This window comes from Dasypus novemcinctus, chromosome 22 (assembly GCF_030445035.2).
Source record: "Dasypus novemcinctus isolate mDasNov1 chromosome 22, mDasNov1.1.hap2, whole genome shotgun sequence".
NCBI lineage: Eukaryota > Metazoa > Chordata > Mammalia > Cingulata > Dasypodidae > Dasypus > Dasypus novemcinctus.
This window is the reverse complement of record NC_080694.1, coordinates 64,158,798-64,229,776: the sequence shown is the minus strand read 5'-3', so window position 1 is coordinate 64,229,776 and position 70,979 is coordinate 64,158,798. Positions and strand designations below refer to the sequence as shown.

General features: G+C 45.7%; 1 protein-coding gene, 3 long non-coding RNA genes and 1 pseudogene across 13 annotated transcripts; 1 reads left to right on the top strand and 4 right to left on the bottom strand.

Annotated features, from left to right (window-relative positions):
* Positions 1 to 9,597: 9,597 nt before the first annotated feature.
* LOC131275360 (uncharacterized) lies at positions 9,598 to 11,642 on the bottom strand. The gene is made up of 2 exons (XR_009182803.2): positions 11,184 to 11,642; positions 9,598 to 10,021 (listed from the first exon to the last, which is right to left on the bottom strand). It is a non-coding gene; the product is annotated as an uncharacterized lncRNA (long non-coding RNA).
* Positions 11,643 to 31,692: 20,050 nt separating this feature from the next.
* LOC101437850 (patr class I histocompatibility antigen, A-126 alpha chain-like) lies at positions 31,693 to 44,856 on the bottom strand. 10 transcript variants are annotated; one of them, XM_058285398.2, is made up of 11 exons: positions 44,684 to 44,856; positions 38,655 to 38,804; positions 35,331 to 35,425; positions 34,992 to 35,166; positions 34,561 to 34,830; positions 34,011 to 34,286; positions 33,173 to 33,448; positions 32,951 to 33,044; positions 32,529 to 32,561; positions 32,326 to 32,396; positions 31,693 to 32,160 (listed from the first exon to the last, which is right to left on the bottom strand). In XM_058285398.2, the coding sequence occupies exons 4-11, from the start codon at positions 35,053 to 35,055 to the stop codon at positions 32,123 to 32,125; spliced, it is 1,122 nt and encodes a 373-aa protein (XP_058141381.1). In that variant the 5' UTR covers positions 35,056 to 35,166; positions 35,331 to 35,425; positions 38,655 to 38,804; positions 44,684 to 44,856; the 3' UTR covers positions 31,693 to 32,122. The 10 variants fall into 10 exon arrangements, 9 of the variants coding, with proteins under 9 accessions (XP_058141381.1, XP_058141383.1, XP_058141384.1 ...); XM_058285400.2 differs by having other exon boundaries at positions 32,940 to 33,058; positions 44,684 to 44,855; XM_058285401.2 differs by having other exon boundaries at positions 32,326 to 32,373; positions 44,684 to 44,854.
* A 918-nt stretch (positions 44,857 to 45,774) lies between these two features.
* LOC131275359 (uncharacterized) lies at positions 45,775 to 50,119 on the top strand. Its single transcript, XR_009182802.1, has 2 exons — positions 45,775 to 45,827; positions 46,536 to 50,119. It is a non-coding gene; the product is annotated as an uncharacterized lncRNA (long non-coding RNA).
* A 5,520-nt stretch (positions 50,120 to 55,639) lies between these two features.
* LOC139437387 (uncharacterized) lies at positions 55,640 to 57,617 on the bottom strand. The gene is made up of 2 exons (XR_011647140.1): positions 57,199 to 57,617; positions 55,640 to 56,062 (listed from the first exon to the last, which is right to left on the bottom strand). It is a non-coding gene; the product is annotated as an uncharacterized lncRNA (long non-coding RNA).
* A 10,524-nt stretch (positions 57,618 to 68,141) lies between these two features.
* On the bottom strand, positions 68,142 to 70,818 carry LOC111759337 (ribosomal protein S6 kinase delta-1-like; annotated as a pseudogene).
* Between the last annotated feature and the right edge of the window lie 161 nt (positions 70,819 to 70,979).

Genomic DNA, 70,979 nt, shown 5'->3' with positions numbered 1-70,979 from the left:
CTTCAGATAAATTTGATAATGGCTTTTCAAATTCTACCAAGAAGGGTTTTGGAATTTTTATCAGGAGTGTATTAAACATGCAACTCAGTTTGGGTAGAAGTGACATCTTAATATTTAGTCTTCCAACCTATGAACATGGAAATATTCTTCCATTTATTTATTACCATTGGTTTGTTTTAGCATTGTTTTATGGGTTTCTGAATACAGGTCCTTTCTATCCTCAACTAAATTTATTTCTATTTCACCAGGCAGAGTCCCCATACACTACCCCACCCCTCATGCATCTTTCCATATTAATGTTATGAATAGTGTGGTAGTTTGGTGTCACTAATGAACCAGTATCTCTATAATTATATCACTAACTATATTCCATAGTGTACATCAGAGTTTAGGGTTTGTACTGTACAGTTTTGCTTTTTATGTTTTTATTCTGGCAATATATATACAGCACAAAATTTTCTATTTTAACCACTTTCAAATCATGAAATTCATTATACCATCAGGTTGTGCTGCCATTACTTCCACCTCTTACTAAAACTCTTCCATCATGCATCACGTTAATTGGTAGTAAATACATTGTGATCCTCTTGGATCCCAGCTCTGTGAGCCCCTCTAACCATGCCTGTCCTTCTACCCCTCACAGGATCAGATGGAAACCAAAAAACAACAGGTAGAAACAGCTGTGGAGAGGCTGCAGCTGGAGGTGGGGAGACAACGCCTCCTGCCAGCCAGGTTGAGGGAGCTGGAGCAGGTCCTGCAAGAGCACGAGGACTAAGTCTGGAAGTCCCTGAGGAAGTGATTGGCTTGGCGCCCACCTCAAGGAGCTGGAGAGGTGTTGGCTGCCAGCAGGCGAGCTCCTAAAAGTGAGCGACTCCCAGTCACATGGGATAGAAGAGGGAGGCAGAACGCCCATTGGGGGGTGCTGCCAAGAGTGAGGAAGGGCTGGGGATTGTTTCATATGGGGGCCTGAGGGGTACCTGATGTCTTCAGCCCAGAGAGGAGACGAGGATGGCGATGCAGTGACCGCCCTGGTCACTGTGTCTAGTTAGGACGCTGGTCTGAGTCTTGGGCCTGGGATGGCCCTTTTGTGTGTGGTCCTGGGAAGTTTCTTAGTCTCTGTAGACAACGGAGTAATAATAACACTCCTCACAGGGCTGTTGCTAAGATTATGAGAACTAACCCAGGTAAATGCTCAGTGTGTTGCTAATTATAAGAACTAATCCAGGTAAACGCTCAGTGTGTTGCAGAGATTATGAGAGCTAATCCAGGAAAATGCTGAGCATGTTTCCAAGTTTATAAGAACTAATGCAGGAAAGCAGATGTGGTTCAAGTAATTGGGCTTCTGTCTACCATATTGGATGTCCAGGGTTCAATACCCAGGGCCTCCTGGCCTGTGCGGCAAGCTGGCCCATGCAGAGTGCTGTCCCATGCAAGGAGTGCTGCCCCGCAGAGGAGCACCCCCTGCATAGCAGTGCAGCCCTCCCAGGAGTGCTGGCCACATGCAGAGCTGATGCAGCAAGATGATGCAACAATGAGAGGCACAGAGAAGAGATGATAAGAGACAAAGAAAACTATGGAGCTGAGGTGGTGCAAGCGAATGGTCGCCTCTCTCCCACTCTGGAAAGTCCCAGGATCGGTTCCTGGAGCTGCCTAATGAGAAGACAAGCAGACACAGAAGAACACACCATGAATGGACGCAGAGAGCAGACAACATGAGGATGAGGGGGAGAAATAAAGAAATATTTAAATAAAAGAAAAAGAAAAACTAATCCAGGTAAATGCTCAGCCTGTTGTAGAGATGATAAGAACTAATCCAGGTAAATGCTCAGCACGGTCCTGGCAACCAGGAAGACTGCAGGAAGTGGTGGCTGCTGTGGTATCACCACAGTCATCCTACCCAGTTAGTGGAGCTAGTCCTGAGGCCCGATTGATAACTCAAGGTTCAGTCCCTGATCTCCACACACTCACCTGCTGGAGGCAGATCACTTCCCAGGATGAGGTGGAGACAGGAACCAGCACAGGGGAACAGGCAGCTCCATTAGTGAGGAAAGTCAAGGTGAAGGAGCTCCAGGAGCAGGTCCTCCAGCAGGGGGCGCTCTCTCAGGAGGAGCCTTTGAGCTGGTACTTCAAGGAGGAAAGATGTGCAAGACCAGGGAAGGGCATGTGGAGCCAAGTTCTGCTCTTTGTGCTTTTGAAGGACGTCAGAGTCACCCAGAACAGGGAGGCCCGTTCCCCAGTCTGGCCTCCAGGGAAGGGGGCATTTCCAGAGAAGGGGCTTTTCACCACCCCCCATGAGGACGACTCCACAGAAAAGCACGGGTCCTCTGATATACACACCATCTCAATCACTCACACAAACACCCAAGCCACTAAAGGGCTGTGTTCAAGGTTCACATCATTAAAAATTGATTATTTGGTATTGGTGGACCCTTCCCCAGCAGAAATACTTACAAATAATAATCATGTTTTTAGGCTGGACCTGGAACACTATTTAATCTATGAAATTTTTAGTACTCAAGCCAGTGTCTAGCACCATTTAAAATGTAAAATTCTAAGGGGAACTGTCTTCCATGGAAAACAATAAATCTGGAACCCAAGAGGACCAGAGATGCCTTCCACTCATCTTTCCCTCCCAACTCCCCCTTTTTCGCCAGAACTCTCAAATGCTGTGTGGAAGGGCATCTCCAGGGTCTGGCAGGCTCTGAAATAGAGGCATTTTTCTTCCTCAGTGCTCAAGCATTAGCCCTCTGCCCTGGGAGGGGAAGAGAACACTTGCCGTGCGCTGTGTGCCCTCCATGAGCGGAGGGGCTGAACCAGGTACCACTGAGTCAGGAGGTGCCTCTCACCTGCTTGTCCGGGAGTCTGGAAGGGCCTGGGGACAGCCCTAGAGGATGAAGTGCTTGCTCAAGGTCACCAGCCAGTGGCTAGCAGGGGCCCAACCAGGGGCTTTTTCACTGTAACGTGTATTTCCTTTCCTCTCCACTTTCGTCTCCACTTATCCCCTCCCCCTTGGAAAACACAGCACACAAGTTAGAAAGTTGGTTGAAGGCTGCTTTCCGCCCTGTGCCATACCGCCCTCTGGAGGCGAGCAGAGGTGATGCCCGCGTTCCCCCCATCCCCAAGGGCTCCAATGCCCCTTCCTCTTAGGTCTAACTGAAAGCCTCCTGCCCTGGCAGCTGGGGAGAGAGGTGACACCATCTAATTCTCACCACAGACCCAAGAGCTTCCTTTCCTGTGAGTTTAGCCTCACTCACTAGGAATTTGGACTTAACTGGCTACCAGCTTGTCTGCAGAGGTGAAATGAAGACTTCTGTGAGTCCAGAGCCCTTTTCTGCTGACCTTGTCAAAGAGATCCGCACCCTCCACAGGAAAATACTCACCTCCCAGAGATGATGGGAACGTTCTCGGGTACAGGGGAAGGGCTGCAGCTCGTCCCGTTCCCATCAGCTGCCCTTCTGCTCTCCCCCATCTCCGAGTTTTCCCACCTCCCAGCCTCTGTAAGCTTTCTCTCGGTGACCCCCACTCCTGGGGCATCCCCTCTGCTCCCCAAGGGCAGGCCCTGTGTGCCCAACACTGACCCTGGAGGGGGCGCACCTCTCTCCCCAGACCCCAGAAGGCTTCTCCATGTCCTCACCCTGCACCAGCACCTGCTACGCTGGGGATGCCAGTAAAGAACGCGTCACAGCTCTCTCTATTTCCACTTCCCTCACACAACTACCTGTAAACAGATTCAGGGAAAGAGCTGAGGTGTTGGGAGATGCATTCTAGCCCATCAGGAACGTGTCTGCACATGAGCCCGGGGCCCAGCTGCTTGGGTTCTCTGTTCTGGCTCTTGCTAGACTGAAAGAGGCTACATTATTGAAACTTTTGGCTCCACAACATCTTCCTATATAAAATTGGAAGAATAATAGCACGTATCATATTTTCAGGACATTAGAATTGTCCTGAATGACTTTGCAATGATGGATACAGACCATTCTATATTTCATCTTAATTTAAACATTTTTGTGAGACACAGTGTAAACTATAATGTAAACTATGATCCATGCTCAGTGGCAATGCTCTGATGAGTGTTCATCAATTATAACAAGTGTACCACAGTAATGAAGGATGTTGTTCTGTTGGAAAGTGTGGGAGGAGAAGGGAGTGGGGCATATGGGAATCTCGTACATTTTTAAGTAGCATTTATGTAATCTAAAGTATTTTTTAAATAAAAAGGGTTAATAAAAAGGCAAGTGTACAGTAAAGTTATGACAATCAAATATACATATGCCATTTTCTCCCTTCAAACTCCAAGATCTTTCTTGAAATTGTTTGTTGGAGTAATAGGTCAAATTGTTTTTGTTGGGTTTTTTTTGGGGGGGGGGCAGGAATTGTCATTTAGAACTATGTTCCTTTTTTATTTTCACACAAATTTTTCAGTTTCAAAGTGTCCATTTTCCACAGACAACACTTAAACATTGTGTCAGGAGAAAATGTTTTACAATGCTCCAATATCAAAATTGGATGTAGGGGGAGTGGATATAGCTCAGGGGCTGAGTGCTTGCTCGCCTGTATGAGGTCCTGGGTTCAATCCATGGTACCTCCTGAAAAAAACTGTGGGCATAGAGGGGTTCATAATACCCCTTTGGGGGAGCAGATGTAGCTCAGTTGTTGAGCATTGGCTTTCCATGTACAAGGTCCTGGGTTCAATACCTAATGCCTCCAAGGAAAAAAAAGAAACAATCACTGCAGAAAGGGAACCACACATAGTTCAAGAGGTTGAGGAACTGTTTCCCATGTATGAGGTCTTGGGTTCAAGCATCAGTACCTTCCTTAAAAAAGGAAAATTAGTACAAAGTGAGAAACAGCATCAGAAGAGGGACACTGATGCTACAGGAACTGGGACTCATACTTCGCTCATCAGATCACCCAGCCCCTCTCAGTTCAGATTATTTTTATTAGATTGAACAAACAGTATCATTGAGGGCTTTATTGCCTAATCAGCAGGGATTCTTTCCATTCTACTGAGGTGGGAGGCTGCCCTGGTTTGAAACTTTTGTGGACTCTTGAAAATTAAGTGCCTTTGATTAGAATGTGGGACCCAGTGTTACCCTAATGCCCTAAGGCATAAAGGAATTTAAGGACATGTCACAGGGGCTGGCACTAGGAGCCCCTGCACACACCTGGGAGCTAAGGGGAAAGCCCTGGCTCTGCAGCCAGAACGGGGTGAGGGGTTGGGCAGGACTGCTGCTTTGTAACTGTGGGGATCTTGGTTTGTGGACCTCCTGATGCCTCCCGTCTGTGCCTAGGGCTTCCTGAAGTCCTGGGGATTTGGGTGGGTGAGGGGCCTGGCATGTGGAGGAAAGTGGGGAGAGAGGTTCCAGCCCCATGCCTGACTCTGTGCTCTTTCTCCCCCATTCAGAGTCGGAGGGATGCGTAATGCGGATGTTTTCCTAGAGTCCTTGGATCTGGCAGGATGTCCCATGGCAGGATGTAAAATTAAGGAAATTCTACCCCCTGGTAATTCAAAACACTAATTTCAAGAAATGGGAAGCATGAACAGAAGTCCAGTAAAATATCCCATTGATGATTTTTTATACTGCCTAAATGCAATAAAATAATTATATTTTGGGAGCATTGGTATAAGCAAAATAGACTAATGTTTATTTTTAGGTAGGGGCCAGGGACTGAACCTGGGACCTCTAAGTGGGAAGCCAGCGCTCAACCACTGAGCCACCTCGGCCTCCCTGAGTTGATTTTCTCATTTGTTTTGCTTGTTGTAGTTGTTTTTCAGGAGTCACAGGAACCAAACCAGGGACCTCCCTTGTGGGAGGCAGATGCTCAACCACCTGAGCTATAGCTGCTTCCCAAAGTATGTTAAAATGATGGTGATGAACAGGTCCCATCCCAAAAAATGGGAGGTGTTTGTAGGTGGGGACAGGATAATTCCCTCCATCTGCCCCGTGGTATCAGCCTCTCCGCCTGGGGATGTCAGAGCAGATGCCCAGGGTCCCTTGAGATTGAGGAAAGAATAACCATGGGTGGGGGGGCGCGGTCGGGGACCAAAGTAGGTTAGTTACTGTGGTTGTTACATTGTGTTGGAGGATTAATGTATATCCTTGATATAAAGATAGGAGTTGCCAGGGGTTCAGAAGGGAGGGGGATGAGGGGGTGAACAGGGCACTTTTGGGATGGGGAGATTCTTCAGTTTAATCCTGCAATGATGGACAGATGACATTACACGTTTGTCACAGCCTGTGGAACTGCACAGTGAAAGTGCAAACCAAAATGTGAACTGCAGGCCATGGTTAGCAGCAGTGCTTCAGTATTGGTTCATCAACGGTAACAAATGTGCCACGATCATCTAAGATGCCAATAATAGGGGTAACTGGGTGTGTGGTGTGGGGGAGGCTTGTATGGGAATTCACTGTACTTTCTATGTCATTATTCTGTGAATGGAATCTAAACCTTCCCTAAAAGTAAAGTTTAAAAAGGGGCAGGTTTTCTAGTCAATCAAGCTTGGAAAGCTGCACATAATACCCACCTCTACACACACACCGTTTTAGAGCCACCCAGTGCTCCACTGCACGCAGTGGATGAAACACCGTGCCCTGTGGCTCCAGCTCTGGGTCTGAGTGTGCATTCTGCCCTCGCTGGACGTGTCCTGGGCTGGTCCCTCCACTCTCCAGCGCCCACACTGCCTGTCCATGGCTTGGACATGCAGACTTAGGAGGCTGCAGGAGACCGGGTCTGGACAGGCATTTTGGAGGCTTGAAGCCCTCCCCCATCGCTGGTCCCTGTTATCAGGATCCTGTTGTGGCAACAACAGTCACAAGACAGCCTTGGCTCCTGTGCCTAGAGCGGGGCAGCCTGGAGCCTCAGCTGCCCGGATGAGGCCCCATTTCAGCCTCAGATGTTTCCACAGCCCCTTCTCTTCCCAGAGACACACAATCTCCAGTTCCTCTCTTCGGTTCCGCACTTCCTTCAAGACCACCAGCGAGGGCTCAAGGTGACTCTGCAAAACCAGCACCGAGAGGAGAGAAGAGGCAGAGCCAGGCAGAAAAGACACGGGGAGCTGGACTTGCTGGGGTCAGGATTCTACACCATCTCACCTAACACCCGTGGTACCCACAGGGAAGGCATCAGAGCACATTTCATATGTGAGAATAGGAAACATAGAGAAGTGAGACGCTGCCCCCAACCACAGGGCAAGCACGTGGCAGAGCAGCCTCAGGGCTGGGCTCCTGCCTGTACCAAGCCCTGGTTCTCTGCCTGATGACTCAGGACTCAAACCCTAAGAAGGCCCCAGGGAGGGTCCTCAAAACAACCAAACATTTTGCGTGTTATATCTATCTTTTAAAAAGAGATAATGAATAAATAAATAAAGACAACCAAACCCTCTCCAGCACCAAGCCAGAAGGGTCCATTCTAAGATGGGGAGACTGAGACCTGGAGGGACACGCACTTGCCGGTGGCCTCGTGCCAGGTCCCAGTGGACGTGCTGGACCCTGAGCCTCTGGAGGACGCAGGCCCTCTCCTCAAGCTTGGCACAGAGACCATGGAGGGCTCCACCCCTGGGAGGCCAAGTGAGTGGGGGACAGAGTCATTCTGGGTTGGAGGGACAGGGAGCGCTGCCCTTGACCAGCTGGGCGACCTCAGGCAAGTCAATCAGCACAACTGTTAAGAGCTGCTAGTGAGAAGTAGATTTGGCTCAACTGATTGAGCAGCCGCCTACCACAGGGGAGGTCCGCAGTTCAAACCCCAGGCCTCCCCAGGCCTCCTTGACCAGCATGGAGCTGGCCTGCACAGTGCTGATGCACGCAAGAAGTGGCCCCCATGCAGGGGTGTCCCCAGCATAGGGGAGCCCCACACTCAAGGAGTGCGCCCCATAAGGAGAGCTGCCCAGCACGAAAAAAGCACAGCCTGCCCAGGAATGGCACCACACACATGGAGAGCTGACTCAGCGAGATGATGCAACAAAAAGAAACACTGATTCCCAGTGCCACTGAAAAGAATACAAGCAGACACAGAAGAACACACATTGAATGGACACAGGGAGCAGACAGCTGGTGGGGAGGGGCAGAGAAGAGGAGGGAAATAAAAAATAATGCATCTTAAAAAAAAAAAAAAGCTTCTACTGCCCCCGAGCCTGGGCTGGGATCTCGGCTCAGCAGTGGATGAAAAAGTCAATCTCAGCTCTGTGTTCTGACCTGGAAACTGCGAGCCACCAGTTACCAAGGGCTACTGCACCCCAGGCCACGCCTCGACACACGCGTCCTTACTTCACCCCCAGTTACCCAGGCTACTGCACCCCAGGCCACGCCTCGACACGCGTGTCCTCACTTCACCCCCAGTTACTCGGGCTGCTGCCAACACGTGTTCTCACTCACCCAGTTACCAAGGGCAGCTGACAAGAAAGCGGGAGAAATTTGGAAACCCTGAGGAAATGCAGCACTGGCCTGGCTCGGGAAGGTTTTCCCACAGCCTGGAGACAAACCTTGGGGAGCTGGCGCCAGGCTCCCCCAACTCTGGGGTTGGGGACGAGGGGACAAGTCCATGACCATGAGTGCCTGCTGGGGAGGGCCAAGGCGAGGGAAGGAGGTGGGAGAGAGTGGGAGTGTGTAGGTGTGTGTGAGTGTAGGGGTGTGTATGTCAGTGTGTAGGTGAGTGTGAGTGTGTAGGGGTGTGTATATCAGTGTGTAGGGGTGTGTATGTCGGTGTGTGAGTGTGTAGGGGTGTGTGAGTGTGTAGGGGTGTGTGTCAGTGTGTAGGGGTGTGTCAGTGTGTAGGGGTGTGTATGTCGGTGTGTGAGTGTGTAGGGTGTGTGAGTGTGTAGGGGTGTGTATGTCAGTGTGTAGGAGTGTGTGAGTGTGTAGGGGTGTGTGAGTGTGTAGGGGGCATGTGTGATTGGTAAGGGTGTGAATGTGCAGGAATTGATGGGTATATGTAGAAATGAGTGTGAGAGAGTATGTAGACACAGGAGTATAAGTGTGTGTCAGAGCAGGTTTGGGTTTGGATGAGCGTGCAGGGGCTGTTGTCTGTGTGTAGGGGGAACGTGTATGTGTGAAGGTGTGTCTGAGTGTGTCTGGTGCACCTGTATGTGTCTGTAGGGTGCATGTGTGTGTCTGTGCGGGGTGCACAAGTGTGTGTGTTTAAGGTGCACAAGTGTGGGAATGTAGAGAGCACGTGTGTGAGTGTGTAGGGCAATGTGTGTGTGAATGTGTAGAGTTCATGAGTATGTGTGAGCATGTGTTAGTGTATAGGGTATGTGTGTGTATATGGTGCACATGTGTATGTGAGTCTGTGGTGTACATATATGTGTGTAGGGTGCACATTTGTGTGTGTTGCAAGCATGTGTGTGAATTTGTAGGAGTGATATTTGTGTGAGTGTGTAGGGGCATATGTCTGAGTGTGTATGGTCCATGTGTGTGAGAGTGTAGGGTTCACATGTGTGAGTGTGTAGGATGCACTTGAGTGTGTAGGATACACGTGTGTGTCTGTTTTGGATGTACATTTGTGAGTGTGTACGGTGTACGTGTGTGTGGTGGGGATGGCTCTGGAACCATGACAGCTTTCATCACAGGTCCCCACATCTGGCTGAATTTACAGAAAAACTTTGCAAAGGCAAAAGGCCACAGTAGGCGCCCATTCCTTATTTTAATTGTGACAATAAGTCACTTATCTTTGTACATTTGTGGTACTCTCTGCGGAGAATCCACATGAAGCATCAATGCTGGTTCCAGAGGAGAAAGCTCCACGTCTGGTTTCCACTGAACGGGGTGAGAGCCCTGGGAAGGGAGACGGGGTGCTGGTCCCCATTTTACCAGGAACTGCTGGCTGAGCTTCGGCTGCTGGTGAGCTGTGAGGTCTCAGATGAGCCGTTTAGCTTCTCTGGGTTTCTGCTTGCTCTCCATTGAACACGGCAGACAGAACTTAGCTCTCAGAGCTCGGCTCCAACTCCACAGCACCAGGTCACCTCGACAGTAGCCCTAGAGCACTGGTTCCTCAGAAAACAAGCACGTGTCCTTGAAAAGGGCACCTGAATAAACCAGGAGAAATGCAGGGTTTGACCAAGTTAAACAGGTTCCTTTACTGCAGGACTTCTCAGAGCCTTTGATTTCCCAGTGTGGCTTGTGATGTGATTTGCCAGAAAGGTGACACAGCTTCCAGAATATGCTGGACTTACCTGAACAGGGAAACCTTTCTTTGTGGAGCAGTTTTGAAAACTAGCATTCCATGGAGCATACCTTGGAAAATCTGCTAGCAGGTACACCAAAACTTATTAATGCCTTATTTTTTTATTTTCGTATTTTTCAGGTTCTCAAGGTCAGGGAGCAGAGCCATGCTGAATACAAACCAGAAATCACCGAAACCCCAGTCACCGGCATGTGCTCAGGCTGTAACTTTACAAAACATTTCTCCTTACATGATGGCACTTCTCCCGCCCACAACCCTGTGGACCCGCACCCCCATTTTCAAATGATAAAACCCGGCCCCAAAGAGATGGGCCCATAACTCGGCTCTACCAGGTTCGGCTCTGTCCTTGATGTAGCACTCAACAAATACATTAGGTATTTTTATAAACAGTTGAGGACATGGGGAGAAGTGTCGCCCCTGGCAAGACGCCATGAGGCCGACACCCCCGCACCTGTTCTGCAGCCCCCACACTGGTGCGTGGAGCCCAGGCACGCAGCACTGTGGGGAGGCGTGGGGGAGGGCGCCAGGCGAAATGCCTGCAGAGCCGCTCTGGAAATCCCAGGATGCGAGGCCCCCAGCAGCTCCTGCGCACCACCCCCTCCTCAACCATGCAAGGTGCAGGCCCCTGGGCCAGGTGTGCCAGGTGCCCTCTATTACCCTGCAAAGGGCGGGGGTGGGGGCGAGGGAGCCAGAGCAGTGCTCTGGAGAAGTGCGCCAACGCGGAAACTTGAGTCACCCTGGGTGACAAGTGGTATCTGGGAACGCAGACGGAGAGCGCATGCTCCAGGCGACGCCAGGCTGCTGGGAATCAGGCCCGTGCGCCGCGGGTGCCAGGAGGTGACCCCTGCGCGCTCCTGCGCCGGCGCCCCGCCCTCTCCCATGCGCCCAGAGCCCGCCTGCCCCTCCCCTCTGGCCCGGCCTTCGCCCGGCTGCCGGCCTGTAGGCGGTGCGGGGCTCCAGGGGCCAGGCGCGCGTGGGCGCGGGACGCTCACTCCTTAACCTACACGGCGGTGGCTGCGCTCCCCTGCGCTGGGCTGGGCTGGGCTGGACTGGGCTGGGCATGGCCGGGCTGCGCCGCGCTGGACCGGGTGGCACTGGGCTGGACTGGGCTGGACTGGGCTCCGCTGGACTGGGCTGTCCTGGCCTGGACCGTGCTGGACTCTGCTGGACTGAGCTGGGCTGAGACGCACTGGACTGGGCCCTGCTAGACTGGGCTGGACTGGGCCGTGTCGGGGTGGACTGTTAGGCCGGGCGCTGTTGGACTGGACCCGGCTGGGCAGCTCTGGGCTGCGGCCAGATCCCCGGCTCGGCAGCGTCTCTCGTGGCTCTGCCCGGCTCCGTTTCGCCCGCAGGTGCCCCAGGCGCTCGCGGGCGGCCCACCCGGTGGAAGTGGGCGCGGGGCGGGCTGGCGGGTGCGGCTCCGGGCAGCCCCGCGGCCGCTTGGAAGCTCCTCCTTGGGCAGTGAGGCCCCGGCAGGCGCGGAGGCGGGACACCCGCTTCTTCCGGTCACTCCGGAGCTTCCTGTCGCTGAGCCGCTGGGACCCTCGCGGCCGTGGTCACGGTGGGCGGGGGCGAGGGCGGGGGCGGCTGCGGGCGGGGGGTCTCCTGGTCTGGGAATCCCTGGTCCCCGGCGGCTGCGGGGCGGCGTCCTCGGTGCAGGCCGAGACCCTCCGGGCGCCGCCCGCCCTCGGCGCCCACCACGCTCCCCCGCTCTTTCCTCCCGGGCCTTGGGGAGCGCCGGCAGGAGGCCTGGTCGCCGCCGCCAGGACCCCCGCTTGGCGCCTCCTCAGCCGCACGGCCCAGGGGGACCACTGCGGCCCCCAAAGTGCTCGCACCAGCTCCCCTTCCCCAGCCGCTCCGGAAGACCCGGCTTCACTTTTTTTTTTTTTTTTTTTTTTGGCGTATAGGTTTACCAAAAACTTAGGCAGAAAGTACAGGATTCCCATATACATGTCTCTTTTTTCATTATTTTTTTAAGATTTATTTCTCCCCCCCCCCCATAAGGTAGGCGCAGGCTCTATCAGTTGAGCAGTCAGAGTCCCTCAGAGGGTTTTCCCTATTATTAACACTTCACATTAGTGTGGTGACTTTCTTACAACTGATGAAACAATAATATTATCATTACCCTGTTTACTGTAGTCCACAGTCTACATGACGGCTCGCTATACAGTACAGTTCTACGATTCTTAAAAATTTTTATTTTTGTAGCATATGTGCAACCTAAAATGTTCCATTTGACCACTGTCAAATACACAACTCACAGGTATTTACTAAATTCACAGTGTTGTGCTACCATCACCACACCCGTTAGCAAAGCTTTTCCACCATCCATGTCAGAAACTGCACCAATCAAGGGTCAACTCTGTATCCTACCCTTCCCTCAGCACATGGTAAACTTGAATTCTAATGTTTTCACTATGCATTTGCATGTTCTAATTATTTCATAGCGGTGAGATCATACATGATTTGTGCTTTTATATCTGGCTCCTTTCAGTCAGTATGATGTCTAAAGGGTTCACCCCTGTTGTCACCATGTGGTAGAACGTCATGCTTTTTATGGCTGAATGATATTCCACGGTATGTCTATACCACATTCTGTTCACCCCTTTGTTTGCTCGTGCACATTTGGGTTGGTTTCGTCTTTAGACCCCTGTGAATATGCACCAGTGTGCAAATACCTTTTTGAGTCGCTCCTTTTCATTCTTTGGGGCGTATACCCAGAAGAGGAATCCACAGGTCATATGGTGAGTCTATACTTCACTTTCTGAAAACCTGCCAAACTGTTCCCACAGCAGCTGCAGCATTTCACATTCCACCAACAGTGTATGTGGTTTCCTGTCTCCCCACATCCTTGTCAATGCTCGTTATTTTCCGTTTTCTTAATCATAGCAGTTCTATGATTAAGCAAAACGGTATATCATTGAAGGTTTGTTAGGGTTTTATTTTCACTTTGCCTTTTTATTTAGTTGTACATCTTGGAGTATATCCTAAAACCATAAAATAGCCTCCTTGTTTTTAATGGCCATGAAATATATTGTTTGGATAAACTCCAATTTATTTTATTGTTAAACATAGAAATTTTATTGACTCATATTAATAAAACATAAAATCCATCTAACGCATACAATCAATGGTATTTGTACAATCATATAGTTTTGCATTCAATACTTCAATCATTAGTATTTTCATTATTACAATAATAAATTTTTAAAAAAACAAATAATTCATGACCTCTCAGTCTCTCTTTGCTACCTCTGCTATACATAGCTGCTATTTCTGGCTATTCGTGCACATTTGTTTCTCTTTTGAAAGCAGATTTATTGAGATATAGTAACATACTTTACAATATGTCCAAAGTGTGTAAACAATGGCTTTTAGTATAACCACAATGTTGTGCATTTTTCATCCCCCAAAAAATTGTAGAACAATTTCATTACTCCAAAAAGATAAACTCCACACCCGCTAGGAGTCACCTCTCAATCCCTCTATCCTTTCCCTGCCCTACATAACCGCTAATCTAATTTCACTTTATAAATTGATTTATATTTACATTTTACATAAATGGAATCATATAATATGTAATATTTTGTGTCTGGCTTCTTTCATTTAGCATAAAGTGGGGGTTTTTGTCTGATATTAACATCTTGTAATATTTACATATATCTGTTCAGTTTCAAAGTAAAACAGTCTTATATATGCAATATTAACCATATTCATATTTCACATGAAGTTTTAATATGCTGTACGGTCCCATGTTACATTTTTCAGCTTTCCTTTTAGTAAGATACATGGCCATAGACTTTCCCTTGACACCACTGCCACGCCCATATACCAGTGCTCCTACTTACAGACATTATGTTGTGCCTCCTCCTTTTCGATCCATCTCCAAGGATTAACAAATATCCTTTTACCAACTCTGCACAAGTTAACTCTCAGCTTTCCATTCTTTAACATCATTCTACTGGTGACCCATATTTATTAACTCCATGAGATTTCACCATTTATTTAGTTCAAAATAACATACTCATGCAGTATCTGTCCTTTTGTGTCCAGCTTGCTTCACTCACCATAATACCCTCCAGGTTCAGCCATATTGTCATACGCTTCACAAATTCATTTCTTCTTGCAGCTGCATAATATTCTTCATGTGTATACACCAATTCGTTTATCCATTCATCCATTGATGGAAAGGGTCATTTTCCTCTTTTGGCAATTGTGAATTATGCTGCTATGAGTATCAGTGTGCAGATGTCTGCTAGAGTCCCTGCTCTCAATTCTCCTGGGTATGTAACCAGTAGTGGTGTTGCCTGGTCACATGGCAAATCTATAATCAACTTCTTTAGGAACTGCTCAACAGTCCACCATGGTGGCTCTACCATTCTAAATTCCCACCAATGGTGAATAAATGTTCCTATGTCTCCACATCCTCTCCAACGCTTGTAGTTCTCCATCTTTTTAATAGTGGCCATTCTAATAGTTGTGAAAAGATACCTCATTGTAGCTTTGATTTGCATTCCCCTCATTGCTAGTTTTTTGCCACTTGTATTTCATCTTTGGACAAATGTCCATTCAACTCTTTTGCCCATTTTTTAGTCTGGTCATTTGGTTTTTTATAGGTTGAGTTGTAGCATCTCTATACATATAGATTTTAAACCCTTATCGGATAGGTGATTTTCAAATATTTTCTCCCATGGAGTCAGCTGCCATTTAACCCTTTTGACAAAGTCCTTTGTGGTTCAAAAGTGTTTAATTTTGGGGAGACCCCATTTATCTACTTTTTTCTTTTGTTGCTCATGCTGGGGATGTAAGGTCCATGAAAATACCACCTACCATAAAATCATAAAATGTTTCTGTACATTTTCTTTGTGTAGTTTTATGGTCTTGGATTTTATATTTATGTCCTTGATTCATTTTTACTTGATTCTTGCTCTGGGATTCAGATAGGGGCCCTCTATCATTATTTTGGTTATGGATGGATATCAAGTTCTCCCACCACCATTTCTTGAAGAGACTGTTAGGGTCTGTTAACATGGACTAGGGAGTTTTCTCAAAAACCCATTGGCCATAGAGGTGAGGGTTTCTTTCTGGACTCTGAATTTTATTCCACTGACTGATGTGCCTATCTCCATGCCAACACTATGCTATTTAGACCACTGTAATCTTGTAATATGTTTCAAGGTCAGGCAGTGAATTCTTCCCACATAATTCTTCCTCTTAAGAATGCTTTTGGCTATTTCAGTGTACTTACCCATCCAAATGGATTTGGTAATTGCCCTTTCTATTTCTGTAAAGTAGACTGTTGTATTTTGATTGGTATTGCATCGAATCTATAAATCCGTTTGGGTAGAATTGACATCCTGACGATATTTAATCTTCCAATCCATGAACATAGAATGTCTTTCCATTTGTTTAAGTTTTTACTGATTTCTTTAACATTGTTTTGTAGTTTTCTGCATATTTTACTTCTTGGTAAAATGGATTCCTAGGCATTTGTGTTTTTTGTTGCTATTGTAAATGCATTTTTTCTTGAGTTCCTCTGCAGATTGTTCAAAAATTTTGTACAATGATTTTTTTACTTGTTGATCTAGTATGCTTCTACTTTGGTGAAATCATTTATTAGCTCAAGTAGCTTTGTCATAGACATTTGAGAGTTTTCTAAATATAGGATCATGTCATCTGGGAGAGTTGTACTTCTTCATTCCCTATTTGGATGCCTTTTATTTTTTCTTTTTGTCTAATTGCTCTCTCTAGAACTTCTAGCACAATGATGAATAACAGTGGTGAGTGGGTGCATCCTTGTCTTAGTCCTGGTCTTAGAGGAAATCTTTCAAACTTTCCCCTCTGAGCACAATGCTGGCTGTGGGTTTTTCATATATGCCCTATATCATATTGAGAAATTTTCCTTCTATTCCTATCTTTAGAAGTTTTTTATCAAGAAAGAATGCTGGGTTTTGTAAAATGCCTTTTCTTCATTAATCAAGATGACCATTGTTTTTTTCCCTTCAATTTGTGAAGGTGGTGTATTATGTTTATTTATTTTCTTATGTTGAACCATCTTGCATACCAGGAATAAACCCCACTTGATTGTGGTGTATCATTATTTTCCTTTGCTATTGGATTCCTTCGCAAGTAGTTTTTTGAGAATTTCTGCATCTATATTCATTAGAGAGATGGGGCAGTAATTTTCTTTCCTTATTTGGCATTGGTATTAGGGTGATGTTGGTTTCATAAATTGTGTTGCGTAATTTTCGCTCCTCTTCGAATTTTTGGAAGAGTTGAAGCAGGATTGGTAGTAATTCTTCTCTAAATGCTTGATGGAATTCACCTGTGAAGCCATCTGGTCCTGGACTATTTGTTAGGATATATTTTTCTTTATATTTTTTTATTACTTATTTTTAAAAGATACATAGGTCACACAAAATGTTACCTCAAAAAAGTATAGGAGATTGCCATAGGTCCGAATCCCCACAACCCCCACTATGTTAGGACATTTTTGATGATGGGTTCAATTTATTTAATTGTGATTGGTGTTAAGTGCTTGTATTTTTTGTAGGACCTGTGTAGGTTGTTTGTGCATTTCTATGACTGTGTCCATTTTATCTAAGTTGTCTAGTTTTTGGAATACAGTTTACATACTATCCTCTTATGATGCATTTTTTTCTTAGGGTCAGTTGTAACTTTGTCCTTTCATTTCTGATAATATATTTTTTGCAACATCCCTCTTTTTTTCATTGTTATTCTACCTAAGGGTTTGTCAAATTTATTGATCTTCTCAAAGAACTAGCTTTTGATTTTGTTAATTTTCTCTAATATTATTTTTCTTGATTTCATTTATTTTTGTTCTATTCTTTATTATTTCTCTCCTTCTTGCTTTGGAAGTGGTTTCCTATTCTTTTTCTATTTCTCCACTTGTTTAGTTAGAGCTTTCATTTTAGCTCTTTTTTCTTTTTTAAGATAGGTGTTCAGGGCCATAAATTTCCCTCTCAGGACTGTCTTTGATCTATCCCATGAGTTTTGGTAAGTTGTGTTCTCATTTTCATTCATCTCAATATATATGCTAATTTCATTTACGATTTTTCTTCCACTCATTGATTGTTTATGAGTGTATTGTTTGGCATCCACACATTTGTGAATTTTCCCCTTTCTGTCTAATATTGATTTCCAGTTTCATTCCATTAGATCTGAGGAGGTGATTTGTATAATTTCAATCTTTTTACATTTACTGAGAGCTGCATTGTGACCTAACACGTGGTCTATCCTGGAGAAAGATCCATAAGCACTTAAGAAGAATGTATAACATGATGGTTTGGGATGCAACGTGCTGTATATGTCTGTTAGGTCTAGCTAGTTTATCATATTCAGGTTCTTAGTTTCCTTGTTGTCCTGTCTAGTTTTTCTATCTAATGATATCAGTGATATTTTGGAGTCTCCAATGATTATTGTAGCTATGTCTATTTCTCCCTTAAGTTTTGCCAGAGTTTGTCTCATGTATTTTGGGGTACCCTGGTTAGATGGGCAAATAATTATGACTGTAATATTTTCCTTGTGGAATGTCCCTTTTAACATATAATGATCTTCTGTATGTCTACAAATTTTTTGCAAAGTCTTTTTTGTCTGATATTAGTATAACTATCCCTTTCATTTTTACGGTTACACTTTGGATGGAGTATCATTTTACAAGCTTTCACTTTCAGCCAGTTTGTATTCCTGGGTCTAAGGATAGAGAACATATCGATGGCTCTTGTTTTTTTACCCATTGAACCATCCTATATCTTTTGATTGGAGTTTAATCCATTCACATTCAACAATATTACTCTAACTGCATTATTTACTTCCATCATTTTGTTCTTTGGTTCCTTGAGAAATATTGAAAAACCTGTAACTCCATCTGAGAGTCCAAATCTTCATACAGAAATTGGCATCAATGACTTGATGGTTATGCTATTATGTCCTCTTGGCCAGGTAGTTGTGCCCAGTTTTTTGGTCAAGCAAGGACCAGGCTAATTATAATATGAGGATATTTATGGAATCATCATTGAGTTTACTGCATAGAAGACTGATCACATGAACGATCAACCTGGGAGATTGCCATCAGCAGTGAGTAATGTTTTATCTAATCAGTTAAATGCCTTAAAAGGGGAAGTAATCCCAGCATTCAGGGAGAATTTCACAGCTTTCTTTGCACAGCCAATGTTTCCCAGAAACACATTAAAGACCTTTATTGGACTTTCATCAGAGCCCCTGTTTTGCGGTCTCCCTGTGGAAGTGGACTTGTGCATCCCCACCGTCACCTGAGAGAATCTTAAAAATTTCATACTATTTAAAGATATCTCCTATTGATTCTGTTTCCCAAAAGAACTCACACATCAAGACGCACTGACAGACCAGTGATTATAACTCCTTTATCCACCGTGAAGACATTGGGTTCATAGAATTCTCTGAAAAGTTCCTTTTTATTGATCACAGCTTTCATATGAGAGTTTCTTTTGAATTGGTGACAAAAGAAGCCAGACTCTTCTTCTATGTACTGAAGTCTTCAGTCCTGAAAGACATTAATACCTGCTGTTTTCTCTGCAGTTTCTGGAACAAGCTATCCTACACTTCTAGAAGTCCGAGGAGGGTTTCTTTGGTCCAAGAAAATATTTCCTTGCTTTACAGACGTGTTCCAGGCAGTGCTCCATCACTAGGAAGAACTGCTGGAGAGGAGCATGGTCAGAGGCAGACACTCCTCAGGTCCAGGGCTGGCTCAGCTGAGCCCTTACTGCCCAGCTTGGCCCTTTGGTCAGGTGGATGCATTCAGTAGCCATCAGGGAATCAGGGTGATGCTTCCCACCACCATCGCCCACCCAGGCGCAGCCCCTTTACCACCACCTCCTCCTCTTTAAGTCCCTCCCACTGCAACCCACCACCTGCAACTCTGGTTCCTGGGGACAGCTCATTTGTCTTTTTATTGTTGAGTTAGGATGTATTTATTTATTCAAGATATTAACCCTTAAAGAGGTGGATTTCCAGCTATGTCCTTCCATTTTGCAACTTCTTTTTTTTTGTTTTTATTTTTATTTTTTATTTTTATTTTTTTAATTCAGTTTTGAAAAATGTTACATTCAAAAAATATGAAGTCCCATTCACCCCCACTGCCCCCACCCCACCACTCCCCCCACAGCAGCACTCTCCCCCATCATCAAGACACATCCATTGCATTTATTGAGTACATCTCTGGGCATCGTTGCACCTCATGGTCAATGGCCCACATCATAGCCCACATTCTCCCATGTTCCATCCAGTGGGCCACGGGAGGATCTACAATGTCTGGTAATTGTCCCTGCAGCACCACCCTGGACAGCTCCAAGTCCCAAAAATGCCTCCACATCTCATCTCTTCCTCCCATTCCCCACACCCAGCAGCGACCATGGCCACTCTTTCCACATCAATGCCACATTTTCTCGATTACTAGCCACAATAGTTCATGAATAGAATATCAGTAAGTCCACTCTAATCCTTACTGTATTCCTCCTTCCTGTGGACCTTGTATTGGTTGTGTTCATTCCACATCTATGTCAAGAGGGGGCTTAGATTCCACATGGATGCTGGATGCACTCCTCCTGCTTTCAGTTGTAGGCACACTTTGTTCCATGGTGTGGTGGTTAACATTCTTCAACTCCATGTTAGCTGAGTGGGGTAAGTCCAATAAACCAGAGTGTAGGAGCTGAAGTCTGTTGAGGCTCAGGGCGTGGTGATCATATGGTCAGTCCAGAGCTTCAGATCCCCTAGATATATGTTAAACCCCAGCACCAACTACAATTCCAGTAAACTAACAGGAAAAGAGTTCACATCTGAGTCCAGCTCCATTATGCAGAAACGCCAACTCCAAAGAAGGGCCAAGTGACATGGCAGTGAACTCCATCTGCCAAGACTGTAAAACCTGTGGGGATCTTTAGCCCTCAGAAGAACCAATACCTGGGGTTGTATCTACTTTATCTGTCTCTGAGACTCTGCTCAGATGTGCATAAGGGCAATCCTTCTGACAACCTCCAGACTCTTTAGAGACTCATAGCCATATAAACTCATTTGTCCTTTCCATTTCTCCCTTACTTTAGGTCAAAAAGCATTTTTAACTCCTGTTATTATATGTAGACAGGGATATTCTGCTAGTCTGAGTTGTAACTTTTATTCAAGGTCATTTTCTAGTTACGTTATCAGCTGGTACTTGGTAGTGATCCCTCGGCGCCAGGGAGGCTCATCCCCAGGTGTCATGTCCCACGCTGGGGGGAAGGCAGTGCATTTACATGCTGAGTTTGACTTTGAGACTGGCCACATTTGAGTAACACGGAGGCTCTCAGGAGGGAACTCTTAGGCACAGTGCTGCTCTAGGCCTTGTTCTTATTTCAGGTGTATAGGCTCACAAGCACATTCATTACTATCAGGAGCTCACTGTTGGACACTCATTCCTTCCTAGTCCTTGCCGTTGCACCCGGGGGACTGCCACTGCTCCCCTAGGGACCACGACAGAGCCCCCCCAGCCAGGAACCCAGCACCCCCCAGCTGTTGTTTTTAATTGTTTCCACTATGAGTATATCCAAACATTTCCATGCACCCTGGACACATGCCCTGTATAACTCCCTGTCAAATGTATGTCCCCTGTCAATAACAACCCATACCAGTATTCCTCCGCTGCCATTGTTGAACCACTCTGTGATCCAAAACTTCCTGAACAGTGAAGCCCAATATAATGCCAGGTTCCCTAAATAGTAAAATGGAATATAGCGATGAGGTTAAAGGTTAGATATAGAATACATATTGATTTGGAAAAATTCTACATCCTATCTTTTTCTTTTCTTTTTTCCTAATTATTAAGCTTCTCTTCACAAGAGCTATAGATCACAGTAATTCATATATACAACATACAGTACTCCCACATATCCAACATGAAACCTTTTCCCTTCCACAGCAATAATCTTTTAACATATTCATACCATATTTACTGAAACTGATGTACAGATATTGAGACAATAGTTTTCAAACAAGGTAACATTTGTGTTTACATTGTGGTTTATACTTTAGGCTATACAATTTTCTAAATTTTCAGTTATCCTATGTTTTACATTATGATTTACATTATTAGTCTGTCGGTCCCTATATGTTTTTGGTGTAATATTACATGTTTTATATCCATCCTTGTGTACTCTTGTGAAACACTTCTATTGCCCTCACAGTTACATTGGTTCCATCTATTCAATATCTATTTCCCCCTTCCCTTGGGGCCCACAGTGACAGTTGATCTTTATTTCTTGAGGAGCCATGTTCAGAGATACTTGCAACAGTGTTGAGGGCTTGACTTGCTCAACTGCCCTAATGCCCTGGGAGCCACCATTTCTCTTGACAGATACAGTTCCCTCTAATTGATGGCATTAGTCCTCCCCAGGATGTGGGTATAACTTCACTCTCATTATGTGGGTCTCTACCCAATGATATAACCCACTCTGGCAAAATGAGCATTCACACATTCCCTAGGAGTCTGTCCTACATCAGATTATCCCCTTTAAGTATCTTAAACAGGTAACTTTCCTAATTATATTTTGAAGAGGTTTTTTTCAACATTATACTCTCAACCAACCCCTGACAATCTCCTATGTTCGTATGTTGCCCCATCCTCCCCCCAATTTCTTGGGCAATATTACCCATCCGCCCATCCCTAGCCCCCCTCAAGCCCGCAAAGCCCCACCCAAAGGTAACCCTATGCCCCCATTTTATCCCTTCCTTGTACACATACTTACCTCCAGCTTATCATAGATTTCACCCATGTAGATGTCAGCTTACATCCTTCCTCTAACCCCCGATTTTCTGTAAGCCTATCATCCAGTCTCTAGCTCTCTGAGGCAGCTTGGTTTACTTATTTCATATCATTGAGGTCATGTAGTATTTGTCCTTCAATGCCTGGGTTGCTTCACTCAACATAAGGTTCTCAAGATTCATCCATGTTATCACATGTGTTTGTAGTGTATTTGTTCTTAAAGCTGAGTCGTACTCCATTGTATGTATATACCACATTTTATTGATCCACTCATCTGTTGATGAGCATTTGGGTTGATTCCAACTTTTGGCGATACTAAACAACGCTGCTAGGAATATTGGTGTGCATATATCGGTTTGTGTCCTTGTTTTCAGTTTTGCTGGCTCATATGACAAGTCTATGGTTAGTTTTTTGAGAAACCACCAGACTGTCCTCCAGAATGATTGGCTTCTTCTGCATTCCCACCAGCAGTGGATGAGTGGTCCCATTTATCACATCCTCTCCAGCATTTGTATTCTTCTGTTTTTTTTTTTCATAGCTGTCAATCTTATGGGAGTAAGATGGTATCTCATTGTACTTTTGATTTGCATTTCTCTGATAGCTAAAGATTTGGAGCATTTTTCATGTGCTTTTTAGCCATTTGTATTTCTTCTTTGGAGAAGTGTCTATTTAAATCTTTTCCCCCTTTTTTAAATGGGTTATCTTTTTATTTTCAAGATACAGGAGTTCTTTATATATGCAAGTTATAAGTCTCTTATCAGATATATGGTTGCCAAATATTTTCTCCCATTCTGTTGGCTCCCTTTTCACTTTCTTGACAAACACCTTTGAGGTGCAGAAGGCTTTAATTTTGAGGAAGTCCCATTTATCTATTTGTTCTTTTGCTGCTCGTGCTTTTGGTGTGATGTTCATGAAGCCATTTCCTATTAAAAAGTCTTGTAGATGCTTCCCTACACTGCTTTCAAAGTCTTTATGGTCTTGGCTCTTATATTTAGGTCTTTGATCCATCTTGAGTTGACCTTTGTATAAGGTGTGAGATGGTAATCCTCTTTCATTCTTCTACATATGGATATCCAGTTCTCCAAGCACCAATTGTTGAATAGGCCATTCTCTCCCAGTTGAGAGGGTTTGGTGCCTTTATCAAATATTACATGGCTATATATATGAGGTTCTATATCAGAACTTTCAATTTGATTCCATTGGTCTGTTGTCTCTCCTTATGCCAATACCATGCTGTTTTCACTACTGTAGCTTTGTAGTATGTTTTGAAGTCAGGTAGTGTGATTCCTCCAATTTCGTTTTTCTTTTTCAATATGTCTTTGGCTATTCGGGGCCTCTTTCCTTTCAAAATAAATTTCATAGTTAGGTTTTCTAGGTCCTTGGAGAATGCTGTGTTGATTTTTATTGGGATTGCATTGAATGTGTAGATCAGTTTTGGTCGGATAGACATCTTAATAATATTTAGTCTTCCTGTCCATGAACAGGGAATATTCTTCCATTTATTTAGGTCTTCTTTGATTTCCTTGAAGAGTCTTGTGTAGTTCTAGGTGTATACGTCTTTTACATCTTTAAATTTATTCCTAAATATATGATTTTTTAAATTTACTATTGTAAATGTTATTTCTTTCTAGATTTCCTCCTGATCTTGCTCATTATTGGTGTACAGAAATGCTACTGATTTTTGCACATTGATCTTATAACCTGCGACTTCACTAAACTCATTTATGAGTTCTAGAAGCTTTGTTGTAGACCTCTCAGGGTTTTCTATGTATAGGATCATGTCTTCTGCAAATGAAATTTTGACTTCTTCCTTTCCAGTTTGAATGCCTTTTATATCTGGTTCTTGCCTCAGTGCTCGAGCAAGTACTTCTAAGACAATGTTAAATAGAAGGGGAGAGAGTGGGCATCCTTGTCTTGTTCCTGACTTAAGAGGGAAGGATTTTAGGATTTCACCATTGTAAATGATGTTGGCTGTGTGTTTTTCATATATACTCTTTATCATGTTCAAAAAATTTCCTTGTATTCCGATCTTTTAGAGTGTTTTATCAAGAAAGGGTGCTGTATTTTGTCAAATGCTTTTTCTGCATCTATAGATATAATCATGTGATTTTTTTTCCTTCAATCTGTTTATATGGTATATTACTTTGATTAATTTTCTTATGTTGAACCATCCCTGTATACCTGGAACGAATCCCACTTGGTCATGGTGTATAATTTGTTTAATGTGTTGTTCAATATGATTAGCAAGTATTTTGTTAAGTATTTTTGCATCTACGTTCATTAGAGAAATCAGTCTGTGATTTTCATTTCTTGTGGTGTCTTTGTTTGGCTTTGGTACAAGGATAATGTTGGCATCATAGAATGAGTTAGGTAATGTTCCTTCTGTTTTGATTTTTTGGAAGAGTTTCAGCAGGATTGGTGTTAGTTCTTTCCAGAATGTTTTGTAGAATTCACCTGTGAAGCTGTCTGGCCCTGGGCTCTTCTTAGTTGGGAGGTTTTTAATGACTGCTTCTATCTCTTTACTTGTGATTGTGTTGTTGAGATCATCAATTTCTTCTTTTGTCAATATAGGCTGCTTATGTGTTTCTAGGAATTTATCCATTTCCTCTGAATTGTCATTTTTCTTGGAATATAGTTTTTCAAAGTATCTTCTTATGATAGTCTTTATTTCTGTGGGGTCAGTGGTGATATCTCCTTTCTCATTTCTTATTTTGTGTATCTGCATTTTCTCCCTTTTTTTCTTTGTTAGTCTCGCTAAAGGTTTGTCAATTTTATTGATCTTCTCAAAGAACCTGCTCTTGGTCTTGTTTATCTTTTCAAGTGATTTCTTATTTTCTATTTCATTTAGTTCTGCTCTTATCTTTGATATTTCTTTCTTTATTCTTCCTGCGGGGTTTCTTTGTTGTTTTTTTACTAATTCGTCCAAATGTGCAGTTAGTTCTTCAATTTTTGCTCTTTCTTCTTTTTTGATGTATGAATTTATGGCTATAAATTTCCCTCTTAGTACTGCTCTTGCTGCATCCCATAAGTTTTGGTATGTTGTGTTATCATTATCATTTATTTCAAGGTAGTTATTGATTTCTTTTGAGATTTCCTCTTTGACCCCCTGTTTTTCTAAGAGTGTGCTGTTTAATTTCCATATCTGGTGTGAAATCTGGGTCTCTGACCCTTGCAGATTTCCAGCTTCACTCCACTGTGGTCAGAGATATTATTTGGTATGATTTCAATCTTTCTGAATTCATTAAGCCTTTCTTTGTGGCCTAGCATATGATCTATCTTGGAGAATGATTCATGTGTACTTGAGAAAAATGTATATCCTGCTGTATTTGTGTGTAATGATCTGCATATGTCTATTAGATCTAGCTCCTCTAATATACTGTTCAAATGTTTTGTTTCTTTTGTGATTCTCTTTTGAGATGCTCTGTCCAGAGTTGATAGTGGTGTATTAAAATCTCCCACTATAATTGTAGATGCATCTATTCTTTCACTTAGTTTTTCCAGTGTTTGCCTCACGTATTTAGAGGCACCCTTGTTGGGAGCATAAATATTTATGATTGTTCATTCTTCTTGAGAGAAGTAATATGTAGTATCCTTCTTTGTCTCTCACAATTGTTTCACATTTAAAGTCTAGTTTGTCTGATATTAATATAGCTACTTCTGCCTTTTTTTTTTGGTTATTGTTTGCTTGTAAGATTGTTTTCCAACCATTCACTTTCAACCACCATGAATCTCTGGGTCTAAGATGTGTCTCTTGTAGACAGCTTATAGATGGGTCATATTTCCTTATCCAATGTCTCAGTCTGAATCTTTTGATAGATGAGTTTAATCCATTGACATTCAGTGTTATTGCTTTCAAGGAATTATTTATGTTAGCCATATTTTGATTGGACTTGTGTTTGTCATGTTTTGTTTGTTTTCTTCTCTTTTTGTCTTTTTTGTTGTCTTTTTTGTTACTCTCCTCCAACTCTGCCTCTCCTGTTTTTCCCTTTCTTCCTGCAGAACTCCCTTTAGTATTTCTTGAAGGGGAGGTTTCTTGTTGGCATACTCGTTCAATTTCTGTTTATCTGTGAACATTTTGAACTCTCCATCATTTTTGAATGCTTGTTTAGCTGGGTAGAGTATTCTTGGTTGGAAATTTTTTTCTTTTAGTACCTTGACTATATCATACCACTGCCTTCTTGCCTCCATGGTTTCAGATGAGAAATCAGCACTTAATCTTATGGAGCCTCTCTTGTATGTGATGGTTTTCTTTTCACTTACTGCCTTTAGAATTTTCTCTTTGTTTTGAACATTGGATAATTTGACAAGTATATGTCTTGTGGTGGGCATGTTGGGATTTCTGATGTTTGGGGTGCATTGTGCTTCCTGGACATGTGTATCCATCTCTCTCAGTAGATTTTGGAAGTTTTCAGCCATTATTTCCTGCAACACCCCTTCTGTCCCCTTTCCCTTCTTTTCTCCTTCTGGGATGGCTATAATATATATGTTTGTGCATTTTGCATTGTCATTCAGGTCCCTAAGTCCTAGCTGGATTTTTTCTATCTTTTTATTGATCAGTTCTACTATCTGTTTGATTTCAGATATACTGTCTTCCTCATCGCTAATTCTCTCCTCTGCCTCTTCTAATGTGCTATTTGCTGAGGTGTATTTTTTGATTTCTTGAGCTGTGGTGTTCATTCCCGTCATATCTGTTATCTTTTGGCATATATCTGTAATTTCCTATCCAAGTGTTTTCTACATATTGTTAATCTCTTCCTTTACTTCATTAAGTTGGTCTCTAATATATGTTTTGAGATCTTTAATTACTTGTCCGATGTTCTGCTCCCCTTCCTGGTTTTTAGTTTTTTCATTGGATTTGGCCATGTTTTCCTGATTATTGGTTTGGTTTGTAGTTTTTTGTTGCTGTCTGGTCATCATTTTCTCTTGACGTGTTTAATCAGTTCCTTAGCTTCTTTGTCTAGTCTTGGGGATTAATTAGTTGTTGTTCTTGCATAAATGTTATGTCTTCTCTTTGTCACTTTGTTCTTCTTACTCTTCTTACTTCTTACTTTCCTGTTGCTGGCTAAGTTCATTTTGAAGGAAAATATTAGGGACAGTGAAAGGGAAATGTGTAAGAAAAGAAAATGTGTAAAGTAGTACTGATAATAAATGTTAACTGAACAACAATGTGAGATCTGGGAGAATGGATATTAGACTCATGTAAGTTGTGTAGAGTTATAGCAGTAAATAGAGTACCTATAATGAGATAGTCAACTGCATATGGAGAGGAATATAGTATTAATTAAATAGCCAGTGTTTTCATGAGAGAGGGAAAGAGAAAAGAAAGACAATAATATCAAGAGTGGATAAAAGACAGAAAGCAGATCAAAGGTATTAGAAATTAAAAGACAATTTGGGGGCCAAAGAAAGGGAGGTGGAATGTAAGAGAGACAAAAGATGATGGAGGATAGCAAGATGTGGGGGAAAGGGGATAGTGTAGGTGGCCAAAATCAATTCACACAGAAACGAGGAAATGGAGGATGAGGAAACACAGCAAATGTGAAGTGCTCCTTGCAGCACCTATTATATAAATTAAATAAAATAAGAAGAAAGAGAGAGAAAGGAAAAAAAAGAGAAGACAAAAAGGGAACAGGCAAAGAAAAGGGAGGGAAACAAGCAAGAAAAAGAAAAGAAGTATAAAAACCTAAATAAACAAAAAAGGACCTTGGGGGATAAAGTGGGAGAAAAGACCCACAGATAATGCAATATTAGCACCCAAGACAATAAAAAAGAAAGAAAAAAAAGAAAAAGAAAAAAAAACATAATCACCAAGGGCTAGGATAATCAAGGACATCAGATGGAAATTAGGGCGCGGTGGATTCAGGGATGGGAAGTCTGTAATATTGCAGACTCAAGAGGTGTGTGTCTCTGGGGTGTGGGCCACCAGGGATTAGGGGACAGAGACCTGGCAACCTCAAATCCGGTTAACAGGGAGCCCGGGAGCACCACAGTGCAACATAGCCTTCAGGGATCCCCGCAACTGGGTGCCAGCCCTATGGGGCGGGGGTCACATTCACAAACTCTGACCTCTGTGTCTGAAACCCAAAATTCCCCTTCTCACAAGAGTGTCTTCTGTCACTGTCTCACCAATTCAACTTCAGGACACCTCCCGCCCTGCAAGGCCCTGAAACAGCCTGCTGGGGGCGACTCTATATTTCAACCAACGTAAGGATGCTGCAGATCGGCAGCCAGCCCTAGGGGGAGGGGCTCTAGCTAGAAGCCCTGATCTCCATTTCAGAAACCCAAAATTCCACACCTTGCAAAAAACTCCATCTCTGTCTCACCAAATCAGTTTCCAAAGACCTCTTGCCCTGCAAGCCCCTGAATAGCCTGCTCAGGGTGTATGAATTCCCCAGCATCACAGAGCCTCCAGGAATCGCTGCTGCCATGCTGCCCGCAACAGGGGGGAGCATCCTGTGTGCAACCCCTATCTCCGTGAAAGAGAGCCTCAATTCTACATTTTACACAAATCTTCTCTGTCACTGTCCCACCAAATCGATGTCCAGACACCTCCTGCCCTGAAAAACCCCGAAAGAGCCTGTTCTGAAGAATTTCCAACGCTGCCCAGCCGCTTCTTTGCAGGAGAGACTATAAGGTGCACTCACTCAGACACCATCTTGCCCCGCCTCCTCTTGTGGTTTTCTAACATGTATTATTATACTGGTTGCAAATAATGTCAGTTTTACTTCTTTCTTTAGTATCTATAGGGCTTGCATTTAATTTCTTGCCTCTTGCACTGCTTAGGACATCCAGAATTAGGTTAAATAAAAATGGTGTGTGTGGATGTCGCTAACTAGTTAATCTCAGGAAGAAAGCGTTTAGACTTTCATCACTGAGTATGATGCTAGCATAGACTTTCATTGATGCCTGGATCCACACAGAAGAATCTGCTCTCCATTCCTAGTTTACTGAGAGGTTTTGTCTTGAAAAGGAGTTGTGTTTTCATAAACGCTTTTTCTGCAGTTTGGTGACATGGTGTTTGTGCTTTATTCTCTTAATTTAGAGACCTGAGATGAGTTGCAGATAGTAACCCACATTTGCAGTCCCAGCTCGTTCAATTAGGCATGATCTAGAATATTTTTTATGTATTTTTGCATTTGGTTTACTCACATTTTGTAGGGAATTTTAGTCCCAGGATCATGAGGGACTGTGTTCTGTATGTCTCTTTCCTTGTAATGTCTTTGCCTGGTTTTTGAATGAGGGTAACACTGGGCTCATACACGAACTGGGAATTTTCCCCACCTTTAATATGTAAGAGAGTTTTGTATACAATTTATAGTACAGAGTCCAGTGGACAGTGGTGAGTGAATGGCACGGGGTCATCCAGGCAGAAGTGGGGTCTTACCTGAGGGTCCATGTGCAGCATCAGGCCAGGGGGTGGCGGCCAAGCTCCTTGCGGGCAGCAGCAGCCTTGGTTCCCACCTAGGGCGGGTGCTGGATTCTGTCCCTGGCTATTGGCCTCAAGCTCCTGGTTCTGTGGCTTAAACCAAAATAAAGTGAGTCCCAGGATCACATGTACGAACTTCTTATGTTGAAATTTTTAAAATCTAAAATCAAGAAGTGAGCATGAAATTCATTAAGATACAGGACACATAGCAAGAATTCAGAGATTTAATTTATGGAGAACTTTGAACCACTGTATAAATGCCCAGCTGGCTATATCCCATCATTGAAAAAGCACATGCATTTCGAACATCACCCTCATAACTGCAAAATATCACTTATATGGCCTCACTCCCAAATCTGTGTCTCCAGCCCAAACACTTCTCATTTCCAGATTCATATTTCCAGTGGCAACTGACAACCTCACTTACATTTCTGATGGACATCTCAGATTCACGTTTTCCTAAACAGAATGCCTTAATGACCTTCAACTCTCCTCCTTCCAGAGTCTTCTCCACCTGAACTGACTGCTCCACCTTTCTATTTGCAATTCCTTCTTTCCTTTGCAGAGATGAACTTTCTTGTGTCCTCCTGATTTCTTATTCTCTCACAGCCCAAATTTAATCCAGTAGGAAACCCTATAACATTTATAAATATACACTTCTTTTTTCCCTGCTCCTATCCATGCAGATCAATGCACATCTCTAGTTGGAACACTGCTCTGATTTCACCCTATTTTCCCTACTCTCTCTGCCCCTCACCTCTCATTGCTGTTTTCAACACAGCAGCCTGAGTAATCGATAAGAGAAATCACAACATGGGTCTCCTTTTCAAAAACATCTAAGTCCATTTCAGAAAAATTATGACTTCCCTTATCCACAAGGTCCCCAATATCTGGCCGACCTCTGCCCGTCTCCATGAAGCTGCTGTAGCCACTCCACCCCCCTGCCCTTCCCAGAACCACAGCCCGCCCCTGCCCACCACGACGCGCTGCCCGCTTCCCTGCCTGGGAAGACCTTCAAGCATCCTCAGGGATATGCCCTTCATGACCTTCAAGCTGTCCCCGAAGGTCACAGCCACAGTGAGATCCACACTGACCACCTGAGTTCACACAGCATCTTCCCTGCACCAAGGCCAGAGATTTTAGCTGTTTTTAGTTCACAAATGTTTCCCAGAAGATAAACAGAGGCATCCTACCCCATCCTCCACAAATACCAGGTTCAGGAGTGGTCAGTGAGCCCCCCCCCCCCCCCCCCAGTGCCTTTCCTAACACAGCTGTGGTCTCCTGGCAGAGATGGCACAACCTCAACTAACCTTGACACTGAGGCCACCAGGACTGTCCTCACAAGGGCTGCTCCCCCTCTCCTCCTCACCAGCCCAATCTATGACTACTGAACAATTTCAACTCCCTCCAAGACAAAAGCAATCCAGGCTAAGACCCCATCGCCCCCCTGTGGGTCTACACTAGGATCTGCTCTACAAATCCATGGGCTTGGGCTGCAGCCAGCATTGGGGTCAGTGGAGCTGGGTAAGGGCAGAGAGGGAGGGCAAGCAGCAGAGAAGGACCAAACCACCAGGAGATAAAGTATAACTGTCATTGCTCCTCAGTGCTAATTCTAGAATCTGATTCCTTAGAAAAGATGGGGGAAAGCATGGAAAGAACAACCAGGTAAGAGTCCAGCATGAGGCAGGAGCTAGATGGTCTGGAAATCAGTCTCTAACACGACACCTGCTGGAGTCAGAGATGGGGACACAGAGTAGGAGGAGAGTAGACATCGTGGACAAGAGCAAAAAAAGGCGCGTTCCTCCATCATCACAGAACCACCAAGCAAACAAGAAATGAGGGGCCCTGAGGGCAGAAGAGGCTGAGCCGGGATGACCAACCACATGAGCCCTCACTGCCCACAGTTCTGGAAGTGCAGACACACAGATGCCAGCTGCAGGAAGGAAAGTTTTCACATCTCAAATGAAGGGTTCATTTTTTTTAAGATTTAATTTTTACTTATTTCTCTCCCCTTTCGACTCCCCCCCCCCCCCCCGCCCCCGTCCCCAGTTGTCTGCTCTCTGTGTCTACTAGCTGTGTGTTCTTCCTTGTCTGCTTGTATTCTTCTCACAGCACCAGGAATCTGTCTCTCTTTTTCTTGCGTCATCTTGCTGCATCAGTTCTCCATGTATGCAGCCCCATTCCTGGGCAGGCTGCACTTTTTTCCTGCAGGGCAGTTCTCCTTACAGGGCACATTCCTTGCGCACAGGACTCCCGTATGCGGGGGACACCACTGCGCAGCACGACACCTCTTGCATGTGGTTTCTTTTTTTTTTTTTTTAAACATTTATTTTTATTTATTTAATTCCCCTCCCCTCCCCCGGTTGTCAGTTTTTCTGTGTCTTTTCCCTGCGTCTTGTTTCTTTGTCCGCTTCTTATTGTCGTCAGCGGCACGGGAAGTGTGGGCGGCACCATTCCTCCGCAGACTGCTCCCTCCTTCGCACTGGGCGGCTCTCATTAAGGGGTGCACTCCTTGCCCGTGGGGCTCCCCTACGTGGGGGACACCACTTTGTAGCACGGCACTCCTTGCACGCATCAGCACTGCGCATGGGCCAGCTCCACACCGGTCAAGGAGGCCCGGGGCTTGAACCGCGGACCTCCCATATGGTAGACCGATGCCCTAACCACTGGGCCAAAGTCCGTTTCCCTGTGGTTTCTTGAAATAACACAAAGGGTGTGAACAGCTCTTAAATCTCTTCCTTCCCCACAAGGCAGCTTTGTAATGCTACAAAAGAAAATAATCAAGAGCACTGTTCAGGTTGTCTCTGTAAATGCTGATGTCATGACCAGCCCTCCACAGCCCTCATGTCCACGTCCAAGGAATCCCCAGGACCCAGGTGTGTCCTCTTGGCCCAACCTCTCTCCCCTTTCAGGCCCCCCAGGGTCTCACCTCTAGAAGCTTCGAGAGACACATCAGAGCCCTGGGCACTGGCACTGGCTGGAGAGGAACAAACACAGGGTCTGGTCAGAGCCACAGGGAGATGTGAGTCAAGGAGTGATGCGGTGAGCTGCCCCGTGGGCTCCGTCTACACTCCCCAAAGCCTCAGGTCAGCCTTGACCCTCCACACCACCTCCCCCTCCATCCTCACTTACAAGCAGCCTGAGCGTAGCTCTCTCCTCTTCCACCTGTGGGAAAACAACTAGTGAGAGCAGGACATGAGGTTCTGAGAACTAGTCCTGGATCCAGGGAAGTTTCCAGAACCGTGACTACAGACCCGGGGCAGGATCACAAAACACAAGGTAGAAGATGTGTGGGCTGGACCTTCTGCCCTCCTGGAGGTCTGTCCTCAGCAGCCCCTTCCCTCTGACTGCTGGGAACAGGGGCCTCCATGTCATCACTGGGGACATTGTGCTACTTCTCTCATAGGTTTATAAAGTAAGTGTAGTGACAGGCCCAGACTGGATGGGCACGTGTGTGAGGAGGGGCTTCACGGCACCAGGAAGGGGCAGGGCACATGGCTACCCAGGCTGGAAACCCCCCTGGACAAGAAACCTCAGACCCACCTCTTCCCTACCTGAGCTCTTCCTCCTCCAGATCAGAACTCCAGCCACCACGGACACTCCCAGGATGACCAGGGCAGCCACGATTCCCACGATGAGGATGGGGGGCTGGGAAGGCAGCTCTGAGAAGGGGGGAAGGTCAGGGACCCTGACCCCAGGCTCAGCCCTGACCCTGCTGGAGGAGCTCAGAAGGGCTCCTGCTTCCCTAGAAGAGGCCCCCATCTCGTCCCACTTACCCCATCTCAGGGTGAGGGGCTCAGGCAGCCCCTCGTGCTGCACGTGGCACGTGTATCTCTCTTCCTCCCCAGAAGGCACCACCACAGCCGCCCACTTCTGGAAGGTTCCATCCCCCGCAGGCCTGGTCTCCACAAACTCCATGTCCTGGGTCTGGTCCTCCCCATCCCGCTGCCAGGTCAGCGTGATCTCCGCTGGGTAGAAGCCCAGGGCCCAGCACCTCAGGGTGACCCCACGGTCAGAGAAGGGGTGGCGGGTCACGTGTGTCCTTGGGGGGTCTGCGGGAAGGTCAGAAACTTCAGGAACTTTCCATTTTTCTCCTGGCCATTCTAGCAGCTCTCATGTGACCACCAGGAATGGACAGGACAGTCTTGGGGGGCAGTGGAAGCCCCAGACACCAGCCTGGACTCGGGGTTCCGGGATAAGGCCTATTCTTAGAAATTCTGGGGTTAGTTGAGACCGTCCAGTGCAGGAGGCCCCAGGTGTGTGATGTGAACAGGGACCTCTAGATCTGACCTAGTGGAGGCTGAGGGGCTCAGAAAAGCTGGAGGAACAAGGCCTGAGAACGTCCTGGTGGTCCCCAAGGCTGACCTGCTGCCCAGGTGCTTCAGGGATGGTCTCCTCCATCCCGGGGGAGGCTGGACCCTTCACTGTCCTGACAGAGGGCGGGGCCTCTGCGAGTCACTCAGGCTTCAGGGTCTGGACACCGGGGCCGACCCCGCCCCTGGCCCCCAGGCAGGAGAGTGTTCCTGCGTCTACTGGATTTCCCCCTCCCCTTGGACACAGGTGGGGGCGCAGCCCAGCCCGAGGAGATCGGGGAGGCGCCCTGCTCCCCTGTACCTGTGCGCAGGAGCGTCTCCTTCCCGCTCTCCAGGTATCTCTGCAGCCACTTCACACACTTGCCCTCCAGGTAGGCTTTCTCGTACTCAGCTTTACCGTCCTCCTCCCACTTGCGCCGGGTGATCTGAGCTGCCGTGTCCGCCGCCGTCCAGGAGCGCAGGTCCTCGTTGAGGGCGATGTAGTCGGCGCCGTCGTAGGCGAACTGAATGTACCCGCGGAGGAGGCGCCCGTCGGGGCCCACGTCGCAGCCAAACATCCTCTGGAGGGTGTGAGACCCTGGCCCCGTCCCCGCGGTCAGCCCCGCCCCCGCGGTCAGCCCCGCCCACAGGCCCGCCCACCTGCCCGCCCCGCTCCGGCGCTGATTAGTCAGGGCGGATCAGGTCTAAACAGGAAACGAAAATGAGGAAGTGTCCCACCCCAGCTCCCGGGTGGGGGTGGGGCGTACCCAGGTCCTGCGCCCTCGGGGTGCAGTGGGGGCTCGAAACTCGGGATGACCCCGGCCCGTCCTGGGGATCCCGGTCGTGCGTGGACCCCGCGCCCCGTGGCTCACCGGCCTCGCTGTGGTTGTAGTAGCCGCGCAGGGTCCGCAGGTACACCCTGGAGGTCTGCGCTTGGTCCTTGGCCCTCCGCGTCTGCTCCCCCCAGTACTCGGGCCCCTCCTGCTCCACCCACGGCGCCCGCGGCTCCAACCTCGGATTATCCGCGTCGCTGTCGAACCGCACGCCCTGCATGTCGTCCACGTAGCCCACGGCGATGAAGTGGGTGTCCCCGCGCTCTGGCCGGGACACGATGGTGCTGAAATACCTGAGGGAGTGGGGGCCTGAGGGTGGGCAGAAGAGGGGCGGGGGTCGGCGTGGGGTCAGCGGGGGGGGGGGCCGGCGTGGGGGTCGTGGGGTTCAGCTGGTGGGATGCGGCTTCCGGGTCCCTGATGCCCCAGGTCCCCTCACCCCCTCCTGGGCAGCCCCCCGATCCCGCACTCACCCGCCCGAGCGGGGGTCAGGGCCAGGGCCCCCGAGAGCAGCAGGAGGAGGGTCCCCGGCGCCATGGCCGCATCCCCGGGTCTGGCGGAACCTGAGTCCGGGCGGGGCGGGCTCTGTGTGGGCCCCGGGGCCGGCGATTGGCTTCTCCAGAACCGGAACCCGCAATGGGAGGCCGCCTGGGCCCGCGTCACGGGGGTCGGGGCAGAAGAAGTGAAACTTGGGACTGGGGACTCCCCCCTCGGCCTCCCCGCCCCACACGTCAGCCTCGTGCAGAGACCCTGAGAATGAGACCCGGTCCTGGACTGGCCCGACCCCTCCCCTGCACCGAGCGCTCTCTCACCCACTGTCAGTGAGGCCTGGTCCTGACTCTTCACAGCTCACAAATCAGTGAGGACCCCGAGGAGATTCTGGTGACCGCTACTGGTACCGACCATACTAGAAATTAAAAGGAATTTAAAAGACAGATCCACATAGATTAATACTTATACTCATTACACATTGATAACTAATTCCAAAAGAAAACAATGTAATAAGAAGAGGGGATCAACTTATATTTGTTGAAATCTTTCTTAGCTGACTCAATAGAGCACCCCTGGACTTGCTTATCATATTAAATCAGTTATTCACGTTTGAGCCAAAATTCAGGCTCACATATAAATGTAGTTGGAAATGAGAGGAATATTCGTAATTGCCTTTTCAGGTGAGTGGTGACATTCATCTCTGATACTATACTAAAAACACACAAGTGGAGTTTCTAAAAGTGACTTGCAGTCTGAAATCTTGACTATTTCATCTTATGACCTGGAAATCCTCAGGTCTCTGCTTGCACATTGAATGCATCTGTACTAATGCATGAAATGTAACACACTGGCCCACTGAGTTATGTAGTTCTTCCAGTATGGAAACATTTCTTTACATATTTCCAAAAGGTGATATATGTTACAATTAACACAGATCCCACCAGAACATGAGTAAGTTTCGGAAAGATGTCAAGCTGAAGATGATGGATACAAAGTTTCCAACATTCTGTTTTTCATCTGAGAGCTTACATATTACCATCGACTGAAGTCAGAGAGATAAAATATTTTGAATCGCATTTCTGATAAAGGATTTCTTCCCAGAATACGTAAAGAACACTTAACACACAACAATAAGCAAAGAACCCTTTTTTTAAAAAAAATGTGCGGAAGTCTGAACAGAAACCTCACAAAAGAAGATACACAGGTGGCAAATAAGCACCTAAAAATATGCTTAGTGTCATTGTCATTAGGGAAGTGCAGACGAAAACATCCATGAGATGCCCCTGAACATACCTGTTAGAATGGCTAAAATAAACTAAAATAAAATAAACTCATGGGTTAGTTTCCTATTGCCAGTGGAACAAATTTTCACTTTTGATGGCATTAACAACAGAAATTTCTGTTCTCAGAAATCCAAAATCAATGACCCTGGTTGGAATCAAGGTGTCAGCCAGGCCTGGCTCCCTCTGGAGGCTGGAGCAGAGAGAACCTGTGTCTTGCCCCTTCCATTTCTGGTGGCTGCCAGCTCTCCTTGGCTTCTGGCTGCATCACTCTAACCTTTAGGCCAACATCATCAGATCTCTACTCTGTATTCTTGTCACCTTCTCCTCTGGGTGTAGTAAAATCTCCCCCTACTTCCCTGTTATGAGATCCATGTGATCACTCCTAGGGCCCATGGGGGTAATCCTGGCTAATCCCCCAGCTCTAGATCAATTACAGATACAAAGGCCCTTTTACCATATAAGGTAATATTTTCATGTTCTAGGGATTAGGATGTAGAGGTCATTGGTGGGTGGGAAGGCGATTTTCAGTCTGTCACGATTGGTGACACCTGCACTGGCAAGAAGAGGGAGCCCCAGGAACCCGCACTCCCTGCTGGCAGGAAGGCCAAAGGGTGCAGCCACCACAGAAGGCATTTGGCAGGACTTAAAAAGCTAAGCGTGAACTTAACTTACAACCTATCAATACCTTTCCCAGGTATTTGCTTACCTAATTTTAAAACATATTTACATAAAAACCTGCAGAGAAATGCTTATAGCATCTTAATAATTCCTCATACCTGATGCAACCATATTTACCTTCTCTATGTAAATGGTTAAAACAGCTAGTGGTTGTGAAGCGAGTATAGCTCAGTAGTGTGAGCACCTGCTTCCCACGTCTGAGATTCTGAGTTCAATGCCTGGAACCTTGTAAAAAATCAGTGGTAATCCATTGATCCACAGTACACAATACTACTCAGTCATCAAAAGGAAGGAGCTATAAATTCATGGAATATCATGGATGAAACTTAAGTGCATGTTGCTAGTGAAAGAAGCCACTCTGGAAGGCTACATGCTGTCTGGTTCCATCTACATGAAAGTATGGAAAGATGAGAATATATATACTGAAAGCAGTTCCCTGGTTGCCATGACCTTGGGGAGGGTTACGGGTTGTTTAGGTGAAGCAGAAGATATTTTCAGGTCCCTGGCCCTAGTCTATGTGGTACTGTTGGGTGGATACATGACACTGTGTCTAAAACTATAAACCACAAAGAAAAAATGTTAAGTGTGCAAACTATAAAAAGCCATCCATCAAGCAAGAAGTCCCAGATGGCTGCAGCCTATGGCAGAAGGATCTAGCTGTGTTACAGGTGCATGACATGACCTCACTGAAGGAGGGGGGAAGGACTGCTTGCCTGAGAATCTTTGGATAAGGCTGGCAATTGTAAGCATGAAGACAAAAGGAATTATGCATCAGAACTGGGTGTAGTTGGCAAAGTTCTTTCTCATGGGGTAGGAGCTAACAATTCTGAAGTCACTACCCGTGTGTATGAGGACTGAACAATAAACATGTGGTGGGTGGTGAGAGCTATATTTCCAGCTGAGAAGTGGGAGGTTACAGATTTGCAAGGGGGAAAGCCAGAATGACGTATATGATATGGATTAGAGCTGGAGACATGGAATCAACTCAGGTTTAACTTAATGTAGTCTAGTGTAAACACTGATATGTGTGTACATATGTATTAGAGATGTGTTACACATGCATTGGTATACACACACATTTCCTAGTTCCCTCTACTGATTGACTAGAAGCAATGAAGCGCCAATAGCAATGAGCAAACCCAGTGCCTAGACCTCAGTTTCTAATACCATTATCTCAAAGCTGAATCAATGGTCCTTGCAAAAATGCTGAAAATAGGGCTGGGGTAGGAAAAATATAGGATGAGTCTGGAGCATATGGGAGTGCGAGCAAGTGAGTATTGCCCAAAACATAAAACCATGGGGACATGTCAGAAGGACTCAGGAGCCACCTGGAAGGGCTCGCTATGACCAACACTAGAACAATTATTTTTAAGATTTATTTATTTATTTTGCTCACCACAACCACCCCATTGTCTGCTCTCTTTGTCCATTCACTGTGTGTTTTTCTGTGTCTGCTTGTATTCTCATTGTGTGGCTCTGGGAACCCATCCTGGGACCTTCTGGAGTGGGAGAGAGGTGATCAATCTCTTGCGCCACCTCAGGTCCCTATTCTGCTTCGTCTCTTATTGTTTCTCCTCTGTGTCTCTTGTTGCATCATCTTGCTGTGCTAGCTCTCCACACTGGCCAGCACTCCTTCATGGGGCAATGCTCCTAAGCTGGGCACTCCCGTGTGGGCCAACTTACCTTCAAAGGTGGCCATGGGTATTGAACCTTCGACATTCCATATGGTAGATGGGAGCCCAACTGCCTGAGCCAGATCCTTTTCCCAAAACTCGATCATTCTGAGCACAGAATTGGATTATAGCCGAAAGATAAAAATTAATATCCACAAGCCTGTAAACAAGTGGATAAATAATTAAATGCAGCAAGAATAGAGAAACCTCCAAATACAAGAATTCCCAATGATTTAGGTAGATGTCCACCCTCACTGAGTTGACCATAAGTCCGCACCCCTTAAGTGTGGACTTAACACGTTCTTCCAAAGAGGACAATGGAAGGTGATGTGAACAGTAACTTCAGGCTAGAGAACCCTGGGAAATGCTGCTTAGCCAGGAAACCCAGCTCACATCACTGAAGATGAATCAGGGTCAAGCCATGTCCTCTTCTTATGATGCTGAGATATGGCATCTTCATGGCCTTTTCCCTAAAAACCCACAGCCCTGCTCTAGTCATGAGAAAAACATCACCCAAACTCAAATTAGAGGCAGTCCATACATCCTGACCAGGACTCCTGTCAAAGTCACCAATACCAAGGGCAGTCTGAGAAACTCTCACAGCCAGAGGAGCTGATGGGACTAAATGTCATGCAGTAATGTGGATGGGATCCTGGGCTGATAAAGACGTTTCCTTCCTTGGGGTGACCGTGGACTCTGACCTCAGGGTAAAGCATGATCTCCAGACCATTCCATCTAGTTCAGAGGTCCAAGGTGGACCACAAGCTAGGGGCCCCCCAGCACCAGTCCCCCTGTCTCCTAGGAGAGGTCCTTGGATGCCCACACCCCTGATGCTTTTTCCTGCTGCTGCTTCCAGGGATGAGGGCGCCTCCTCCAGGAATCCATCCCATGATTCCTCAACTCTAGGATCTGGGGGAGAGGGAGGGTGAGCACCCCTGGCATTGGCATAGGAACAAGGGGGGCTCCTGAGAAGAGAAGAGAGGGAGGAAATAGGGACGACTGGAGGTGGAGGAAAACAGTGGCTGGAAGGAGCCAGAGGGGAGGGGCAGCCTCGTCGACAGTGAGGGGAGGGACAGGGTCTTCTCAGTGAGAGGCAGAGGGGGCTTCTGGCCAGGGTGGTGGTAGAGGTCTCTATTTTCTCCTGGATGGTAACTACTCAGGTATCACCCTGTACTTGATTGTAAGTATTAAGTGCTGAGCACTTTTCTGTTTTGCAAGAATGGTATGATACAAGCACACCCAGGAGTAAAAGGAGAAGTCAGGGTGGGGGATGGGAAGTGATTGAGGGGAGGCAGCCTCGCAGCTGGACCCCCTGAGATGCGGGTCCTGGAGGGCGGAGGGCAGGACGCGGCCTGGGGGCTGGAGGCCCTAGTGGACGGCGGGGAGGTGGGCGATAAGACCCGCCCAGGCTCTGCCCACGCACTCCACAAACCAGAGGGCTGATCCTCCCGCCTCCCCAGACCCCGGGACCAGGTACCTGCCCACCATCCCCACACCAAGGTGGACCTTCCCCCAGGCTGAGCGCAGGAGCCCGGCGTCCCGGGTCGTTTCTCCTTCGGGGGCCTTAGCTGTCCAGGTCCCCTTGGCCTAACCCCTGCCAACTCCTTGTTTCAAAAGAGTATTTGAAACTTTCAAGAATTTGTTGAAATGATTGTTCTTTCCCTCTGGATTACATGAAATTGTGATGAGCATGTGTACCTGTGGTTCTATTTATGCTCTTTATTATGTTCATTGAAATACCACTGCCCTGAAGCTGCTACTGGAGTTCAGTAAGTTTTCAGATCTGCTCTGTGGATCCTCCACATTTATTCTTTTAACAAACATTTTAAGGCATTGTTGAACAAAGAGCTTGTTGGGGTAAGGACGACGGAGACAGACTCACTCTGGACACGGGTTCATGATGCCCGTCTGCTTTATTGAGAAAGTTGCAGCATTCATATAGCGGTTTGGCTTACGAGGCATAGCTGACAGGTGGAGGGCTCACGGGAGGAGGGTGAGGCGGGCTGGAGACATTTGGCTCAGTGCCAGTGCACCATCTTTTGAGTGTGCCCAAAAGCGTGAGGACTAGAGAGTGTGCTCATCTAGTCGCTCGCAACACAGCCAGGCTGAATGTCTCTGCCGCTCTACCTACATCTCTCCCTCTGTTATTAATTAGAGCCAATTGTACTAATTTTAGTTTTTCAGTTTTGTGGGATAAAGTTTAAAGGCTTTTGTTGATATATCGATATATACTACATGTAACAACAATTAAGATTTCTAGTATAAGCCATAGCAGAAGGTTGGGAGGTGATAGGAGGGACTGCATGCTCTCCAGCATTGCAGCTAGCAAAGAGGTGCTACTCCAGAGGCTCGGGTGTTGTTAATCGATAAGATCTGGGATGCTAATAGTTGGGTGAGGTTGAGGAACTGTTGGTTTCAAGGGCCAAGCACGTGGGTTCTGAGTTGCTGCCGAGCTAGGGAAGCGTTAGTTACGGGAATTGGGGTAACGCATAAGGAGGGAATCGCTGGTCACAATGGGTATGAGTAAGTTGCCAAAGTAAATATGTTTTTTAATCTAAGAGATCTATTTGTTGCTGGAGGTTGAGTAAGGCGCGTGGATATGACTGGTGATGAGAGACTGTGTGTCAAATGTGGCGGCTGTGTTTCAGCCAGCTGGTTTAGAGTGGCTGCAGGGGGAGTCGCTTGGAGGAAGGCTCCACGCCTGTGCCTGTGCTGGCTAGGCTGGTCACAATGGCCATAATTACAGCGACGACAAGGCCAATGGCTCTCTTGGAGCGGGTTTATGAGTTATGACATTAAAGGGACCTTCCCAGTCCGTGGCGTTTATAGGCACCCACAGTAACGTGGGGATGTGCACGGGGATGGCATAGGGGAGAGCTGAGCTGTCCTAGCAGTTGGTGATATCGCAGCTGCTGGAGGAATTATAGCACTGAAAGGATTTATTGGTGTTAACAATAAACAGAAAAGGTAGGGTGAAGCATACTAGCGTAGTATAATGCGAGTGCTTATGGCTAGTTATGTTAAAATTTTCTTCTCAAACCCCATTCAATGTTTTATTCAATGTTTCCTATGTTCTGTTGGTTAAGGTAGAGGTCATAGCGATGAAGGATGCAAGTCCATGCAGGCATTTTTGCCACAAAGTGTTCATTGTTCAAAAATCGTTCTTAGTACTAGTCGAGGGTTGCGACTCGCGTAGGGTAGTGTGTTTTTTTTTATGTCTGGGCCTGTGGCCCAAAGAGTTGGTATAATCTTGCCGTATGGAGGTTTCGTGGGGATGCAATTGGCCCAGGGGGGGAGTTTAGATACTCTGGTGGAAGGACTTATGAGGAACTGGCACGGGCAATGTACCCAAGGTGGGTTGAGTGGCCTTGACATGCTGGAACGGTAGTCAGTTCAGTTCATATTGGTGACAGGAAAATGGCCGGTGAGACCGATAAAAGAGCCATTTTGTTCATTAGAGCTTTTTTGGCTATTTTTATTTTTTACGAAGTCCCCAAGAGAGATGGGTAGAAGTTGAACCCAGTTTTTATTTTCTTCGGTGGTTTTGTTCTGCACGGGAATTGTTTGAGGGTGGAGAGAAGTTTGTGAGTGGGCAGATGATTATTTATTTGCCTAGGAAATCCTGCTACAAGCGTTTGCATTTCAAGGTTGATTCGGAGGAGGTGGGTAGCATGCTTTCTAGAAAGGGGCAGGATTAGTTTGTTAGGCTCTTGGCCATAAATGACTTTTGCTGTATGACATGGCTTTCTTCCCAGCAGAAGATGGCCGTTACCTGGGGTGTGGTTTTGCTCAGACTGTTGAAGGAAAGGTGAACCTAAAACAGGGGTTCGTTTTCACACAGAACTCCAGGGGGTGTTTTTGGGTTTGCTAATACTATAGCAAGGAGAGGTTTATGAGGATCAAATTTGGTTAGTTCTGTGTTTTGCATTTGGGAATTGATATATTTTATGACGTTTACAGCTTTAGAAGTGAGGACACGACAACTCGTGGGATTGGGGTTTCCCTCTAAAAGGGAAAAGAGGGGGGCTAGTTTATGCGATGAGAGGGATAGATGTGGTTTGATTCAGTTTACGTTTCTACAGACTTTCTGCAGCTCATACAATGTGCAGTTTTGTGGAATTGTTAGAGATGGTGGTAAGGGCTTGATGCCTGTATTGATTCGATATTCTAGAAAGCTGAAGGGTGATTTAGTTTGCACTCTTTGGGGGCGATTTGTAGTTTTAATTGTTTTAGATTATGGAGTTGATATAGCCTGTGCATAAATTCAAAATTGTTTCCAAGAGTACCTAGTCCCCAAGATGGCCAAATAAGTAATATAGGCCCTATAGTCTCTGAATGTTCAAAAAGGATGTGAGACAAATGTATTTAGGGTTGCCTCCAGACGATGTGAAAGATATGCTAATTCAAGCTCACCGGAGATGTAAGGGATATGCTAAAGCTCACCTGAGATGTGAGCGATATGCTAATTAAAGCTCTCCGGAGATGTGAGGGATATGTAATTCAAGCTCACCTAAAATATGGGGATACTATAAAAAAACTTATCTGGTACTCAAACACTTAACTAACAAGGAAACTCATTTTCTTTCACAAAAGCACCATTTAACTCCCTACCCTTATATTTTTTCTATATAAAAGGGAACCCAAAATTCTATTCCGGGCTCGGTTTTTATTAGGACAAGAGTCCGCCACCGGTCGAAATAAACCAACTTCCTTCTCGGTACTCTCGTGTCCTGGCCTTCGATACCGCGCACACCCGATTTCTCTACAACAGAGTAACACTTTAAAACAGTTTGTTAGGTGATCCTGATCAGGGTGTGCTATGAGAATGTCATGCATGTAGTGGATGATTTGGCAGTAAGTTTGCAATGGTAACGTGGCATTGCCTATGAAATTCTGACATTAGTGGGACTGTTTTTCATGCCTTGGGGGAGGACTTTCCATTGGTTCCGCTCAGCTGGCAGAGCATGCTTAATTGCCGGAACTGTGAAGGCGAAATATGGGCGGTTATGTTTATGCAATGGGACGGCAAAGAAACAATCTTTTATGTTTATTATAAAAATATGACTATTTTCCTGTATAACTGCGGAATGAGGGAGACTCGGTTGTGGTGAGCTCATTTGTTCCATATGAGAGTTGACGGCTCACAAGTTATGAAGAAAGCGCTATTTGCCTGTTGTTGTTTTTGTATAGCAAATACAGGGGCATTGTGGGGGTTGGCAGTGGGCTCTGTGTGCCTAAGGTTTAGTTGTTGTTGGACAAGGATTTTTTACTTTGACATTTAGAGCACTGGACAGAAATTACATTGCGTTAACACTCGCTGCGGGCTTTTGCGATGGTTTGTTTTAATCAAACAGCTGGATTCCCTTGGTTTGCACTAGTTTTAAGGTGGCTGCTGGGCGCCGGCTGAGGCGCCCAGCCGTGTGGAACTGCGGCTCGGGCTGACCCGCGCATGCGCAGCTGCGCTAGCACCTGCTGGGCTTCTCTGGAGCAGCTGTGACGCCCGCGGCAGCTGGGGTGATTTACGGGAAGGGCCTGGCGCGCGTTCAGAGTTGCTGCCGCCCTAGGCCCACCCCCCTCCCCGGTGCTTTTGTCCCCATTGGGCCCCACCGCTGGCCGCCTGCCCGCAACTCTGGGGAGGGGAGGGGGGCGCCGCGGGGCGGGGGTCCGGTGGCGGAGCGGGGGCGGCGGCGCTGCCGGGGAGCAGTCTGCCGACATTATATCAGGGGTAGGGGCTGGTTCGTCTACCGGAGCCCCCGTAAGGCAAGCATGAATAGCTAGGGGCGCAGGGATGAGGCCGAGAGGGAGCGTGCTGTTCTCCTGAACCTCTGCAGAGCGCGCGCTTAAACAGTTTAGCCCAGGTCTGAGGGTCCCAGAGACGCGGTAGAGAGCCAGGGATTAAAGCGGGCGATCGTATCCCAGCACTGGCTAAGTTCTTTTTCTGATACTTTAATATGCCTGCTTGCCAAGAGAGTGGGAAGGGCTCCCGCCTGCGGAGTCGGAGCGGAGGAGGGGAGGTTACCCGTGGCGAGGCTCACTTACCCGAGTAGACGGCCGGAGAGGCGGCTGCAACGACTCCCTGTCCGGGGCACTTGTTGAAGGAGGGGATCCTTTGGGTGAGGACTACGGAGAGACACACTCCAGAGACGGGTTTCCTGAGGCGCGTCTGCTTTATTGAGGAAGTTGCAGCCTTTATATAACAGTTTGGCTTATGGCACAGCTGATAGGTGGAGGGCTCACGGGAAGAGGGTGAGGCGGGCTGGAGACGTTTGGCTCAGTGCCAGTGCGCCACGTTTTTGGTGTGCCCAAGAACACGTGGACTAGAGAGTGTGCTCATCTAGTCGCTCGCAACACAGCCAGGCTGAAGGTTTCTGCCGCTCTACCTACAAGGCATTTAACTAATCTGTTTCATCTATGTATTTTTCTGAACATCTGAGAAACAACTGAGTTAGTAATTTGAATCCGAGATGATATCTCATTGTAGTTTTGATTTGCATCTCCCTAATAGCTATATATGTGAACTTCTTTTCATGTATCTTTTGGGCTTTTGTATTTCCACTTTGGGTAAATGTCTGTTCAAATCTTTTGCCCATTTTTCAATAGGGTGGCTTGCCATTTTGTTATTAATGTGAATAATCTCTTTATATAACATGGAGAGCAATGTCTTATCAAATATATGGTATCCTAAATTTTTTTCACATGAGTTATCTGCCTTTTTACTTTCTTGACAAAATCTTTTGATGAACAAAAGCAGTTAAATTACAGGTTTTCCCATTTATCTGGTTTTTTTTTTCTTTTTTGCTTCTGCTTTGGGTGTCAAGTCCAAGAGACCACCACCAAGCACAAGATCTTGAAGATATTTCTCTAGATTTTCTTCACAGAATTTTATGGTTCTAGTTTTGCATTTAGGTCCTTGATACACTTTAATTATTGAATAAGCTGTGAGATAAGGATCCTCTTTTCCATTCTTTGAGATACGGATACTCATTTCAACCAGAAACATTTTTGAACAGGCTATTCTGGCCCAGCTGAGTGGGTTGGCAGCCTTGTCAAAGATCACTGGACCATAGATGGGAGAGTCTGTTCTGAACTGTAGAGTTGGCTACTCTAGTCAATCCTTCTATCTTATGTCAGTGCCATGCTGTTTTTACCCCTGTGGCTGGATAATATGATTTAAAGCCTGGAAGTGAGTATCCTTCAACTTCGTTCTTCTTTTTAAAAGTATTTTTGGCTATTTGGGGACCCTGACTCCTTCAGATAAATTTGATAATGGCTTTTCAAATTCTACCAAGAAGGGTTTTGGAATTTTTATCAGGAGTGTATTAAACATGCAGCTCAGTTTGGGTAGAAGTGACATCTTAATATTTAGTCTTCCAACCTATGAACATGGAAATATTCTTCCATTTATTTATTACCATTGGTTTGTTTTAGCATTGTTTTATGGGTTTCTGAATACAGGTCCTTTCTATCCTCAACTAAATTTATTTCTATTTCACCAGGCAGAGTCCCCATACACTACCCCACCCACCATACATCTTTCCATATTAATGTTATGAATAGTGTGGTAGTTTGGTGTCACTAATGAACCAGTATCTCTATAATTATATCACTAACTACATTCCATAGTGTACATCAGAGTTTAGGGTTTGTACTGTACAGTTTTGCTTTTTATGTTTTTATTCTGGCAATATATATACAGCACAAAATTTTCTATTTTAACCACTTTCAAATCATGAAATTCATTATACCATCAGGTTGTGCTGCCATTACTTCCACCTCTTACTAAAACTCTTCCATCATGCATCACGTTAATTGGTAGTAAATACATTGTGATCCTCTTGGATCCCAGCTCTGTGAGCCCCTCTAACCATGCCTGTCCTTAGACCCCTCACAGGATCAGATGGAAACCAAAAAACAACAGGTAGAAACAGCTGTGGAGAGGCTGCAGCTGGAGGTGGGGAGACAACGCCTCCTGCCAGCCAGGTTGAGGGAGCTGGAGCAGGTCCTGCAAGAGCACGAGGACTAAGTCTGGAAGTCCCTGAGGAAGTGATTGGCTTGGCGCCCACCTCAAGGAGCTGGAGAGGTGTTGGCTGCCAGCAGGCGAGCTCCTAAAAGTGAGCGACTCCCAGTCACATGGGATAGAAGAGGGAGGCAGAACGCCCATTGGGGGGTGCTGCCAAGAGTGAGGAAGGGCTGGGGATTGTTTCATATGGGGGCCTGAGGGGTACCTGATTTCTTCAGCCCAGAGAGGAGACGAGGATGGCGATGCAGTGACCGCCCTGGTCACTGTGTCTAGTTAGGGCGCTGGTCTGAGTCTTGGGCCTGGGATGGCCCTTTTGTGTGTGGTCCTGGGAAGTTTCTTAGTCTCTGTAGACAACGGAGTAATAATAACACTCCTCACAGGGCTGTTGCTAAGATTATGAGAACTAACCCAGGTAAATGCTCAGTGTGTTGCTAATTATAAGAACTAATCCAGGTAAACGCTCAGTGTGTTGCAGAGATTATGAGAGCTAATCCAGGAAAATGCTGAGCATGTTTCCAAGTTTATAAGAACTAATGCAGGAAAGCAGATGTGGTTCAAGTAATTGGGCTCCCGTCTACCATATTGGATGTCCAGGGTTCAATACCCAGGGCCTCCTGGCCTGTGTGGAAAGCTGGCCCACGCAGAGTGCTGTCCCATGCAAGGAGTGCTGCCCCGCAGAGGAGCACCCCCTGTATAGCAGTGCAGCCCTCCCAGGAGTGCTGGCCACATGCAGAGCTGATGCAGCAAGATGATGCAACAATGAGAGGCCCAGAGAAGAGACGATAAGAGACAAAGAAAACTATGGAGCTGAGGTGGTGCAAGCGAATGGTCGCCTCTCTCCCACTCTGGAAAGTCCCAGGATTGGTTCCTGGAGCTGCCTAATTAGAAGACAAGCAGACACAGAAGAACACACCATGAATGGACGCAGAGAGCAGACAACATGAGGATGAGGGGGAGAAATAAAGAAATATTTAAATAAAAGAAAAAGAAAAACTAATCCAGGTAAATGCTCAGCCTGTTGTAGAGATGATAAGAACTAATCCAGGTAAATGCTCAGCACGGTCCTGGCAACCAGGAAGCCTGCAGGAGGTGGTGGCTGCTGTGGTATCACCAGAGTCATCCTACCCAGTTAGTGGAGCTAGTCCTGAGGCCCGATTGATAACTCAAGGTTCAGTCCCTGATCTCCACACACTTAACTGCTGGAGGCAGATCACTTCCCAGGATGAGGTGGAGACAGGAACCAGCACAGGGGAACAGGCAGCTCCATTAGTGAGGAAAGTCAAGGTGAAGGAGCTGCAGGAGCAGGTCCTCCAGCAGGGGGCGCTCTCTCAGGAGGAGCCTTTGAGCTGGTTCTTCAAGGAGGAAAGATGTGCAGGACCAGGGAAGGACATGTGGAGCCAGGTTCTGCTCTTTGTGCTTTTGTAGGACGTCAGAGTCACCCAGAACAGGGAGGCCCGTTCCCCAGTCTGGCCTCCAGGGAAGGGGGCATTTCCAGAGAAGGGGCTTTTCACCACCCCCCATGAGGACGACTCCACAGAAAAGCACGGGTCCTCTGATATACACACCATCTCAATCACTCACACAAACACCCAAGCCACTAAAGGGCTGTGTTCAAGGTTCACATCATTAAAAATTGATTATTTGGTATTGGTGGACCCTTCCCCAGCAGAAATACTTACAAATAATAATCATGTTTTTAGGCTGGACCTGGAACACTATTTAATCTATGAAATTTTTAGTACTCAAGCCAGTGTCTAGCACCATTTAAAATGTAAAATTCTAAGGGGAACTGTCTTCCATGGAAAACAATAAATCTGGAACCCAAGAGGACCAGAGATGCTTCCACTCATCTTTCCCTCCCAACTCCCCCTTTTTCGCCAGAACTCTCAAATGCTGTGTGGAAGGGCATCTCCAGGGTCTGGCAGGCTCTGGAATACAGGCATTTTCCTTCCTCAGTGCTCAAGCATTAGCCCTCTGCCCTGGGAGGGGAAGAGAACACTTGCCGTGCGCTGTGTGCCCTCCATGAGTGGAGGGGCTGAACCAGGTACCACTGAGTCAGGAGGTGCCTCTCACCTGCTTGTCCGGGAGTCTGGAAGGGCCTGGGGACAGCCCTAGAGGATGAAGTGCTTGCTCAAGGTCACCAGCCAGTGGCTAGCAGGGGCCCAACCAGGGGCTTTTTCACTGTAACGTGTATTTCCTTTCCTCTCCACTTTCGTCTCCACTTATCCCCTCCCCCTTGGAAAACACAGCACACAAGTTAGAAAGTTGGTTGAAGGCTGCTTTCCGCCCTGTGCCATACCGCCCTCTGGAGGCGAGCAGAGGTGATGCCCGCGTTCCCCCCATCCCCAAGGGCTCCAATGCCCCTTCCTCTTAGGTCTAACTGAAAGCCTCCTGCCCTGGCAGCTGGGGAGAGAGGTGACACCATCTAATTCTCACCACAGACCCAAGAGCTTCCTTTCTTGTGAGTTTAGCCTCACTCACTAGGAATTTGGACTTAACTGGCTACCAGCTTGTCTGCAGAGGTGAAATGAAGACTTCTGTGAGTCCAGAGCCCTTTTCTGCTGACCTTGTCAAAGAGATCCGCACCCTCCACAGGAAAATACTCACCTCCCAGAGATGATGGGAACGTTCTCGGGTACAGGGGAAGGGCTGCAGCTCGTCCCGTTCCCATCAGCTGCCCTTCTGCTCTCCCCCATCTCCGAGTTTTCCCACCTCCCAGCCTCTGTAAGCTTTCTCTCGGTGACCCCCCACTCCTGGGGCATCCCCTCTGCTCCCCAAGGGCAGGCCCTGTGTGCCCAACACTGACCCTGGAGGGGGCGCACCTCTCTCCCCAGACCCCAGAAGGCTTCTCCATGTCCTCACCCTGCACCAGCACCTGCTACGCTGGGGATGCCAGTAAAGAACGCGTCACAGCTCTCTCTATTTCCACTTCCCTCACACAACTACCTGTAAACAGATTCAGGGAAAGAGCTGAGGTGTTGGGAGATGCATTCTAGCCCATCAGGAACGTGTCTGCACATGAGCCCGGGGCCCAGCTGCTTGGGTTCTCTGTTCTGGCTCTTGCTAGACTGAAAGAGGCTACATTATTGAAACTTTTGGCTCCACAACATCTTCCTATATAAAATTGGAAGAATAATAGCACGTATCATATTTTCAGGACATTGGAATTGTCCTGAATGACTTTGCAATGATGGATACAGACCATTCTATATTTCATCTTAATTTAAACATTTTTGTGAGACACAGTGTAAACTATAACGTAAACTATGATCCATGCTCAGTGGCAATGCTCTGATGAGTGTTCATCAATTATAACAAGTGTACCACAGTAATGAAGGATGTTCTGTTGGAAAGTGTGGGAGGAGAAGGGAGTGGGGCATATGGGATTCTCGTACATTTTTAAGTAGCATTTATGTAATCTAAAGTATTTTTTAAATAAAAAGGATTAATAAAAAGGCAAGTGTACAGTAAAGTTATGACAATCAAATATACATATGCCATTTTCTCCCTTCAAACTCCAAGATCTTTCTTGAAATTGTTTGTTGGAGTAATAGGTCAAATTGTTTTTGTTGGGTTTTTTTTTTGGGGGGGGGGCAGGAATTGTCATTTAGAACTATGTTCCTTTTTTATTTTCACACAAATTTTTCAGTTTCAAAGTGTCCATTTTCCACAGACAACACTTAAACATTGTGTCAGGAGAAAATGTTTTACAATGCTTCAATATCAAAATTGGATGTAGGGGGAGTGGATATAGCTCAGGGGCTGAGTGCTTGCTCGCCTGTATGAGGTCCTGGGTTCAATCCATGGTACCTCCTGAAAAAAACTGTGGGCATAGAGGGGTTCATAATATCCCTTTGGGGGAGCAGATGTAGCTCGGTTGTTGAGCATTGGCTTTCCATGTATGAGGTCCTGGGTTCAATACCTAATGCCTCCAAGGAAAAAAAAGAAACTCACTGCAGAAAGGGAACCACACATAGTTCAAGAACTGTTTCCCATGTATGAGGTCTTGGGTTCAAGCATCTGTACCTTCCTTTAAAAAGGAAAATTAGTACAAAGTGAGAAACAGCATCAGAAGAGGGACACTGATGCTACAGGAACTGGGACTCATACTTCGCCCATCAGATCACCCAGCCCCTCTCAGCTCAGATTATTTTTATTTGATTAACAAACAGTATCATTGAGTGCTTTATTGCCTAATCAGCAAGGATTCTTTCCATTCTACTGAGGTGGGAGGCTGCCCTGGTTTGAAACTTTTGTGGACTCTTGAAAATTAAGTGCCTTTGATTAGAATGTGGGACCCAGTGTTACCCTAATGCCCTAAGGCATAAAGGAATTTAAGGACATGTCACAGGGGCTGGCACTAGGAGCACCTGCACACACCTGGGCAATACTGGGAAAGCCCTGGCTCTGCAGCCAGAACGGGGTGAGGGGTTGGGCAGGACTGCTGCTTTGTAACTGTGGGGATCTTGGTTTGTGGACCTCCTGATGCCTCCCGTCTGTGCCTAGGGCTTCCTGAAGTCCTGGGGATTTGGGTGGGTGAGGGGCCTGGCATGTGGAGGAAAGTGGGGAGAGAGGTTCCAGCCCCATGCCTGACTCTGTGCTCTTTCTCCCCCATTCAGAGTCGGAGGGATGCGTAATGCGGATGTTTTCCTAGAGTCCTTGGATCTGGCAGGATGTCCCATGGCAGGATGTAAAATTAAGGAAATTCTACCCCCTGGTAATTCAAAACACTAATTTCAAGAAATGGGAAGCATGAACAGAAGTCCAGTAAAATATCCCATTGATGATTTTTTATACTGCCTAAATGCAATAAAATAATTATATTTTGGGAGCATTGGTATAAGCAAAATAGACTAATGTTTATTTTTAGGTAGGGGCCAGGGACTGAACCTGGGACCTCTAAGTGGGAAGCCAGCACTCAACCACTGAGCCACCTCGGCCTCCCTGAGTTGATTTTCTCATTTGTTTTGCTTGTTGTAGTTGTTTTTCAGGAGTCACAGGAACCAAACCAGGGACCTCCCTTGTGGGAGGCAGATGCTCAACCACCTGAGCTATAGCTGCTTCCCAAAGTATATTGTTAAAATGATGGTGATGAACAGGTCCCATCCCAAAAAATGGGAGGTGTTTGTAGATGGGGACAGGATAATTCCCTCCATCTGCCCCGTGGTATCAGCCTCTCCGCCTGGGGATGTCAGAGCAGATGCCCAGGGTCCCTTGAGATTGAGGAAAGAATAACCATGGGGGGGGGCGCGGTCGGGGACCAAAGCAGGTTAGTTACTGTGGTTGTTACATTGTGTTGGAGGATTAATGTGTATCCTTGATATAAAGATAGGAGTCACCATGGGCCTGAAGGGAGGGGGATGAGGGGGTGAACAGGGCACTTTTGGGGTGGGGAGATTCTTCAGTTTAATCCTGCAATGATGGAGAGACGACATTACACATTTGTCACAGCCTGTGGAACTGCACAGTGAAAGTGCAAACCAAAATGTGAACTGCAGGCCATGGTTAGCAGCAGTGCTTCAGTATTGGTTCATCAACGGTAACAAATGTGCCACGATCATCTAAGATGCCAATAATAGGGGTAACTGGGTGTGTGGTGTGGGGGAGGCTTGTATGGGAATTCACTGTACTTTCTATGTCATTATTCTGTGAATGGAATCTAAACCTTCCCTAAAAGTAAAGTTTAAAAAGGGGCAGGTTTTCTAGTCAATCAAGCTTGGAAAGCTGCACATAATACCCACCTCTACACACACACTGTTTTAGAGCCACCCAGTGCTCCACTGCACGCAGGTGGATGAAACACCGTGCCCTGTGGCTCCAGCTCTGGGTCTGAGTGTGCATTCTGCCCTCGCTGGACGTGTCCTGGGCTGGTCCCTCCACTCTCCAGCGCCCACACTGCCTGTCCATGGCTTGGACATGCTGCCTTAGGAGGGTGCAGGGAGACCGGGTCTGGACAGGCATTTTGGAGGCTTGAAGCCCTCCCCCATCGCTGGTCCCTGTTATCAGGATCCTGTTGTGGCAACAACAGTCACAAGACAGCCTTGACCCCTGTGCCTAGAGCGGGGCAGCCTGGAGCCTCAGCTGCCCAGATGAGGCCCCATTTCAGCCTCAGATGTTTCCACGGCCCCTTCTCTTCCCAGAGACACAATCTCCAGTTCCTCTCTTCGGTTCTGCACTTCCTTCAAGACCACCAGCGAGGGCTCAAGGTGACTCTGCAAAACCAGCACCGAGAGGAGAGAAGAGGCAGAGCTGGGCGGAAAAGACACGGGGAGCTGGACCTGCTGGGCATAAGGATTTTACACCATCTCACCTAACACCCGTGGTACCCACAGGGAAGGCATCAGAGCACATTTCATATGTGAGAATAGGAAACATAGAGAAGTGAGACGCTGCCCCCAACCACAGGGCAAGCACGTGGCAGAGCAGCCTCAGGGCTGGGCTCCTGCCTGTACCAAGCCCTGGTTCTCTGCCTGATGACTCAGGACTCAAACCCTAAGAAGGCCCCAGGGAGGGTCCTCAAAACAACCAAACATTTTGCATGTTTTATCTATCTTTTAAAAAGAGATAATGAATAAATAAATAAAGACAACCAAACCCTCTCCAGCACCAAGCCAGAAGGGTCCATTCTAAGATGGGGAGACTGAGACCTGGAGGGACACACACTTGCCGGTGGCCTCGTGCCAGGTCCCAGTGGACGTGCTGGACCCTGAGCCTCTGGAGGACGCAGGCCCTCTCCTCAAGCTTGGCACAGAGACCATGGAGGGCTCCACCCCTGGGAGGCCAAGTGAGTGGGGGACAGAGTCATTCTGGGTTGGAGGGACAGGGAGCGCTGCCCTTGACCAGCTGGGTGACCTCAGGCAAGTCAATCAGCACAACTGTTAAGAGCTGCTAGTGAGAAGTAGATTTGGCTCAACTGATTGAGCAGCCGCCTACCACAGGGGAGGTCCGCAGTTCAAACCCCAGGCCTCCCCGGGCCTCCTTGACCAGCATGGAGCTGGCCTGCACAGTGCTGATGCACGCAAGAAGTGGCCCCCATGCAGGGGTGTCCCCAGCATAGGGGAGCCCCACACTCAAGGAGTGCGCCCCATAAGGAGAGCCGCCCAGCATGAAAAAAGCACAGCCTGCCCAGGAATGGCACCACACACATGGAGAGCTGACTCAGCGAGATGATGCAACAAAAAGAAACACTGATTCCCAGTGCCACTGAAAAGAATACAAGCAGACACAGAAGAACACACATTGAATGGACACAGGGAGCAGACAGCTGGTGGGGAGGGGCAGAGAAGAGGAGGGAAATAAAAAATAATGCATCTTAAAAAAAAAAAAAAGCTTCTACTGCCCCCGAGCCTGGGCTGGGATCTCGGCTCAGCAGTGGATGAAAAAGTCAATCTCAGCTCTGCGTTCTGACCTGGAAACTGCGAGCCACCAGTTACCAAGGGCTACTGCACCCCAGGCCACGCCTCGACACACGCGTCCTTACTTCACCCCCAGTTACCCAGGCTACTGCACCCCAGGCCACGCCTCGACACGCGTGTCCTCACTTCACCCCCAGTTACTCGGGCTGCTGCCAACACGTGTTCTCACTCACCCAGTTACCAAGGGCAGCTGACAAGAAAGCGGGAGAAATTTGGAAACCCTGAGGAAATGCAGCACTGGCCTGGCTCGGGAAGGTTTTCCCACAGCCTGGAGACAAACCTTGGGGAGCTGGCGCCAGGCTCCCCCAACTCTGGGGTTGGGGACGAGGGGACAAGTCCATGACCATGAGTGCCTGCTGGGGAGGGCCAAGGCGAGGGAAGGAGGTGGGAGAGAGTGGGAGTGTGTAGGTGTGTGTGAGTGTAGGGGTGTGTATGTCAATATGTAGGGGTGTGTGAGTGTAGGGGTGTGTGTGTCAGTGTGTAGGGGTGTGTGAGTGTGTAGGGGTGTGTATGTCAGTGTGTAGGGGTGTGTATGTCGGTGTGTGAGTGTGTAGGGGTGTGTGAGTGTGTAGGGGTGTGTGTCAGTGTGTAGGGGTGTGTCAGTGTGTAGGGGTGTGTATGTTGGTGTGTGAGTGTGTAGGGGTGTGTGAGTGTGTAGGGGTGTGTGTCAGTGTGTAGGGGTGTGTCAGTGTGTAGGGGTGTGTATGTCGGTGTGTGAGTGTGTAGGTGTGTGTGAGTGTGTAGGGGTGTGTGTCAGTGTGTAGGGTGTGTGAGTGTGTAGGGGTGTGTATGTCAGTGTGTAGGAGTGTGTGAGTGTGTAGGGGTGTGTGAGTGTGTAGGGGGCATGTGTGATTGGTAAGGGTGTGAATGTGCAGGAATTGATGGGTATATGTAGAAATGAGTGTGAGAGAGTATGTAGACACAGGAGTATAAGTGTGTGTCAGAGCAGGTTTGGGTTTGGATGAGCGTGCAGGGGCTGTTGTCTGTGTGTAGGGGGAACGTGTATGTGTGAAGGTGTGTCTGAGTGTGTCTGGTGCACCTGTATGTGTCTGTAGGGTGCATGTGTGTGTCTGTGCGGGGTGCACAAGTGTGTGTGTTTAAGGTGCACAAGTGTGGGAATGTAGAGAGCACGTGTGTGAGTGTGTAGGGCAATGTGTGTGTGAATGTGTAGAGTTCATGTGTATGTGTGAGCATGTGTTAGTGTATAGGGTATGTGTGTGTATATGGTGCACATGTGTATGTGAGTCTGTGGTGTACATATATGTGTGTAGGGTGCACATTTGTGTGTGTTGCAAGCATGTGTGTGAATTTGTAGGAGTGATATTTGTGTGAGTGTGTAGGGGCATATGTCTGAGTGTGTATGGTCCATGTGTGTGAGTGTGTAGGGTTCACATGTGTGAGTGTGTAGGATGCACTTGAGTGTGTAGGATACACGTGTGTGTCTGTCTTGGATGTACATTTGTGAGTGTGTACGGTGTACGTGTGTGTGGTGGGGATGGCTCTGGAACCATGACAGCTTTCATCACAGGTCCCCACATCTGGCTGAATTTACAGAAAAACTTTGCAAAGGCAAAAGGCCACAGTAGGCGCCCATTCCTTATTTTAATTGTGACAATAAGTCACTTATCTTTGTACATTTGTGGTACTCTCTGCGGAGAATCCACATGAAGCATCAATGCTGGTTCCAGAGGAGAAAGCTCCACGTCTGGTTTCCACTGAACGGGGTGAGAGCCCTGGGAAGGGAGACGGGGTGCTGGTCCCCATTTTACCAGGAACTGCCGGCTGAGCTTCGGCTGCTGGTGAGCTGTGAGGTCTCAGATGAGCCGTTTAGCTTCTCTGGCTTCTGCTCGCTCTCCATTGAACACGGCGGACAGAACTTAGCTCTCAGAGCTCGGCTCCAACTCCACAGCACCAGGTCAGCTAGACGGTAGCCCGAGAGCACTGTTTCCTCAGAGAACAAGCACGTGTCCTTGAAAAGGGCACCTGAATAAACCAGGAGAAATGCAGGGTTTGAGCAAGTTAAACAGGTTCCTTTACTGCAGGACTTCTCAGAGCCTTTGATTTCCCAGTGTGGCTTGTGATGTGATTTGCCAGAAAGGTGACACAGCTTCCAGAATATGCTGGACTTACCTGAACAGGGAAACCTTTCTTTGTGGAGCAGTTTTGAAAACTAGCATTCCATGGAGCATACCTTGGAAAATCTGCTAGCAGGTACACCAAAACTTATTAATGCCTTATTTTTTTATTTTCGTATTTTTCAGGTTCTCAAGGTCAGGGAGCAGAGCCATGCTGAATACAAACCAGAAATCACCGAAACCCCAGTCACCGGCATGTGCTCAGGCTGTAACTTTACAAAACATTTCTCCTTACATGATGGCACTTCTCCCGCCCACAACCCTGTGGACCCGCACCCCCATTTTCAAATGATAAAACCCGGCCCCAAAGAGATGGGCCCATAACTCGGCTCTACCAGGTTCGGCTCTGTCCTTGATGTAGCACTCAACAAATACATTAGGTATTTTTATAAACAGTTGAGGACATGGGGAGAAGTGTCGCCCCTGGCAAGACGCCATGAGGCCGACACCCCCGCACCTGTTCTGCAGCCCCCACACTGGTGCGTGGAGCCCAGGCACGCAGCACTGTGGGGAGGCGTGGGGGAGGGCGCCAGGCGAAATGCCTGCAGAGCCGCTCTGGAAATCCCAGGATGCGAGGCCCCCAGCAGCTCCTGCGCGCCACCCCCTCCTCAACCATGCAAGGTGCAGGCCCCTGGGCCAGGTGTGCCAGGTGCCCTCTATTACCCTGCAAAGGGCGGGGGTGGGGGCGAGGGAGCCAGAGCAGTGCTCTGGAGAAGTGCGCCAACGCGGAAACTTGAGTCACCCTGGGTGACAAGTGGTATCTGGGAACGCAGACGAAGAGCGCATGCTCCAGGCGACGCCAGGCTGCTGGGAATCAGGCCCGTGCGCCGCGGGTGCCGGGAGGTGACCCTGCGCGCTCCTGCGCCGGCGCCCCGCCCGCCCCTCCCCTCTGGCCCCGCCTTCGCCCGGCTGCCGGCCTGTAGGCGGTGCGGGGCTCCAGGGGCCAGGCCCGCGTGGGCGCGGGACGCTCACTCCTTAACCTACACGGCTGTGGCTGCGCTCCCCTGCGCTGGGCTGGGCTGGGCTGGACTGGGCTGGGCATGGCCGGGCTGCGCCGCGCTGGACCGGGTGGCACTGGGCTGGACTGGGCTGGACTGGGCTCCGCTGGACTGGGCTGTCCTGGCCTGGACCGTGCTGGACTCTGCTGGACTGAGCTGGGCTGAGACGCACTGGACTGGGCCCTGCTAGACTGGGCTGGACTGGGCCGTGTCGGGGTGGACTGTTAGGCCGGGCCCTGTTGGACTGGACCCGGCTGGGCAGCTCTGGGCTGCGGCCAGATCCCCGGCTCGGCAGCGTCTCTCGTGGCTCTGTCCGGCTCCGTTTCGCCCGCAGGTGCCCCAGGCGCTCGCCGGCGGCCCCCGCGGCTGGGGGTGGTCCGGGATGGGCGCGGGGCGGGCTGGCGGGTGCGGCTCCCGGCAGCCCCGCGGCCGCTTGGAAGCTCCTCCTTGGGCAGTGAGGCCCCGGCAGGCGCGGAGGCGGGACACCCGCTTCTTCCCTTCACTCCACAGTTTCCTGTCGCTGAGCCGCTGGGACCCTCGCGGCCGTGGTCACGGTGGGCGGGGGCGAGGGCGGGGGCGGCTGCGGGCGGGGGGTCTCCTGGTCTGGGAATCCCTGGTCCCCGGCGGCTGCGGGGCGGCGTCCTCGGTGCAGGCCGAGACCCTCCGGGCGCCGCCCGCCCTCGGCGCCCACCACGCTCCCCCGCTCTTTCCTCCCGGGCCTTGGGGAGCGCCGGCAGGAGGCCTGGTCGCCGCCGCCAGGACCCCCGCTTGGCGCCTCCTCAGCCGCACGGCCCAGGGGGACCACTGCGGCCCCCAAAGTGCTCGCACCAGCTCCCCTTCGCCAGCCGCTCCGCGAAGCCCCGGCTTCACTTTTTTTTTTTTTTTTTTTTTGGCGTATAGGTTTACCAAAAACTTAGGCAGAAAGTACAGGATTCCCATATACATGTCTCTTTTTTCATTATTTTTTTAAGATTTATTTCTCCCCCCCCCCCATAAGGTAGGCGCAGGCTCTATCAGTTGAGCAGTCAGAGTCCCTCTTAGAGGGTTTTCCCTATTATTAACACTTCACATTAGTGTGGTGACTTTCTTACAACTGATGAAACAATAATATTATCATTACCCTGTTTACTGTAGTCCACAGTCTACATGACGGCTCGCTATACAGTACAGTTCTACGATTCTTAAAAATTTTTATTTTTGTAGCATATGTGCAACCTAAAATGTTCCATTTGACCACTGTCAAATACACAACTCACAGGTATTTACTATATTCACAGTGTTGTGCTACCATCACCACACCCGTTAGCAAAGCTTTTCCACCATCCATGTCAGAAACTGCACCAATCAAGGGTCAACTCTGTGTCCTACCTCCCTCAGCACATGGTAAACTTGAATTCTAATGTTTTCACTATGCATTTGCATGGTCTAATTATTTCATAGCGGTGAGATCATACATGATTTGTCCTTTTATATCTGGCTCCTTTCAGTCAGTATGATGTCTAAAGGGTTCACCCCTGTTGTCACCATGTGGTAGAACGTCATGCTTTTTATGGCTGAATGATATTCCACGGTATGTCTATACCACATTCTGTTCGCCCCTTTGTTTGCTCATGCACATTTGGGTTGGTTTCGTCTTTAGACCCCTGTGAATATGCACCAGTGTGCAAATACCTTTTTGAGTCGCTCCTTTTCATTCTTTGGGGCGTATACCCAGAAGTGGAATCCACAGGTCATATGCTGAGTCTATACTTCACTTTCTGAAAACCTGCCAAACTGTTCCCACAGCAGCTGCAGCATTTCACATTCCACCAACAGTGTATGTGGTTTCCTATCTCCCCACATCCTTGTAATGCTCGTTATTTTCCGTTTTCTTAATCACAGCAGTTCTATGATTAAGCAAAACGGTATATCATTGAAGGTTTGTTAGGGTTTTATTTTCACTTTGCCTTTTTATTTAGTTGTACATCTTGGAGTATATCCTAAAACCATAAAATAGCCTCCTTGTTTTTAATGGCCATGAAATATATTGTTTGGATAAACTCCAATTTATTTTATTGTTAAACATAGAAATTTTATTGACTCATATTAATAAAACATAAAATCCATCTAACGCATACAATCAATGGTATTTGTACAATCATATAGTTTTGCATTCAATACTTCAATCATTAGTATTTTCATTATTACAATAATAAATTTTTAAAAAAACAAATAATTCATGACCTCTCAGTCTCTCTTTGCTACCTCTGCTATACATAGCTGCTATTTCTGGCTATTCGTGCACATTTGTTTCTCTTTTGAAAGCAGATTTATTGAGATATAGTAACATACCTTACAATATGTCCAAAGTGTGTAAACAATGGCTTTTAGTATAACCACAATGTTGTGCATTTTTCATCCCCCAAAAAATTGTAGAACAATTTCATTACTCCAAAAAGATAAACTCCACACCCGCTAGGAGTCACCTCTCAATCCCTCTATCCTTTCCCTGCCCTACATAACCGCTAATCTAATTTCACTTTATAAATTGATTTATATTTACATTTTACATAAATGGAATCATATAATATGTAATATTTTGTGTCTGGCTTCTTTCATTTAGCATAAAGTGGGGGTTTTTGTCTGATATTAACATCTTGTAATATTTACATATATCTGTTCAGTTTCAAAGTAAAACAGTCTTATATATGCAATATTAACCATATTCATATTTCACATGAAGTTTTAGTATGCTGTACGGTCCCATGTTACATTTTTCAGCTTTCCTTTCAGTAAGATACATGGCCATAGACTTTCCCTTGACACCACTGCCACGCCATATACCAGTGCTCCTAGTTACAGACATTATGTTGTGCCTCCTTTTCTATCCATCTCCAAGGATTAACAAATATCCTTTTACCAACTCTGCACAAGTTAACTCTCAGCTTTCCATTCTTTAACATCATTCTACTGGTGACCCATATTTATTAACTCCATGAGATTTCACCATTTATTTAGTTCAAAATAACATACTCATGCAGTATCTGTCCTTTTGTGTCCAGCTTGCTTCACTCACCATAATACCCTCCAGGTTCAGCCATATTGTCATACGCTTCACAGATTCATTTCTTCTTGCAGCTGCATAATATTCTTCATGTGTATAAACCAATTCGTTTATCCATTCATCCATTGATGGAACGGGTCATTTCCCTCTTTTGGCAATTGTGAATTATGCTGCTATGAGTATCAGTGTGCAGATGTCTGTCAGAGTCCCTGCTCTCAATTCTTCTGGGTATGTAACCAGTAGTGGTGTTGCCTGGTCACATGGCAAATCTATAATCAACTTCCTTAGGAACTGCTCAACAGTCCACCATGGTGGCTCTACCATTCTAAAATCCCACCAATGGTGAATAAATGTTCCTATGTCTCCACATCCTCTCCAACACTTGTAGTTCTCCGTCTTTTTAATAGTGGCCATTCTAATAGTTGTGAAAAGATACCTCATTGTAGCTTTGATTTGCATTTCCCTCATTGCTAGTTTTTTGCCACTTGTATTTCATCTTTGGACAAATGTCCATTCAACTCTTTTGCCCATTTTTTAGTCTGGTCATTTGGTTTTTTATAGGTTGAGTTGTAGCATCTCTATACATATAGATTTTAAACCCTTATCGGATATGTGATTTTCAAATAATTTCTCCCATGGAGTCAGCTGCCATTTAACCCTTTTGACAAAGTCCTTTGTGGTTCAAAAGTGTTTAATTTTGGGGAGACCACATTTATCTACTTTTTTCTTTTGTTGCTCATGCTTTGGATGTAAGGTCCATGAAAATACCACCTACCATAAAAGCATAAAATGTTTCCATATATTTTCTTTGTGTAGTTTTATGGTCTTGGATTTTATATTTATGTCTTTGATTTATTTTTACTTGATTCTTGTATAGGGATTCAGATAGGGGCCCTCTATCATTCTTTTGGTTATAGATGGATATCAAGTTCTCCCACCACCATTTCTTGAAGAGACTGTTAGGGTCTGTTAACATGGACTAGGGAGCTTTCTCAAAAACCCGTTGGCCATAGAGGTGAGGGTTTCTTTTTGGACTCTGAATTTTATTCCACTGACTGATGTGCCTATCTCTATGCCAACACTATGCTATTTCGACCACTGTAATCTTGTAATGTGTTTCAAGGTCAGGCAGTGAATTCTTCCCACATAATTCTTCCTCTTAAGAATGCTTTTGGCTATTTCAGTGTACTTTCCCATCCAAATGGATTTGGTAATTGCCTTTTCTATTTCTGTAAAGTAGACTGTTGTATTTTGATTGGTATTGCATTGAATCTATAAATCCGTTTGGGTAGAATTGACATCTTGATGATAGTTAATCTTCCAGTCCATGAACATAGAATGTCTTTCCATTTGTTTAGGTTTTTACTGATTTCTTTAACATTGTTTTGTAGTTTTCTGCATATTTTACTTCTTTGGTAAAATGGATTCCTAGGTATTTGTGTTTTTTGTTGCTACTGTAAATGGATTTTTTTCTTGATTTCCTCCATAGATTGTTCGATAATTTTCTACAATGATTTTTTTACATGTTGATCTAGTATGCTGCTACTTTGGTGAAATCATTTATTAGCTCATGTAACTTTGCCATAGACATTTCAGAGTTTTTAAATATAGGATTATGTGATCTGGGAGAGGTGTACTTCTTCTTACCCTATTTGGATGCCTTTTATTCTTTCTTTTGGTCTAATTGCTCTCTCTAGAACTTCTAGCACAATGATGAATAACAGTGGTGAGTGGTGCATCCTTGTCTTAGTCCTGATCTTAGAGGAAATCTTTCAAACTTTCCCCACTGAGCACAATGCTGGCTGTGGGTTTTTCATATATGCCCTATATCATATTGAGAAATTTTCCTTCTATTCCTATCTTTAGAAATTTTTTATCAAGAAAGAATGCTGGTTTTGTAAAATGACTTTTCTTCATTAATCAAGATGACCATTGTTTTTTTCCCTTCAATTTGTGAAGGTGGTGTATTATGTTTATTTATTTTCTTATGTTGAACCATCTTGCATACCAGGAATAAACCCCACTTGATTGTGGTGTATCATTATTTTCCTTTGCTATTGGATTCCTTTTGCAAGTAGTTTTTTGAGAATCAGTGCATCTATATTCATTAGAGAGAGGGGTCAGTAATTTTCTTTCCTTATAGTATCTTTATTTGGCATTGGTATTAGGGTGACGTTGGTTTCATAAATTGTTTTTGGGTAATTTTCCCTCCTCTTCAAATTTTTGGAAGAGTTATAGCAGGATTGGTAATAATTCTTCTCCGAATGCTTGATGGAATTCACCTGTGAAGCCATCTGGTCCTGGACTATTTGTTAGGATATATTTTTTTTATATGTTTTTATTATTTATTTTTAAAAGATACATAGGTCACACAAAATATTACCTCAAAAAGCATAGGAGATTCCTATAGGTCCCAATCCCCACAACCCCACTATGTTAGGACATTTTTGATGATGGATTCAATTTATTTAATTGTGATTGGTGTTAAGTGCTTGTATTTTTTGTAGCACCTGTGTAGGTTGTTTGTGCATTTCTATGACTGTGTCCATTTTATCTAGGTTGTCTAGTTTTTTGGAATACAATTCACATAATATCCTCTTATGATGCATTTTTTTCTTAGGGTCAGTTGTAACTTTGCCCTTTCATTTCTGATTACATATTTTTTGCAACATCCCTCTTTTTTCCATTGTTAGTCTACCTAAGGGTTTGTCAAATTTATTGATCTTCTCAAAGAACTAGCTTTTGATTTTGTTAATTTTCTCTAATAATATTTTTCTTGATTTCATTTATTTTTGTTCTATTCTTTATTATTTCTCTCCTTCTTGCTTAGGGAGTGGTTTCCTATTCTTCTTCTATTTCTCCACTTGTTTAGTTAGAGCTTTCATTTTAGCCCTTTTTTCTTTTTTAAGATAGGTGTTCAGGGCCATAAATTTCCCTCTCTGGACTGTCTTTGATCTATCCCATGAGTTTTGGTAAGTTGTCTTCTCATTTTCATTCATCTCAATATAGATACTAATTTCATTTACAATTTTTCTTTGACTCATTGATTGTTTAGGAGTGTATTGTTTGGCATCCACATGTTTGTGAATTTTCCCCTTTCCATCTAATATTGATCTGTAGTTTCATTCCATTAGATCTGAGGAGGTGATTTTTATAATTTCAATCTTTTTACATTTACTGAGAGCTACACTGTGACCTAACACGTGGTCTATCCTGGAGAAAGATCCATGAGCACTTAAGAAGAATGTATAACATGATGGTTTGGGATGCAACGTGCTGTATATGTCTGTTAGGTCTAGCTTGTTTATCATATTCAGGTTCTCAGTTTCCTTGTTGGTGTTCTGTCTAGTTTTTCTATCTAATGATGTCAGTGATATTTTGGAGTCCCCAATGATTATTGTAGCTATGTCTATTTCTCCCTTAAGTTTTGCCAGAGTTTGTCTCATGTATTTTGGGGTACCCTGGTTAGATGGGCAAATAATTATGACTAATATTTTCCTTGTGGAATGTCCATTTTAACATATAATGATCTTCTGTATGTCTACAAATTTTTTGCAGTCTTTTTTGTCTGCTATTAGTATAACTATCCCTTTCTTTTTTATGGTTAAGGTTCAGATGGAGTATCGTTTAACAAACTTTCACTTTCAACCAGTTTGTATCCCTGGGTCTAAGGTGACTCTCTTGTAGGGAGCATATGGATGGATGGCTCTTGTTTTTTACCCATTCAGTCATCCTATATCTTTTGATTGGAGTTTAATCCATTCACATTCAACAATATTACTCTAACTGCATCATTTACTTCCATCATTTTGTTCTTTGGTTCCTTGAGATACATTGAAAAACCTGTAACTCCATCTGAGAGTCCAAACCTTCATACAGAAATTGGCATCAATGACTGTGATGGTTAGGCTATTGTGTCATCTTGACCAGGTAGTTGTGCCCAGTTTTTTGGTCAAGCAAGGACCAGGCTAATTATAATATGAGGACATTTATGGAATTTAGTCATCATCAATTTTACTGCATAGATGGCTGATCACATGTTCGATCAACCTGGGAGATTGCCACCAGCGATGAGTGATGTTTTATCAAATCAGTTACATGATTTAAAAGGGGAAGTGATTCCAGCATTCAGGGAGAATTTCACAGCTTTCTTTGTACAGCCAATGTTTCCCAGAAATTCATTAAAGACCTTTATTGGACAGTCATCAGAGCCCATGTTTTGCAGCCTCCCTGTGGAACCTGGACTTGTGCATCCCCACCGTCACTTGAGAGAATGTTAAAAATTTCATACTATTTGAAGATATCTCCTATTGATTCTGTTTCCAAAAAGAACTCACACATCAAGATGCACTGACAGACCAGTGATTATAGCTCCTTTTTCCACCATGAAGACATTGGGTTCATAGAATTCTCTGAGAAGGTCCTTTTGATTGATCACAGCTTTCATATACTCAGAGTTTCTTTTGAATTGGTGCCAAAAGAAGCCAGGCTCTTCTTCTATCTACTGGAGTCTTCAGTCCTGAGAGACATTAGTACCTGCTGTTTTCTCTGCAGTTTCTGGAACAAGCTTTCCTACATTTCTAGAAGCCCCAGGAGGATTTCTTTGGCTCAAGAAAATATTTCCTCGCTTTAAAGATGTGTTCCAGGCAGTGCTCCATCACTAGGAAGAACTGCTGGAGAGGAGCGTGGTCAGATGCAGACACTCCCCAGGTCCAGGGCTGGCTCAGTGCAGCCCTTGCTGCCCAGCTTGGCCCTTTGGTCAGGTGGATGCATTCAGTAGCCATCAGGGAATCAGGGTGATGCTTCCAACACCATCACCCACCCAGGCGCAGCCCCCTTTACCACCACCTCCTCTTCTTTAAGTCCCTCCCACTGCAACCCACCACCCGCAGCTCTGGCTCCTGTGGACAGCTCATTTTTCTTTTTATTGTTGAGTTTCGGATTTATTTATTTATTCAAGATATTAACCCTTAGAGAGGTGGATTTCCAAGTATTTCCTTCCATTTTGTAGATTGTCTTCTAACAGATGCTAAAGCTCTTTGATGAACAAAAGCTGTAAATTTGTCTATTTTTCTTTTTGTTGTTTGTGCTTTGAGCGTAAAGTGTAAGAAACAACTGCCTAACAGAAGGTCCTGAAGATGATGCCCTGTTTTATTTTAGGAGTTTTATAGCTTTCTCTTATATTTTAGTCTTTAATTGATTTTGAGTTAATATTTATATATAGTGTGAGGTAGGAAACCACCTTCATTTTTTGACATATAAATATCCAGTTTTAGCAGAACATTTGTTGAAGAGACTGTTCTATCCCAATTGAGTGGACTTGACAGGCTTGACAGAAATTAACTGGTCACAGATAGGAGGGTTTGTTTCTGAAAGCTCAATTCTATGCCATTGGTCTATGTGCCAGGACCATCTGATTTGATAACTGTAGCTTTGTAATAAGTTTTAAAATCAGGAAATGTGAATCCTTCAACTTCATTCTTCTTTTTCAAGATGGTTTTAGCTATTTGGGTCCTCTTATCCTTCCATATAAATTTGAATATTGGCATACCCAATTCTGCAAATAAGACTTTTGACATTTTTACTGGGATCGTGTTGAAAGTGTAAATTGTTATTGGATTTTATTTTATCTTAACAGTAGTCTTACAGACTGTTAAAAGGGAATGGCCTTCCATTTTATATCTTTTCTGTTTCTTTCAATATGTTTTGTAGTTTTCTTGTGTATACAATTTCATTACATACTTGGTTAAATGCATTTCTAGATGTTTGGTTTTTTAACTTTTCTATTTTTTGACATTCAATATGTTAGCTGTGAGTTTTTTAGATTCATGCCCTTAAGTATGTTGATGAAGTTTCCTTTTATTCCTAGTTCTGAGTGCTTTTATTAAGGAAGGATGCCAGATTTTTTTTCAAGTGTCTTTTCTACATCATTGTGATGATCATTTGTTTTTCCATTATTCTATTACATTCATCAATTGATCCTTATTTTGAACCACCTTTGCATGGCAAGTGAAATTAGGTGGTAACTCAGAATTCCCAAAATGACAATTAGCAACAGAAATGGTATACAGATAAATACATGTACACACACATACAAAGACACTTCCTGACCATCAGTAAGGCTTCTTTTAAAATTACTTGTAATTCAGTACTGATGACAATGAATTTTCTCAGTTTTTGCTTAACTAAAAGAGCATTTATGTTATAATCTTAACAATATTGATTTTCCAATTCATAAGCAAGGTATATCCCTCCATATCTTTAGGTCTTCTTTTGTTTCCCTTTGCAATGTGCTATAATTGTCACTGTAAGGATTTTCATCCTCTGCATTAAATTTATCTCCAAATATTATTTTCCACTTTTAAATAAAGGTTTTTTTATATTAGAAAAAATTTTAATTTACAAAAAACTTGTAAAGTTAGTGTACGCAGTTGTAGTTACCATTTACTCAGTTTCCCCATGGTTACTATTTATATAAACATTGTAAATTTGTTACAGCTAAGAAATAATGTATAATACGTTGTAATTGCCAAACCTATATACTTTCTTTGGCTTTCACAAGTGTTTCCACTAATGTCCTTTCTTTTTCCTGTTCCAGGATCCAATCCAAGATACCACATAGGATTGGATAAGTATTTTATAATATTTATAACTATTGACAATTTTTCATAAGTGAAAGATTTTTAACATTTTTTACCACTCTTATTTAACATCATGATTTCTTAGTCCTTAATACGTTGGTACAATTAGGGGAAATAAATACTCCCTTCCCTTTTTTGATGCTTGTGTGTTAGTAGGGGCAGGAAAAATGGAATATGACAGAATACTTAAAGGGTCTAAAAAAATGGACAGATGGAGAAAGGAAATGAGATTGAAGATAGAGTGTTTATATGAATGCCTGCTCTAAATAGGAGTATCAAGCAACCAAGTGCAATGCTAACAGCATGAGTGTTTTCTTCTCACATGGATTACTGAAAGTGTGAAAAAACATGAAACTACACTGAAGATACCTTAATTGTATAGCATCATGGTAAAAGTCTCCTATTAGACACATGCGTATTCTTTTTTCTTACTTTTTAATTTCCCTAGTTGATGTTATTCATGAAGAATTTTTAGTATATTATTCAGCAAATATTAATGTGATCATATAAACTAATATTCTTTAGCAGAAAACACTGCTGCTTGCCATGTAAAAGCCATTCTTTCCAGTAACACGTATCTTACATTTAGAACATCCTGTGGGGAATATCTTGAAGGGCACTCCTCTACCAGCTGGGTTTATGATTTACACACAACAATAAATGCAGCTTAAATAATGACCACACCTTGGTTAAACGATTGTAGGTAACAGCCCCTTACTCTATAAATCAACATCTTGTCCAGATAGTAGCTGTAAATAAATACTCTGGTTTAGCCTTTTTCTTCTCCCATTTCCTTAAATGTTTTACCCTAATGATTTAGTGCTCCATAAATGACTGCAGGGAAAGAGGCCTCAGTGCTGGAGACGCTGTCACAAGCACTGGAATGTGTGCTGACAACCCTGCATGGGCGTCAGTTCTGCCCAATCCACAGGGCAAACAATGGAGATTCAATGTCCTCAAGCCCAGAAAGGCCAGCACCAAGATGCTCCACAGGACTAAACAGCAGGAAGTGTTGAAGAGTGAGCAAGCATTGCAGAGACACACTCCGGCACGTTCATAGCAGTGAGAGTGTGTATTCCTGCTGGGGGCACTCAACCAGAGTCTTCCAGGGAGAAGTTCAGAGGACAGCACCCAACTCCACCCATCACAGGCTTCTGTTTCTTCCCTGATAGCTCAACCTCTGGGGCACAGTCCATTCTCTCTGTGCTATCGTTGTCACAGGAACCTTCACCTTTACTTCACCAGCTAAAATACATTAGCTGAATGTGTCTGACATGTGACCAGTCTACCTCCTCCCACTTGCTGCAGCCCAAGGAGAACTGGCTCCTCAGAGCTGAGGTCCTTGTGCAGACCCGCCATGGTGGGCACAGAGTGGGGAGGACGGTTGTTCCCTTCCTACTGTGTTCACTGCTTCTCCTTAGACCTTTTAAAATGAATGTCTGTTCTGTCCTTGGGTCCATGACAGCTAAAAAGCCTGTGATTCATCATCAAGGTGGGACTTTTGGTAAAAGCTGGAGATACTGTCTGCCCACATAAGGTCCTCTGCTTTCCTATCGCAGCTTCTCAAGGGTAGTGTTTGACTCTCCTTGAACACCTCCTAGGAGTACAGCAACTCCATCTCTATAAGATCAGTAGCAGCTTCACCATCTTCTTCCTTTCTAAAACCCTGCTTTATTAATTCTCCTGCTTTCTCCAAATAATCTCTCTTGCCAAACTTGGGTTTTATTTATTTATTTTTCTTTATTTATTAATATTACATTCAAAAAATTTGAGGTCCCCATTTACCCCCACCCCACTCACCCCACTCCTCCCCCCATAACAACAATCTCCTCCATCATCATGAGACATTCATTGTACTTGGTGAATACATCTCTGAGCACCGCTGCACCTCATGGTCAATGGTCCACATCATAGCCCACACTCTCCCACATTCCACCCAGTGGGCCATGGGAGGACATACAATGTCCGGTAACTGTCCCTGCAGCATGACCCAGGACAACCCCAAGTCCCAAAAATGCCCCCACATCTCATCTCTTCCTCCCATTCCCCACACCCAGCAGCCACCATGGCCACTTTCTCCACACCAATGCCACATTTTCTTTGATTACTAATCACAATAATTCATGAATAGAATATCAGTAAGTCCACTCTAATCCATACTCTATTCCTCCATCCTGTGGATCTTAGAATGGTTGTATCACCTCCTGATTTATATCAAGAGGGGGCTTAGATTCCAGATGGGTGCTTGATGCAATTCTCCTGCTTTCAGTTGCAGGCACAGACTTGGGTTTTAAATGTCCAGGAAACAGGGTATAACTTTCTCATTGTTCTTCTGTTTTATTCTGTCACTGTCAGATGCAACAGTTCCTAAGAAGAATCTGAGAAAAAACAGAGACCAACTATTTTAATGGGAGAGTTTTGATTGGAGGCCATTCCGTTCCTTAACTCAGCAAGAGAATCCACATCCACAGAAAGTGATATCAGATCCCTCTGGCTGCAGAAGCCTTCCCTACTACAATCAGGAAAGCTATCAATGAGGCAATCGAATAACCTTCAGCAGAACCAATCCATTCAGATCTACTGTCAATTAATCCAGCCTCAAAAAGATCAAGCTGTTCACTATTATAAGGAGCAGGAACGTTTGCAGAGAATTGTGGCTGATCTTCTCTCTTAAATAAGTGTTATCAAATTGTCCAAAATCTATGCCTTTAGCAAATGGAGGAAACAATTCTGAATGGTGGAATAAGTTTTTATGAATTTGCCCGAGTTCTCTGTGCAGTTCCTTAAAGTTACAGTATCTTCCATAATATTCTCTCCTGGACATTCTCTGGATGCCTTCTTGAGACAACCCGGGGTGACCTTATGCACCCCTGGAGCCCCTGGGGTGTCACTGGCACTCAGTGACTGTAGAAAGGGTGAGATCGGCACCTGCTCCTGGCAGAGCTCCTGCTCCTGCCACCTCTGCCGCTGCTGCCCACTGGGAAATTCAGGGCGAACCAGGCAGTCCTGGTTCCACGGCAGCAGCGAAGCAGCCAAGGGGCAGGGCCTTTACTGCGGTGCCTCTGCCCAGGAGAGGGTCTTCAAAATTTCATTTTCTAGTTGCAATCACTAGTATATAGTGATAAACTGATGTGTATGTGCTGGCCTTGCATCCTGTGACCTTGCTTAAATCTGGTAAATTTACAGGGATATTCTTGTGGTTTTCTAACATATATTGTCATACTGGTTGCAAATAATGGCAGCTTTACTTCTTCCTTTACTATCTATAGGGCTTGCATTTCATTTCTTGCCTCTTGCACTGCTTAGGACATCCAGAATAAGGTTAAATAAAAATGGTGTGCGTGGACATCGCTAACTAGTTAATCTCAGGAAGAAAGCGTTTAGCCTTTCATCATTGAGTATGATGCTAGCATAGACTTTCATTGACGCCTGGATCCACACAGAAGAATCTGCCCTCCATTCCTAGTTTACTAAGAGGTTTTGTCTTGAAAAGGAGTTGCGTTTTCATAAACGCTTTTTCTGCAGTTTGGTGACATGGTGTTTGTGCTTTTTTCTCTTAATTAGAGACCTGAGATGAGTTGCAGATAGTAACCCACCTTTGCAGTCCAGGCTAGTTCAATTAGGCCTGATCTATAATACTCTTTATGTATTTTTGAATTTGGTTTACTCACATTTTGTGTGGATTTTTAAACCCAGGATCATGAGGGACAGTGCTCTGTATGTTTCTTTCCTTATGATGTCTTTGCCTGGTTTTCGAACGAGGTAACACTGAGGTCATACAGGAATTGGGAATTTTTCCCACCTTTATATGTAAGAGGGTTTTGTATGCAACTGATGGTACAGAGTCCAGTGGGCAGGGGCGAGTGGCTGGCACAGGGTCATCCAGGCAGGAGCAGGGTCTTACCTGAGGGCCCATGTCCATTGTCAGGCCAGGGAGTGGCCAAGCCCCTTGCCCAGCAGCAGCGGCCTTGGTTCCCACCTACAGCGGGTGCTGGATTCTGTCCCTGGCTGTTTGGCCTCAAGCTCCTGGTTCTGTGGCTTTCCCCAAAATAAAGTGAGTCCCAGGATCACATGTACAAACTT

Coding starts and splice junctions, on each gene's coding strand:
- LOC101437850 (XM_058285396.2), bottom strand. CDS start 35,055: ATGGCGCCGGGGACCCTCCTCCTGCTGCTCTCGGGGGCCCTGGCCCTG. Junction 33,449..34,010: donor GGAGACGCTCCTGCGCACAG/GTACAGGGGAGC, acceptor ACCTTCCCGCAG/ACCCCCCAAGGACACACGTG. Junction 32,397..32,528: donor GAGCTACGCTCAGGCTGCTT/GTAAGTGAGGAT, acceptor GGCTCTGACCAG/ACCCTGTGTTTGTTCCTCTC.